The sequence below is a fragment of the Protopterus annectens genome, chromosome 3.part0 (genome assembly GCF_019279795.1).
Source record: "Protopterus annectens isolate FY-2018-M chromosome 3.part0, PAN1.0, whole genome shotgun sequence".
NCBI lineage: Eukaryota > Metazoa > Chordata > Ceratodontiformes > Protopteridae > Protopterus > Protopterus annectens.
In genome coordinates, this window is record NC_056731.1 from 28,439,743 (window position 1) to 28,511,831 (window position 72,089).

Sequence of the window (72,089 nt, forward strand, 5' to 3'; positions counted from 1 at the left end):
AATGGGGGGTGGGGCAGGATGTGGATATCTATGGTGATTAGCTTATGGTCGGATCTGACCAATGAGGAGTTGACTTCAGGTGTGGAACACCGGTCACTCATGTTGGTAATGACTAGGTCTAGGATATTATTGCCCCTGGTGGGGGTGTGGATAAGTTGATCCAGGGCAATGGAGTTTATGAATTCTAGAAAGCGTTGAGCAAAGGAGTTGGTTCATGAGTAGTTTTTTCCAGTTAATGGTAGGGTAGTTGAAATCACCCATTATTAGGGTGTTTGGTTGAACCCTAATATTTTCCAGTATATCAAGAAAAGAGCAGTGGGAATCCTGGGGTATGGTGGGGGATCTGTAGCAAGCTACACTATGGATTGCAGTTTTGCCCAGAGTTAGTTGTGCTTGGATAATTTATAGGTTCATAGGTTCATAGGTAGGTACTAGGCTATTGGCCCTGGGGCCTATACAAGCCCAGCCAAAAAGGTACCCTGGGTTTTGCCACCCAAGAAAATTATTTTCCTGTGCCACTGTCGAGCAGAGCCACAGAGGTGATCCCCGGGGTGAATTTCCTATTTCCCATCCAATCATCAAGATTTTTCTTGAAGAGTGCTACTGAGGAGCTTTGTTTAATATAGATAGGTAGTTTATTCCAGAGTATGGGAAGTCTCTGGGACAGGAATCTATCCCTCCGGCATGTTCTGTTTATTATGGTGACAAGGTTTAGGTCCCTAGAGCATGTAGCTTGGAGGGATTGGGATTTCTTTAAGTTGAGCATGTCCAACAGCTCTGGGTTTGACATAGCTTTGTATGTTAGGCAGTGATAACCTCTGAGTAGGCGATATACGACAGAGTAAAGCTGGAGTTTTTTGGGACGGTCTGCATAGGGCATCTGTTTGAGGCTGGTAATCCTCTTTGTGAGGTATTTCTGCTGCATTTCCAGTTGTTGTAGATGTCTTGTGAGGTACATACCAAAAGGGGCATTGTACTCTGTAATGGGTCTAATGAGTGATGAGTAGAGGGGAACAATGACCTCTTTTCTGGATGAGAAACCTTTTGTGATGAGGTGTGCCACATAGAAGGATTTCCTGACTACTGTGGCGATGTGATTATCAAAGGAGAGACTACTGTCCACCTGTGTCCCAAGGTCTCTTATCACACTTTCAGTGTTAAGTATACTACCGCCTATGTTGTAGTTCATGGGTACAGAGTTTTTACCAAAGGGGATGACAATGTACTTTTTGGCATTGAGCTTGAGGCCATGGCTTTGACACCAGGCATCTGTCTCAGTGAGGCCCTTTTGTAGGATGTCCACATCGTTTGGAGTTTCAATTATGGCTCCTAGTTTGCAGTCATCTGTGAACTTCATTAGCCAAAAGACCTTCTGTGTTAGCCTGTACTTTGGAGAAGTAGATACCAAACAGGAGAGGACCCGGGACTGAACCCTGTGGTACTCCACTTGTCACTGGTCTGAAGTCGGATTTGGAGTCTGCTACTTTCACAGTGTGGGTTCTGTCAGTGAGTCAGTTGGCAACCCATCTTGTGACATAGGGATTTATACCTAGTTTAGTGAGTTTCCCTATAATTCCAGAGTGGGGGATGGTGTCAAAGGCCTTGGCAAGATCTAGATAGGCTGTGTGAGCCACCTTACCCTTGTGTACGGCTTTGGTGACTGCTTCAAAGAAGTCTATCAGGTTTAGGAGACATGATCTGCCTTTTACAAACCCAAACTGGGTGGGATCCAGAGTATGGAGATTACCAATGTCTTTGTTTATAAGTTCCATGATGATACATTCCATGGCCTTGCAGACCAGGCTCGTCAGGCTAATGGGGTGGCAGTTCCCAGGGTCCATGGTGGCTCTCCCCTTGTGGAGTGGGATAACCGTTGCTGTCCACTATTCAGCAGGCACAAAGCCTGAGGTGAGGCTATGATTGAACATGGTATTTAGGTGGGGTGCCAGTTAGTTCTGTAGTTCATGTAGAACACAGCCTGTGATATTGTCTGGTCCCATGGATGCTGTGTTCTTGGCTTTGGAGAGTGTGGTTTTTACCTGTGCAGCCTTGATTACAGGAACTTTGCATTCTTCTGGTATAGAGATGGGCTCTTTAGGGGGTGAGAGGGGGTAAAGTTAGCACTGAACCTATCCGCCAAGATGTTGGCAATATCAGTTGGGTCTATATATTTAGTGCCATTGTGCTGTAACTCAGAGCAGATCTGAGTGTTGCCATTGAGATTCTTGACATAGCTATAGAATGCTTTGCGGTTGTCTTTAGAATCAGTGGCAATTTTGTTTTCGTAACTAGCTTTGGAGGATTTTATCAGGGATCGCAGCTTCTTACTGAGGCTGACCAGGGAGCTCCTCCACTCGTGGGATTTTATTCTCTTTTGCAAGAGTTTCTTCCTTCTGTTGTACAGTTTTTTTATGGCAGGGAACCACCAGATTGGCTTCCTTTTTTTGGAGGATAGCGTCTTGGTTCTGTTTGGGATAGCACGATCCATGCACTCATGTAAGTGCTTATAAAGTGCAATTGTGTAGGATTCAGTAGTCGTAACTGTATTGTCCATCTGCATGGGTGTCATGACATTTACCACTTCTGTCTAAAGAAGCATGAAGTTGGCTTTGGAGAAATTTTTTATTATGGTTTCCTTAATGGGGGGTGAAGGCAGGATGTGGATATCTAGGGTAATTAGCTTATGGTCGGATCGGACCAATGAGGCATTGACTTCAGCTGTGGAACACCGGTCACTCATATTGGTAATGACTAGATCTAGGATATTGTTGCTGCTGGTGGGGGTGTGGATAAGTTGATCCAGGGCACTGGAGTTTATGAATTCCAGAAAGCGTTGAGCGAAGGAGTTGGTACATGAGTAGTTTTCACAGTTAATGGTGGGGTAGTTGAAATCGCCCATTATTAGGGTGTTTAGTTGAACCCTAATATTTTCCAGTACATCAAGAAAAGAGGAGTGTGAATCCTGGGGCATGGTGGGTGATCTGTAGCAAGCTACAATTTGGATTGCAGTTTTGTCCAGAATTAGTTGCACTTGGATAACCTCGGCTGCATTATGCTGAGCAACTAGCTTGGAGATGTGGATATCCTTAATGAATATGGATACACCTCCGCCTTTGGTGTTCCGGTCCAGGTTACATGTCTGAAAAGTGTGGTATGAGTTATAGCCTGATAGAGCAGGGGTGCTCTCTGGAGCCTTGAACCAGGTCTCAGTCACTGCACAGATATCGATGTTCTCCATTTTAAGGAGTGCCTCGAGTGAGTGCATTTTGAGATTTAGACTTCTGGCATTCAGTAGCATCACCCTCAGTTTTTGCTTGTCTGTTCCAATTACAGTGGTGAATTTGTCATTTGAACCTTGCCTAGAAAAGGCACTATAGGGGCGGCAAGAACCTTAGCCAGTATCCGGAATCCCCAAACCATTAGTCAACTTCAGTTGAGCTGTCTAAAATGGCAGGTTTGGGTGTCAAGACATTCAGAGCATACCTTTCAACCTCTTAGAGCAAGAAATCTGGACAAAGCCATAAATAAAAGTGGGACAAAGGCCCAAAAATAGGGACACTTTTTAAATATTGCACTTACAAACTTAGGAAGTTGACAGAATAGCGGGTTTTCCTTTAGCATATTTTTCTGAATGGTATAAAGTCTGAAACTCAAATGTCTGACATTATTTTTTAACTTCAGTCTTTAATAATTTCCCACTAATTTGCCAGAAAACCACAATTTTATGAAAAACTGACCAAAAATACGAGGAATAAATCTGGACATTCTGCGAAAATCTGTACAATTGAGAGGTATGATTCAGAGTTTTCCTGCCTCTGAAAAGTGTTCCTCTTGTGGGCCTTCAAGGATCAGCAGTCAACTACACCTTTCCACTCCTGGGTAGATATGTTCCCTATGGGAAAAGAAATTCCACTTCTGCTTTTCATGACAGAAACTGAACTTTTTCTGTGAAAATATTTATTTTAAGCTTGGAAAAAGACTGTCATGTGACTTTAAATAACCTTTAAGCAGTAGCAGTATGTTTTACTTTTCTGGGACAAAAGTTACTTTAACTTAAATCTTCATATTCTATGGTAAGCACTGTGTTATTTTACTTTTGTGGACTGGAGTAAGTGTTAAAGTGCTCTTTACTGCACTTTTTTGGTGGAAAAAGTGACTTTTTACTACTTACCCATTTTATCATCTACTGCTGCTAGGCTTCCCAGGGAATCAGGCATCTTTTTTTTGGCTTAAAAATAGAACAACCTGTGATGATAGGAGGTACTGTCAGCCATGCAGGAGAAATAGGGCAGTGGATTTGTAACATATGTCAGCACAGTTAGCTAGAATTTTGGAAATAATTATATGTCATTTGTATATCAAACTGATTTGTACAGATGCTTGTGCTGAAAATGTATTTGTGAGGTTTGCTCGTGTTAAGATCAACAGTACACCCTGCTGGAAGGAAAAGAAATGTATATGTATTATTGTAACTGAATTACATGTATACATTGTAACAGCATATACTGGAAGTGAAGATGTTAATCTTAATCCACCTGACTTTGCAAAATATTCTTAAAATTAAATTACTTTATGGGTTAAGCCATAAAGATGTTATCCCATAGTTTTGAATGGAGCCAGAGACGCAATGTCTGTGTTAGAGAATAGGTTGTAGCCCCTCTAGGAAGAGTAGAAGTGTTTTATGGTTTTATGACTTCCAGGAGATCCATGCAAAGCTCTGTCTGTGTGTATGGTAACACATAGGTGCTAAAATCCTGTCAAATTCTAGCATTGGTGATAGCATGGGAAACAGAGTAAGCCAAAAATAATATTTATATATTAGTAGAAGTTTGCTCTCAGCATTCTGAATTCTGTCTTGGATCTAACAACAAGGACCACTTACCCACATTATCTTGCCTTGTGGTAGTAAGTAACTTAACTCGGGAATAGTAATTCTCTTTAGATTAGTCAAGAAAATATAGGAGGACTAGAAGTAATGTTTTTCTGTAACTGTGTGACTCTTTCCAGCTGTGTTATTTTCAATATTCCTGTGATTGAAACTCTGGTATTTACTGTAAATAGATAATTACTATGTTCTTGTTTTTTTATTATTTATCATTAAATACATTTAAACTTCATTGTGGCTGGTCCTTTTTTAGAAAATATTTAAGTTTTGAGAGTATTTGCACATATTTATTTAGTGATAACTCTGGCCACTTCTGAAAGCCTTGCTGTTTGGTCAACATTACCATTTGTATTAATATTAACTTTACTCAGCATAACTGGATACCCTTTTAGGAGCCTTATAGTAACTGACTGGTGGCAGTGACTATACCTCATAGTCTGGGCAAAGTTGGTGGACAGGGTAATCTGTGCCAGCCATTTTCAGGTGTGTGTGTGTGTGTGTGTGTGTGTGTGTGTGTGTGTGTGTGTGTGTGTGTGTGTGTGTGTGTGTGTGTCAGCTACTTTGGTCAGGGATATGAAGCACTGGTTTCACATTGCCAGTAGGGAGCCTTATTGGGGACCTGAGGAGAGACAGATAGAGACACCCAGAGCCTGGGCTGAGTGTATGCCCTGTGTGCTCTTAAGGGAAAGTGTGCTTGATGCAAAGAGGTCTACATCTAGAAATACTGATTGTATCCATTTGTATTCCAAGTGAACATCCCTCTCCAGTGTCAGTGGTGAGGATTCGGGTTCCTTGATTACTGGCCCTTTGTGGGAATGTCACACAACCTACTAGTTCCCTGGTTCTTACATCTTGCAGCCAGAACATAAAAAAATACTAAACAGCCTTTACAGGCTGCTAAAGTGCATCAGCCACAGATGGGTGACTCTGCTGTGGCCATTTCTAGTTCCTTAGATCATTCATCTTTTTTCCTTGTCTTCCTCTGGTGTAGTCCCTACAGCCACAATGGATGCAGCTGTTGGAGTGCCACTGGTGGGCATGGGACAGCATTTTTTGCCACTGTTGGGAGAAAGGGCAGGGAATATCACTCTCCCTAGCTGAAATGCTGTGTCTAACCCTAGGGGAAGTGTTCCTTGACAATAGTGGGCCTGCTTCTTCAGGCATTCCTGTCAAAAAAAGGAAAATGTAGACATATTTCTTCTCCTGTCTCAGTCACTTTTGGAAAAGCTAAGTTATCAATGAAGTATTCACAGGCATTATACATGCTTACACTTCCCCACACCAAACACAATAAATCACAAAAGTAAATGCAAAACAGTATACTTTTGTTCCAAAATACTCAGCAATAATACCTTTTCCCTGGCAAGTGTAGTTGGAAGAAGGAGGTCAGAAGGTAAGTTGTCGTGAAGTGTACACAAGCAACAAGCACTAAATACACTTATATTCCCCTAAATCCTTAAAAAAATACAATTAGTATAAGAACTGCACACTTTCACCACAAACAAGTATCCCAAATAATAGTAAAAAGTGTCAGCTAAAAGCAAAATCCTGTCAGATGAGACAGTTCAAGTAATATAGTCAAGATAGTAAAATGAAAGAGATCTGGTACCAGTTTAGTTAAAAATAAGATTTAAAAAAAAAAAAAAGAAAAAAAAAAAAAAGAGTATGGAAGGGTTCTGCAAGGGGGGCATATCTGCCAGTAATGGAAGACTGGAGTTGATTGCTGATCCTCTGAAGTCCAGGAGGAGGAGCATTCTTAAGGACAGAAATAAAGTACTGAGTGTTTTTGGAGCTCAGGCTGCTGTTCTGTCCCTTTGGAACTCTACTACAGCAGCCTGGTGCATGTGTGGAGAGGAGCCACTGACTTTGGAAGACTGGCCAGCTGTTATTTCCTGACCAGAAGATAACCCATATAGCTAAAGACTGCAAATCAACAAGTAAAGGAGAATAGTAGTGCTAGAACTGAATTCATCCTCAAGTCTTGGTGAGTACCTTCACAAGGTGGACCCTGTTTTTAAAAAATCTTACCAAAATGACACTGACATATAGATGTATTTTATATAACATACATCATAGATAGAAGCAGGTTGAAAAAAAGCACAAGTTCCAGGATAAAAAGTGCTCAATCCTGGTAAGCACACTGGTGCCAGGACTGGAAAAATGACAATGTAGAATCCTCAAGACATTGAAACATTCCTACAATGGGGCTAGGCCAGGCTCAGGGGAGGATGATCCCTCTGTTTTAGAAGGAAGTAATAGTCCATAAAAGTAACAAATACTGAAAGGCCATTAAATGATAGAATGTACTACTGAGGATAAGAAAGTAATTATGTATTGTTACTATTATGCAAGAAGCACAGAATTTCTAGACAGAAGATATACAAAAAGATTAAAACAGAAGTTAGGGGAAAGAAAAATACTTTCACAAGAAAAACTGTCAAAAGCTCCAAATGCAAATTTGTGTTCACTAATACAACAGATTCATGAAAAACATGTATATAGATCAAGAAACCTTGGGCTGTTTGGAAAGAGAAGTGACCGAGGAAGTGTGAAAATATAAAGAACAAAATCTAGAGATTTTTGAAAAGTATAAAAAAGAAATATGGACATCGGAACTAAAGAGATCTGATGTATTGCAATATTTGTGCAAAGAAGAAAGCCAAATTAATTAATACAAAAAAGCAGCTTCAAAGATATTTGAAGAGAAATAGTGGCAAAGACACCCAGATATTAAAAAATTCACAATACAAAAAATAAGATCACAAAGAGGGAACATAAAACACAAGATTAGTAAAGCAGAAGTTACAAAATATAACTAAAGTTATGGAATACATGTGAAGTGAAGGATTTAGTATAGAAAGTCTAACACAAGTTATATCATAGCATAATGGAACAATGAGCCCCCCCCCAAGTAAGGAGAAACATGAGGAGCGGAAGACATCTTAAGAAGAAATATAGACATGGGAAAGAAAGAGATTTAATGTGGTACAATATTTATGCAAAGGAGAAAGCAAAATTAATCAATACAAAAAGCAGTACCAAAGATATTTGAAGAGAAATACAGTAAAAGGCATCGAAATGGAAAATTTTACTATACAAAAATAAGAAAACAAAGGGGGAAAGCAGAAAAGAGGATTAGTAATGGAGAAGTTAAAGAAATAGAAACTGAAGTTATGGATTACCTGCAAAGTCAAGGATCTAGTGTAGAAATTCTAACTCTGATAACATCACAGTATGATACAATAATGAATCCCCAAGTTAAGGCAAAACCAGTGGAGCCAAAATAGGTTCATAGATTCATAGATTAGTACTAGGCTAACTGCTCTTGTAGGCCATTTTAAGCCTAGCCAATTACCCCATGTGAGAATCAAAGCCTGCACCTTGAGTTTGTAAGTTAAACACCTTAACCATTATGCCAATCAGAAAGCATCTAATCAGTAACCATATGAAGATACTTTGGAGCCTTAAGCAGGAAACCAGTGCAAAAGTTCAGTTGGAGTGGCACAGCAAGGGAAGGAACAGGAAACGGTGTCAACTCTGATATAATGTTCTAGAGTCATAGGCCACTGTGTTCACATGTGAAAGAGTGATGGATAACACAGGGTGAAGCTGAAGAGAACATAGCACAGGAAGACTTTATGGAACTTTCTGTAGAATGCCTGCAAGAAACAGAAAACAAAGAATGTGCCCTTAGTTTAGAAGAAAATGACAGAATGGAAGAATTGCTTGATTTAAAAGAGATAGATAGACATATTAAGATCAATGAAAGAAATAGACTACAGAAAATCAAAACCCAAAATGTTAGACGTTTGATAAAACAAAGACAGTAATCAATATTGTTCATAGAAATTAATGTGATATAACAGAAGTAAATAGGATATATTACTGTGCAGCTAAATTAATAACAGATGTAATGGGATCCTATCTCGCCTACATTCATAACTGATGGGTTTGGAGCCGATCCGTTGGCTCCGACTCAGCCACTATACACTAGAACAAAGTCTCTCATTGGCTGGGCTACCCCTTATCCCATAATGCACCACCCCTGCTTCCCCAGATCTCGTTTGCCGCTTTTCAAGCCGGACGTGGTCTCAACTTGGCTGGAGCTAAGTGATTTTTTCTTGACCTTTGGGTCGTTTTTGACTAGGGGTTCTGTCAGTATTTCAACAAACAGCTGTTTTAACAGCTTTGTGAGTGTTTGTGTTTAGTTTCGTGAAAATTAAATTTTTAGTCTTTCTAGTTCACGCTACTTGTGTACCGGGCAAGGCCCGTTTAAGTTAGAGGGCTCTTGCCCTTATTGTATGCTTATTTTTTGTTTTTCTTGTTGTGGTGTGACTGAATTAGTTTCGGGCTAAGCCCGTTTAAGTTAGAGGGCTGTAGCCCGCGTAGTTCTCTCTGTATTTTTTTCACCTGTGGTGTCGGGCTAAGCCCGTTTAAGTAAGAGGGCTTTAGCCCATTTTCCAGTTACTGTTTTTGGCCTTATTGTAAGTTACCTGTATTTTTCTCATCAATATGTCCAAGGAACAAAAGTCAGGTTTCAAGAAATGTGCAAAATGTAATTATAAGATGTCTATTATGGACAGCCATGCTGTCTGCGTGTACTGTTTAGGGCCCAAACATTTACAAGATACCTGTAGTGTGTGTCATGCTTTCTCTTCCAGGGTTCTCCAGGAGAGAAAAAACAAATTGATTCTAAGGGGTCTGATTAAGCCTTCCTTTGAAGAAGCTTTAGCTTCTTCACCAGCTTCCAAAAAGAAGAGATCGTCGGCTCCGACCAGTCCGTCGGACCCGACTCCTAAGAAGCATAGATCGTCGGCTCCGACCAGTCCGTCAGACCCGACAACTAAGAAACAAGGCTCGACGTCTTCTTCCTTGGCTCCAATGACTTCGGAGCCAATGGCTGAAGGGTCTGCCTCGGTGCTTCTCCCCTCGGCTCCATTGGTTTCGGAGCCGCAGGTGAGTGCATTGAGAGGCCAATCACCTTCCTCGGCTCCCTTGATCTCGGAGCCGTTGGAGGTGTGCAGCTCAGACTCTTCCCCCTCGGCTCCGGAGCCTCCTTCGGCACCAACACTGTTGCAGCCGGTCCCGGTCTCGGCTCCGATAGTGCTGGAACCTTTTCGGAGCCGGTCCCCTGCTTTATCGGAGCCGAGGCAGAAGTCTTCTCGGCCCCAATCTGTTTCCTCCAAATCCTCTAGGTTATCTGATTCAGATTTGGATAGGGTTATCCAGAGGCTGTTCCAGTCCCCAGCCTTTACTAAAATGATCTCGGCTCCGGCCCACGTGGCTTTGGAGCCGACTCCACCTCCCATACACGTGATTCCTCCTCCGACCCCCTTGGAGCCGTTGGAGTTGGTGCAGGTAGAATGGAGCTGAATCGTCCAGTCAGAGCAGGGACCCCCTCGGAGTTTTTCTGCTCCGACTTTCATTCCTACCCTGTCCTCGGTGTCAGGGTTTGGTACCGGGTCTTCCTCGGCGGGGGCCGAGGGCAACACTGTAGAGCTCGCCTCTTCGATGCCCAGTCTTCCCCTCGGAGCATCTGCCACAGGCATTCCCGGTACTTCCGTGGTCCCTCAGCAAGTGCCCTCCACGGAGTCTGGAGGGCCTGCTTTTGAGGCCATGAGGAGTGCGCTGGCCATGACCTTGCCGGTTCAGCAGGTTTCTACCTCTCCATCCCAAGTTCTGGGTACTGGTGCCTCTGGAGACATTCTTTCCCATGACAGTGGGGCCCCAGGGCCTGAGGATACCCCCTTGGGGGGTTCCCTTCTTCCGGGGGGTCCTTCTGAGTCTGCTTCGGATGAACCCCCAAGGAAGAAACTGTGTAAGAGGAAGCACGTTGATTCCCAAGATGAATCCGTCACTTCAGATACTAACCTCGAGGATGCGGAGGGGTCCCCTAAATCGTCCTCTGATGACGTCTCTTTCTCGGATATCCTTGAGATTTTGAGACAGAGAGGCGATTGGCAATCCAAAGCCCCTACCGCTGAGGAGTCAGTTTTCCTCAAGGCCTTCGGGGCCCAGCCCTCCTCCTCCTGGGTGTCTCCACCCTTCGATGAGCTATTGGACCTAATCTCTCGGAGGGTGTAGGAACATCCTGACACGGTGGAACTGGTGCCTGCCAGGCCCAATAAGTTCCTTTCAGCTCCCCCCCCCAGAAGGAATTCCTTACTAAGGGCGTTGCAGTTGATGCTATGGTGGTGGCATCTGCCACTCAGCAGGATGTGGCAGAGGCTTCAACGTCTATTCATCCTCCTAATAAGGATTCTAGGAGCATGGATAGGTACGGGAAGCATAGCCTTTCTTCAGCGATCTTTACCATGCGGTTGCTGAACTATCTTTGTCACTTTACACGGCTCCAAAGGGACCTCCTCAAGGAGTTAGGAGAGTCCCTTGCGGGTAACCTTCCTGAGGCGTTAGCACAGACTGTAGGCACCCAGATGACTACCCTAACTTCCATTGTTAACTCGTCCATGAGGCTCATATCCTATCGAGCCGAGGGTGCGAGTAGAGCAGCGGGCACAGGAGTGGCTCTTAGGAGACAAGCCTGGCTACGCTTGTGTCCATTCGCGGAGGCCTTTAAGTCTTCCTTCGCCGACGCCCCCTTTGATGGGTCTTCCTTGTTTGGACCAAAGGTGAAGGACACGCTTACTCGGTGCGAGCAGGAGGGAAAGACCTTGACTGCCGTTGGGGCCCGTTTTTCCGCTCCCTCGAGACCTTATCCCAAGGGCCAGAGAGGAGGGAAAATGTGGTTCAAAAAAGCCCAAAAGGTTTTCTCTATTCCACCGAGTGATCCCCCCTCCAGAGGCGGGGGGGGGATTCAGGAAGATGCCACCCTAGAGGTGGCAGAGGCCCCCGTAACTCTGGAGACCGCGACTCCTTTCGTGGTTCCTCCTACCCTCAATGTCCCTAGGATGTGGTCCGGCTGTGCTTCTCCGGAGCCGGTCGGGGGTCGTTTTGCGAAACACCCACAGGCTTGGGAATCGATAACCAAGGATCAGTGGGTGCTTTGCATTGTAACCGGAGGTTACCTCATCCCCTTTTTCAAGCCCCCTCCTCCTACAAGGAGAATCCTGGACATCCCACCCAGTCAACGGGATCTGGCAGCCGTAGAAGTTTCAAAGCTGCTAAGCAAAGGGGTCATCCAGCCCATCCCCGCCGACCAGATCGGATCAGGAACTTACTCAAGATTATTTTTGGTGCCAAAAAAGACAGGGGACGTAAGGCCCATTTTGGACCTCAGCCTTTTGAATCGTTTTGTGAAGAAGTCCAAGTTCCGGATGGTCACCCTTCAGTCCATTCTCCCGTTATTGGAGAAGGATGTTTGGATGTGCTCCATAGACCTCAAGGACGCTTACTATCACATATTGATACGTCAGGAGTCCAGGAGTTATTTACGCTTCTGCCTAGGAACCAGTCATTTCCAGTTTCGTGCACTGCCCTTTGGTCTCACCACAGCCCCCAGGGTGTTTACCAAGTGTCTGGCAGTGGTGACAGCTCACTTGAGAAGTCTCGGATTCCAGGTGTTTCCCTATCTCGACGACTGGCTCCTCACTGCCACCTCCAAGCATCTACTGATTCGAGCGCTGATGGCCACAGTAACCTTGGGTCTCTCGCTAGGAATCACTTTCAATTGGAAAAAATCTGTGCTGCGGCCATCTCAGCGTATCACCTTTATAGGCGCAGAGTTAGACACAAAAAGGATGCGGGCATTTTTGCCATCAGAGAGAATTCAGATTCTACAATCACAGGTTCTAAATTTGTTACCCAAATCTCAAGTTCCTGCCAGACAGATTCCTCAGTTATTGGGTTCGATGGCTGCAACTATCCTCCTAGTACCGTTAGCCAGGCTGCACATGCGGGTGCTGCAATGGCTATTATCTGTTCAATGGTCATACCAAGAACTCCCCCTGAACCACCTAGTTCTGATTACGGACAGTTGTCGTCGGGACCTCTATTGGTGGCTACGTCAGTCCAACCTGGACCGGGGGTGTCCTTTCGCCCTTCAGCCCCCTGTTGCCACAGTGACCACGGACGCCTCCCAGATAGGGTGGGGGGGTCATTATCTGGACAGGTCTGTCCAAGGCACTTGGCAGGATTGCGAAGCGCACCTTCACATCAATATCCTGGAAATGAGAGCAGTGCTTCTGGTTTTACAAGCACTTCATCATGCTCTCCCCCAAGGTACTATTGCGATTCTATCCGACAACATGTCGGTAGTTTGGCACATAAACAAGCAGGGCGGAACCAGGTCCTACCCCCTTTGCAAGGAGGCCATGAGAGTATGGCGCTGGGCCATAGCCTCTCGACATTTCTTAGTAGCCACGCACATTCCGGGGAAAGCCATTGCCCACCAGTGGGTCCCTCCTCAACAGAGAGTGGGCGCAGATCTTCGCCAAATGGGGCCTCCCTCTGACACCCTTTCAGGGACAGTCTTCCAGGGACGCTCTAGCCCACAATTGGCCCCCGGGTCTGCTGTATGCCTTCCCCCCAATTCCCCTTCTCCCGAGGGTGATTCAGAAGGCTCTTCATGTTGGGTACCACATGGTTTTGGTCGCCCCACATTGGCCCCGTCAGGTTTGGTTCCCATTTCTTCAGAAGTATATGGTACAGGGCCCTTGGATTCTGGACCCAGTGCCGGATCTGTTATCCAATCCATCAGGACTCTCTCATCCGTCCCTCCGGTCGCTGCGACTGGCTGCTTGGTTACTCCACTTCCATCCTTAGTTAGAGATCTTTCTCTTTCTTCGGAAGTGATGCACATCTTGTCTTCTTCCCACAAGCCGTCTACCGTTAAGCTGTATTCAAGCAAATGGAAAAGGTTTTTTTGTTGGGCCCAGCAGCGAGGCATTGATCCTCTTATGGCCCCAGTTCCACAGGTCTTGGAATTTCTAGCTTCATTGTTTCATTCTGGCTCTTCAGTCTCCACACTTAAAGTTCAACTGGCGGCTATATCTAATTTTCATGTTGCTATAGAGCCTTCTTTAATGGCTAACAGACTTTGCAAGTCCTTTCTTAAGGGAGCCTGGCTCCTCAGGCCTCCTATGGCTCATCCTGTGCCCCCTTGGGACTTAAATTTGGTTCTGGCCTCCTTAACTGCCCATCCCTTTGAGTCGGCAGCCACTTGTGATATAAAATTCCTGTCATGGAAAACTGCTTTTCTAGTGGCAATAACTTCTGCTAAGCGTGTTTCAGAGCTTCAGGCTCTCTGTTCTTCCCCTCCTTATTTGATCTTTCACAAAGACAGAGCTTCCCTTAGATTGAATCCATCCTTTTTGCCTAAGGTAGCATCCCCTTTATGCATTCAGCAATCATTGGAGCTCCCAGTGTTCTTTCCAAATTTTTCTAATAGAGCAGAATATACCTTCCACCAGTTGGATGTTCACAGGCAACTGCGTTTTTACTTGGATAGGACCACTCAGACTCAAAAATCTGACCAACTGTTTGTGTCCTTTGCGGAGAATAGGTTAGGTCTTCCAGTTGCCAAAGCCACAATTGCCAAATGGATTAAGGATTGCATCTCTTTCATTTATTCCCAGTCAGGCAGAGAGTTGCCTTTCCCAATCAAAGCTCATTCTACCAGGGCTATGGCCACCTCTGTAGCTTTTCATTCCAAAGTTTCAATAGATGATATTTGTGCGGCTGCTACTTGGTCTTCTCCGCACACCTTCATTTCTCATTACAAGCTTGATGTGGCTTCCCGAGGCAGAGCTTCATTTGGTTCCGCAGTTCTCAGGAGTGTGTTCCAGTGAGCCACCCGGGGTTTTCAGGTGCTAGGGACGCTGTCCCATCAGTTATGAATGTAGGCGAGATAGGATCCCATTACATCTTTTAGTTATGTACTTACCATAACTTTGGATGTATGGGATCCATCTCACCTACATTCATACATACCCACCCTCCTTCCCCCTACCTTTTGGATTTGGAGGAAACATTGGTCTTGCTGAGCTCTCCTCTGGAAGCGCTCTAGTTGGTTACAGTTATTGGTATGTATTCTGTACCTGTATGTATGTATGGAAGCGAACAAACAAGATCTGGGGAAGCAGGGGTGGTGCATTATGGGATAAGGGGTAGCCCAGTCAATGAGAGACTTCGTTCTAGTGTATAGTGGCTGAGTCGGAGCCGACGGATCGGCTCCGAACCCATCAGTTATGAATGTAGGCGAGATGGATCCCATACATCCAAAGTTATGGTAAGTACATAACTAAAAGTTAAAGTTTTACCACAAAAATACAGGGCAGTAAGGGAAAGGAAGGGGAGAAATCAAATGCCTTAATGGAAGTATCGAACAGAGAAAACTATAAAGCAATTAAGACAAGAAGTGTCACTGTTAAAAGAATACATAGAGGGAACAGATCAACAAAAATACTCAGAAAGATAGATGTGATAAAAGCAATGTGTAGTATCAGAGCAGACCAGGATCTATCATACACTATTGCAAATAATAAATTAAAGAGTTCAGTACATACAGAAAAACTTAGAAGATATGCAGATAAATATAAAGGAAAAGTACAAAATAATAAATTTATTGATGACCCAACAAAGTTTTATAGATAACTGGAAAACAAAGCAAAAGGAATAGAAACACCACCAAAAAAAGAAGAAATACTCACATTTTGGAGAAATATCTATGAAGATCCTGTGGAACATAACAAAAATGCTGAATGGGCAGAAGAAGTAAAATAAAGAATAAGAAGTTCAAATGCACGAGATATGAAATGGGATGAAGTAACAGCCACAGAAATTGAAACAAAAAGCTCCTAAATTGAAAATCTGAGGCCCAGAAGCAGTACCTAACTTCTGCCTAAAAGTATTAACATCTTTACTAAAGATTTAGCCATGAGTAGGAACTATTTATATGTGCACCCTGAACAGACACCAACCTGGTTAACAACAAGAAAAACAATACTCCTCCTTAAGAGTGAACCTGCAAGATATCCTAAAAACCATAGACCACTAACTTGCCTTTCGATGATGTATAGACTATACACCAGAACTGATGCCAACAGTTTATAGTCATTTAGAAGAAAACTCAATCACGACAACAGGACAAAAGGGTAACAAAAGAAAGGTATGTAGAATAAAGGATAATTTGTTGTTAACTAAAGTCATAATGGAGAACTATAAAAAGTGGAAGAATCTAAGTATGGCATGGAAAGACTACAAAAAAGCATTTGACAGCATCTCACATTCAATGATAAAGTGCTTACAGATATACAAGATACACCCTACACTGATTGATTACATTACAGTGACAAACCACTTTGCAGCTAAGCCATGATAAAGGACAAATTATTATCCCAGGGATAAATATTTGCAGGTGGATATTCCAGGGTGACTGTCACTGCAGGTCTTTTGTCTTACCTTTAACCCATTATGCTGTCTACTTAACAGAGTTGGTCATGGTTATAATTTGGCTCCCAGAAAACAACAAATTGTAAAGACTTCTCATCTTCTCTTTCCGATTATTCATAACTGTATAGTTCATCAGATGAGGAACTGAAAGCACAACTGCAAGTGGTCAAAACTTTCTCATTTGGTCTTGATAAATGTGCAAAAACAACCTTTAAAGCAGGAACGCTACAGCACCAAGAAAATACTAGTTTTGGACAGAAATGTAATATAAACGAACCCAAGCAAGAGGGAGTTTATAAATATTTGGGAAATGATGAAGAATCAACAATAAAACATGAACAAATGTGAATAAAACTTAGTAAGAAATATTTTAGAAGACTAAAATCAATACTAAGAACAGCTCTGACATCTTGGAGCAAAGTCCAAGCTATAAACCAATTTGATCTTCCTCTTCTAACTTAGTTTTGGGGTGATTGACTGGCCCCAAAATGTAATGGATCAGTTGGACAGGAAAACAAGAAAAATGCTTCATGCTTATGAAATGATTTATAAGATTATGTATTCCTCATTCTGAAGGAGGTATGGGCCTACTCAAAATTGATTATATGTATAGATCTGCAATTGTACGACTGCATACACATTTGCTGACCTCTCAAGATCCAAACACAAGACAAAGTTTTAAAACATGAGGAGAACAAGTGTAAGATGATTTTGCTGCTTAGTTTAGCAGAAGAGTATTTGTGTCAAGTGGGAATGGAAACCAAACCAGAATTGGATAAAAATCAGGCAGTAACTGAATGTGCCAAAAATCAAAAAGAGTTCAAGGTGAAGGATCAGATAAGAAGGCAAGAAATGTGGAAAATGCATAAATATAGTTGCAAGTATAGAAAACTCTTGAACAACCTCATGTGAATCAGGATTTAATACAGAAATGGTTAACTTGAGGTGAATTTATACAAAAAAAGATGAAAGGTTAATATTGGTGGTCCAGGATAGTGGACTATGTATACATTGGTTTACAAATTCCATTGAACATGCCAGAGAAACAGACAAATGCAGATTTTGTAAAACAGAACTGGAAACAGTCGCACATCTTGTTGTTGGGTGTGATACACTAATGGCAGAAGGCCTGTATACTGAAAGGTAAAATAATGTGGCAAGACTGCTGCATTGGGGATTGTGCAAACATTATAATATTGAAATAGCTGAGAAACATTGGAAACTTGAGCCACTGAGCATTACAGAAAATGATGAAGTTTACATCACATGGGATCACCCATTACCAACAGTTCAAAAAAAGATGCAAGAAAACCATATATAGTAGTTCAGGAAGAGAAGGCAAAAGTAGCATTGATCTTTGAAATTGTAACACCTAGTGATTACAGTGTTTTACATACAGAGGGACACAAAGTCATAAAATACCAGGATTTGCAGGCAGAAACAAGGGATATGTGGAAGAAGGCTACCCAGACAGTTCCAATAGTAGTAGTAGTAATGGGTGACCTAAAAAATAATATACAGTCACATTTAGTTATGTTACTGATACAAGTTGCAGGAGTCAGTTCTGTGTACATTGCAGGTGTTAGGAAGAGCACTTTGGGCTAATGTCAAAGATTTAAACAATACTTATTTCATGAACTTTAATCAGACTTTTACTTAGGAATGGGGTCCATTCCATTCATGGTATTAGAAACCCAAAAGTGTTGGAGAAATTAAAAAACATATATATATAACCTACTACTACAGTGATATACTGAGCAATATTTATTTACCATAGTGTTAGTTTCCCAGTCGAAACTGTTAATAAGTGTTCCACATTTTTTGCACACTGTGAGAGACCTTTTTTTTTTTTTTTTTTTTTTTTTTTACAGTTTTGAAATGGAAAATTGAAAGCTAAGGTAAAATTAGCATCCAGCTGGGAATTCACGCTAGTGTTTATTTGAAATTTAGGTGAGGCTAGTTCTAACGGCTCTTATCCTGTTCTTTGCCTCCCCTTGTGCTCAGATCCCAGATTACCACAAATCTGATTTCACATCTTTAAATCGCATATGTTTACAGCCTACCACTCCACCGTCCAGAATTTTTCCAGAATTCCTTTTTTTGCATATTACTTTTCGTCTGTTCTTCATACGTGGTTTTCTGGCAAATCACTTGAGGATTGAAGTCACCAAATAATGACATACGTTTGAATTTCAGTCTTCACATCCTTCGGAAAATGGATGCTAACACAAACCCTGTTAGTCTAGCAACTTTCTAAGTATATAAAATCAATATTTTAATTCTGGCCCTACTTTTTTAGCCTGTGATCTCCCAGTATGTAAGGCTTTGCCCAGATTTCTTGCGCGAAAAGGTTGAGAGGTATGATACAGGCATTAAACAGTTTCCAGATAAAAGTGTTAAGATTGGCAATGTAGAAGTGAAAATTACAATAAGTTACACAGAACTGTGGTTTGGTCTGAAATACTAAACTGCAAGAGGCGGTGCTGCGGTAGCGTTGTCACCTCACAGTAAGACGCTGTCCGGTTCCGATTCTCAGCTAGAGCGTCTTCTGCGTGAAGACAGGTCTGAATGGGCGTACCTTCGTTGAAGGTTGTCCGTCATGGCTGGTAACTCGGCACGTAAAAATCAACTACCAATCATTAGCGGACCGGAGTTCCGCTGTGGCGACCCTTAACCGGGAAAAGCCGAAAGATACAACAACTCCATATTATTTGCACTTAAGAAAATATGGATCTAGGACTTTTTGAACTATGATAGAAAGCAAAACTATGTATCCTATTTAAAGGCAGAAAATGAATTATTTCCCTTTCACTTGTGATATCATGCCTAGTGTAAATAGAGAATGAAGTGATGTAGATTTTACGGAATTACAAAAAAATAAGTTAGTTTGTCATTTCTGTAGTTAAAACTTAATAGCCATTTAAATATGATCACTTGTTAGATCAGCTTGTTTGCATTGTGTGCTTCTACGCTGGGCCAACCAGGGTGACAAAATATGTTTTGTCTAAACAACACAATACGAGAATTCAGGTTGCGGTGCGAAAAAAAACAGTGCAGTTAATCGACCACTGATAACACATTATCGATATTATTATTATTATTATGATTATTATTATTATTATTATTATTATTATTATTATTATGTGTGAGACTGAGGGATTAAGGAATAGCGGGGATAGGGGAATTTGCCATTTTCTACCTACAATACCATCTCAAATATATAAAATTAACATCGGGTGGAAGGTGTGATGGGGGATTTGCACCCTGCAAAAAGGGAAAAAAAAGTGTTTAATGTATTTTAGCCTGTTTTCCATTTACTTGAGTTTGGAACAGTCCTGATAAATATTTTGTAGTTCGACATTTTTTCTGTCCAGCTATTTAATTAATCTTGTAATATTTCACTTTGGTCATCTATTGTCACTATACATACACGCTCTCCTTCCAAGGTCAGGGAAAATGTGCATTTGTATACAAAACTGAAACCAATAAATATCTTAATAAATATAGCTAGACAAGCGCACACACGTGTGAGAAATACACGAATAATAATAGACAAAGCTAAGCAATTTAAACTACGAAATCAACGAGAAAAGCTGAGTGTAAGAACAACACATGCAGTGACTTGAAAAAAATGAGTTGGTATTCATTCATTACTCGCTGATATTGGCTGTATCTTAGCATATCCCAACAAGTCGCCTAAGTTACAAATTCTGTACTGGGCTGGACGCCAGTCAGTTGCAGGACTCAAACCTACTCCCTCTCGCACACAAACACATGTTCTCTTTCTCACCCAATGCAATTTTAGACTCTCAAATAAATTCACGTTGGGGGTACGGGTGTATGTAGAGGTATACTGTATGCACTCAAATGAGTTCACTGTTTCTGAACATTTCAAAAATAGCTTTAAATGACAAAGCTGAAAATAATACAAGGGCAACCTTCTGAGGGTTGAAAATATTTTTGAAAAGATAGGTGGGGTGGTTGGGCGTACTGATACAAATAACTATAGATACTGATACTACTGATATTGATCATATTGATACTGTACAGATTTTCGCACATACCTTTCAAGTGTACCTCATTACGTGGAACGTACCTCATTTGGGGTCTTAAAAAGTTAATGTTCCTCAAAGTTCCTCAATGTTCCACATTAAAAGACTTTGTCACACATTCAATGTTAGGAATTTTTATTAAGTGAAATACATGGTAAATATAAATGCATCCTATTAATTCATTCAAATATCTTCTTTATAAGTAAAACCAACATATTTTAACCATCCTATGGCCTTCCTTGTTGAAGTTGTTAGTAAGCCATTAGCATGTTTTCCACATTTTGCCCATTTGTTCCACATTATGAGGGCTGGTGTTCCTCATTTTGGAGATGGAAGGTTGAGAGCTATGTTTCGCAGAATGTCCAGATTTTTTGGCGCATATTTTTGGCCTGTTCCTCTTTTTTCCTGGCAAATTACTGAGATGATCTCAGGATTGAAGTAACTAAATAATGACATACATTTGAGTTCAGATTTCAAATCCTTCAGAAAATGTATATTAAAACAAATCCTGTTACTCTTGCAACTTTCTAAGTTTATAAGAGCAATATTTAAAATATGTCCCTATTTGTACCCCTGTTTTGTTAAGCTTTGTCCAGATTTTTTGCATTAACAGGTTGAGAGGTATATAATGCCGGCAACACTTCTCAACTGAGAAAAATCGAACATCTGGGGAAAAGCCGCCTTGTACATGGATGACAGACGAAGTGTGTGTGCGTGTGTGTGGAGGCAAACAAGACAGAACGAAGATGTGAAAGGTACTTAATCCGCTCGGCTGCACCGCCGGTTTGCCCCAAAGTTTGTAAGGTTGGTGTCTAGGGTTACCACCTGTCCCACTTTACGAGGGGCAGTCCCTCTTTGGGCAGTTGTGTCCTGCATAAAAACTAAAAAAAAAATGCAAATGTCCTGAAATATTAGGACAAACATATTTCCTATATTTAATGTAATAGTTGCATAAAACAGTTATTCTGTTTCTGAAACGCCTAAATGTTATAAGAAACAGAATAAACAACTAAAATGCTAAAAGAATAAGCATTTATTTAGGGAAAAAAAGTTCTGTCCTTACTGGCCGTGGGTATGTTTTGCCTTGCAAAATCTGAAGTTTGTACAACAAATATCCCACTTTGGGCATTTGAAAAGGTGGCAACCCTATTATGGTGTCCCGGTGGTAAAATCTAAAAAGGACCGGTCTAAATGTTGAACTTCTCACTTGAAAGCAAATAAACACCATATAAAGCTGTAATTATATGCTGCAAAGTTTTTGCTTAAGGGTGAGAACTAACACGTCGGACAGCTGTTTTTCTTGTGTCTTTTAAAATGACAAGTAAAGACGTTATGGGTACTGTTGCTTGTAACATACTTTGGCTCTAGGCTTTACATCTGTCGACTTGCTAAATGCCGTAGAAATTTTAATAAGGGACATTATTCCACCAATAAACAAGTGTCTTCACATTTTTTAAATGTTTTTAAACAATGAAAAACTCAATGGTGTAATGGGTTGCCAATGCCAAACCATCAAGTTAGGGGTTGGAAACCCGATTTTAATACATTTTTTTTAAATTTCCCAAGTCTTCAATGATGAAGTGTGACCAGAAATAAAAAAAAATCCATATTCATCTCATGGCTTAGTGATGAGCATACTTTTCAAGTCTCTGATTTCCAGATGTCAGCAATTCTACTTTAAACTTTTGTTTCTTTTTTCCCATCCCCTTTAAACTTTGTGAACAGAGTGAAAACTGTAGTCAACGATGAGCAAACACCAGAGCAACCATACAGTCTGCAGACTTTTCTCCTTCAAAAATGTCTATCAATTCAGGTGGTCTTGTTTAATTACTTCTCATGTGACCGGTAGCAGTCAGTTTAAAAAGTAGTCCTGATTTCGAGACATTGCTCCTCATTCTGTTTAGCTTTGTCACTCACCTGGTTGCTAAAGCACAGCTGACAGAAAAAGGCCCATTAAAGTAACTATTAAAAACATTATAGTATAGAGAATAGTAGTGTCTAAATCCACAGACGATGACAGAAGGTAGAACCGCAGGCAATGGCAGCAAATACTTATTGGCACTCTCAATATGATTTTTTCTTACATCGATAATAAATGTAAATTGGTATATTCCCTTATTTAGATGTACTAAGTTAACCAACATTAAACATTCAAATGATGAATTTTATTCCTCATGGAGGGAATCGGGCTTTCCTTCAAGTGTCTATTCCGTTTTATATTATTTAGGAACTGTACACCTGTGAAGCTCAGCCTTGCCCCCTGGACGGGTAAATTCTTTCAAGAGCGGTATAACGAGCCCTTCAGGTATTTGTCTCTATAGGAACCAGTGCCATTACTTCTGTTGTTTCTTGTCTACTTTAAGTCAGCCTATCCTCAGACCATAGGCCGTTGTGGTGATACTGGACTTCTACGACAATGGCCTCCCCACAGCAACCAAGGAGATCCCTGCAGTATGGTCAGCTTCTTAAGTCGGAAGTACCAGCTCGAGAAAGAAGGTTTGTACTCGACTGTATCGCAGTGGACTCCATTGCTAGAGACTATAACTGTTCTTTGCCGAAATTGGGGTCAATTATTCCGCCTTATAATGGTCAAAAAGATAAACACACCACAGCCTACTTCAGATCCAAGCCTGTCCCTCCACTGCTCAGCAAAACAGGCCAAGTAAGGGATCGTCTTCTTACTTTTCACAAAATTCACAGAACAGTGCTCAGAGTATAGACATTATGAGTGATTACTCAATTGTATTCATTTTAATTCATTACTTTAGCTTCTTTTTAGTTGCAGTGTAAATTGCACTTCATAGAAGGTATATTCTTGCTTTGTAGGCTAACGGAGGCACGTCTATAATGGGAAAGCTATCTGACCGCTTCCAGTACAGAGGAGCAGCCGCCCTTTATTTGTCCACTAGGAACAATGTTGGCGCAGGTAGTACCATTTAGAAGTATACTGCATAACATCAACATTATATTATTTAAAAAAAAACTAATCTTGCAGGCATACCTCTCAACTGCCCAGATTTTTCCAGACTGTCCATTTGTTTCCTTATATTTTTGATGTACTCCTCAAATTGTGGTTTTCTGACAAATCACCTAGGATTGAGGTCAATAAATAAGGACAGACTTTTGAGTTTCAGGCGTCATATCCTTCAGAAAATGCATGTTAATGCAAAACCTGTTATACTAACAACTTTTTAAGTTTATGAGAGCAATATTTAAAACATGATGAAATAAGCAGTGTGTAAAAAGAAGGAAAATATGTCACTGGAGTATGTTTATGAAATCATATATCGTGTGTGCATGTGCATGCAAGCACATATACACACTAGGGCTGCAGCAAGCAAATTCCATTTTGTACCCATAAGCTCTTTGTGCTACCCCCCCCCCCACACTCGTAACACTTAAAATGGATACCTTTCTCAAAATGCTGCCCTCCCCAATAACTTAATAAATGTAAGTAACATTTTCAGCTGTTCACCCTAAAACTATTACAATATTGTTTTTAGATTAGTAGTATTGTACTTGTTATTAATATCATTCACTTAAATAGTTGTAGACATAATATGATCTGAAAAGCCATGTTGATGTGATGCTCAGAAAAAAATGTACTTAGTAGAATACAAAGAGTTTGCCTAGCTACACCCTTGATACACACACTCACACTCAGCACATACACAAGCATACATAGTAAACCATTTTATTTGATATGGAAATTAGCAGACAAAATATTGCCAGAAACCTGCACTAAAGTTGCCAGGAAAGGAGCATGACAGAAGACAGCACCAGCCTACAACTTACCCACTGACTGGGGATGCCTGTCTCACTGCAAAGCCAGAACCTACTAAAGAACAGGTGTATAGCATGCAGTGTATGTGCAAGGAGTGTGCACTTGGATCTGTCTTGCTGCTTTTGTAGTGATCTACACTGTGTCTGTGTGAAAGCATGCATATGTTTTGAGGAAAGAAACCCAGGTCATTGTTTTGGTGAGTGAATATGTCAGCTGCCAAGGAGAGAGTTGAGAAACAAGGGGGTATTGAATGACTGAATGGGTCAATAAGGGACAGCAGAAAAAATAAAAGTATCAGCAACATCAAGACCATGTTCTGCATTTAACAGTTAACCATGGTACATCTTGTACTAAAATATTATAGACCATTATGGTAAAACATAAACGTGCTTTATTTTACTTTAATAAGTACCTAACTAGCAGCCCAAGCTAAAATTCCAGTATTATAGCAACAGTTAAATGTCACCTTACTCATTCATGGCAAATAGCAGGAAATACTTTCACAAATACAAGGGCAGTTGCAGAAACATACAGGACTGATGCTTAAGATATCAGGACTGTTAGTATAGAAAATATTACTAGGCTACTAAACTCCAACCAGAACCCCCCTAAAGTAGTACCCTCAAAGAATGCTCTAGTTATGATCAAATAAAAGATTAAAGCTAGTGGGAGGTGAGAAGGATGCTTCCTACAGCTGGGGCATTATCGCAGATCCAGTATTAAGGTGGGCATCCATAGCTTTCATATCTGACTTCATAGGGGTCTCTGCTACAGAAACAGGTAGAGTACTTTCTTTATCCCTCCTGGGTAACTGTCATAAAGGAACATCCCACTGATGACTCTAGTGCCAAAAGAGGTTAGCCTAGAGGAAATGTTAAACTTGTAATTCTTTGGCAAATGTGTTACTCAGTGAGCAGGTAGCAGCTGATCCAATGTCATCCAAAGAGGTACTGTGGATGAAGGTTATGGCTGCATCAGCGTTTTGAAGAATTTTGTAATATTTGTCATACCATTCAGTTCTGATGAAGTCATTACCTATGATGAAAGCACTCAACTAATGACACTTCTTGACTGTGCTTGGTTTAATAATAAAGTGGAGTTTTTTCTAATGGCCATTGGATGCATTGCTTTTGGTTACTAGTGATTTGTTATAACAGAAAACAAGGAAACATGAAAGCCACTTGAAAAGGCATTTATGTATTAAGATTTTCCCTTCATGGCCATTGCCAATGGAGACAAAAAGTTGATAATGCTATCTGATGTTTTTTTTTTGCTCCATCTTAATAGCATCTGAACTGCCTATGTGCAGTCATACAGTGCAGCAATTAATGTCTGTCATTAGAGTATTTTAAGAAAAAAAGATGGCAAAAAGCACATTCATTAAAATGGTCTCTCTAACCACTTTGAGATGCAGGAGGGATTGGAATGTGTAAAATGTTCTGTATGAAAAAATAGGAAGGGAGGGGCCAAAGACAACACAAGTAACTCAGCAATTCATCTGACTGATGTAACTGTTAACAGAATCAATGTTTTTCAAGATGAAACAAAATGCAACTGTCAATTTTGAAGCATAGAAATGGAGAGAAATTGAACTTCTTTAGCACAGAAAATAATCAAAGGTATGACAAGGTCCATAACTGGTGGCTGAGGAAGGACAGTGCCCTAGAAAAAAGGACTTGCAAACTGTGACCCTAGGGTTGCAGTCTTGGTCTATGTGGATGCTAGAAAGAGCAGCTAAGTGGACATTGATGGGAAAATATCTAAGTCAGTGTTAAAAATTGTCAAAAAAGTACTGGCAGACTAGAGGCATTCTGCAGAAGCCCATATGGCAGACACTGTTTCATTTGTCCATGAAAGTCTTCCAAGTGAAAGGCTATTAGGAAGATGAAATGATAGAAGACACTCTAAATAAAAATGTTCAGAACCAAAACTAGTGGAAATAGAGCAGCCAAGCTGTCAGCTTGAGACAGCTAGGATATGGATAGGTTGCTCTGGAAGGGTGAGTCAACAATCATTTGCAATGTAGGACTTACAACAGAGGATCTAGAAGAAGCTGCTGAGATATGAGAAGCCGAGTCTCTTTAGGGTCATGAAGGAAGCTCTGTAATCAGTGTTACCTTTGACTTTTCAACATTAAGCATGAACTGCATTATCAGCTGAAGTGGAGAAAAGACAGAGAGTGGACCTCTGAGAGAAGATCGTGTCAAAGCATTGTTGATGTTTCCATTAGTTTGAGGAATAGATAGAAATAGCTTTGCTTGTCAAAATTCATGGAGGAAACAAAAGTGATCACAGATGGTGTGAAAAGGGGAAAGTGATCACAAATGGGGTGAAAGAAGGCAAAGAGATCATAGATGAGTAAAACCCATCCCAGTTCTTAAATATCATTTTGCTGTTGAGGAACTTGGGGAACAGTCAAAGGTCATATGGCTGATTCTGCTTAGTCTGCCTGCAAGGCACATGGATTCCCCTGTAGTATGAAATTCAGATAAAATATTTATTCTTGAAGACCCATTCTGAGACTATCATGCCCTCACCATACAGATGGTGGGAGCGAGATGCTTCCTGGTTAATTACCACACTACTGCCATGTTGTCCAACTGAAACAGAATATGGCCTTATGGATTCCACTGTTGCAAATCTTGGAGATACAAAAAGACTGTTCTCATATCAAAAACACAAATATGAAGAGTTTATGGCTGACTGGATCAACCTTGTGTCATGTGGCCCTTGTAGTAACTTTTCCATCCCAAGAAGGAAGCAACCACTATGGGAGTAGTTTTGAGAAGAAGAAGTATGTAGGGTTTACCAGACAAAATTGCTGGTGAGAAGTAACAGCACAGGTGTTTCTTGCATGATGCATTCAGGTGGTCTGAGTACTGGGACCACTGAACCTTGAGGATCCATTGCAGTATTTTCTTGTGGTATTTCACATGAGTCACCATAAGTTTCAGAGCTGCTATTAGTCACAGTACCCTGAGACATAGTTCAGGTGAAGGTAGATTATCTAACAACAGATGCTGAGAATTCTTTGTAATGGTAAAATTACTTTGGAATGTCTTACATTAAAATTCAAGAGCTGTGCTAGAGTTGTGTGAGACTTTGCAAAGTTCATGTTGATCCCTAACACATAAAACAAAGATTTTCTTTGCTAAATGAAACCATCTTGGCTGTCAGTTACTAGGAAACAATCATCTAAACAAGGAAAAATATTATCCTTTGTAGAAGAAGGTGGGTTGAATGTAGCTACCCTGTGTTTCCTCACACTGCATTTCCTTGCTTGTGTGAGAGTAATAATAGTGATTGCTTGAGACTGTTGTGCACTGTTTTAAGATGTTTTTGCTTTCTCCAGTGATGTCCAGTTGTGGAGCTGGTATATATAAGTTCAGAGTTATGAGCAGCTTGACTCCCACAATGGCCCCCTTCAAAAAAATGTTCAATTTGTATCATTAAAATGAGTGACATTGAAGTGTTTCTATTGTTTGTGATCACTTCAGTCTTCCATAATGGAATCGGTGGCTACAACCAAATGCATTCTTGAGTTGAGGGTGAGACCAAAGGACAGAGTTCTAAACTGGTAATGACAGTCCTGTTCAAAAGTGAAGGATGTTTCTTTACTGTTTTTTTATATGCAGGTAAGCATCCTGAAGATCTAAATGGTACACCCTAAATCATCAGGACAGCAGAAAAAAGAGAGACTGAAGGGTCACCAAATGAAATTATTTATTTGGGATAAAGATATTTTAGGCATTTATGCTTAGAAAGGACCTTAGGTTTATGTGCCTAATTTGGAAGTACTAAAATAATCAGGAATATCATCTAAGTTTTCATAGGTTTTATTGGATTCCTGTATGGCTTTGTTTTCAGGTAACGTGTGTATCTTTTCTTGCTTTTGTTTTCTGTCAAAAAGTGTAAAAGAAAAGATGGGGTGGGGAGGAAGAGAGAGATGGGGGTAATTACAAGTTAGCTTCTGGTTATCATGTCCATTTAGCACATCAGTAGTGATGCTGACGTTGGCCAGTGCATGGAGAGGAGTATTATACTCTGACCCAACTTCATCCGGGGGTGGTCAGGATTGGAGTCAGAATTGTTGCTGGTCATCCTGGGGCTGCCTGCTGCATCCCTGGAAACACTAAGGACCTAAGCCTTTGAGACAAAAGCTATGTTGAGATCCAGCAGGTAGAAAGCTGCGGAGTCCCAAGACAGTGTTTTTTGTGGCACCATGCCCCTCACTGATTGCTCTATATACTTGTGAAGGAGCAACACAGAGGGTGAAATTTTATATCCACAGCAGTAAAGGTTTTCTCAGTTTCCTTTACAGATTTTTAAGGGATTGTCAGTTTCCTGGTCAAACAGTAAGGGGTACCTAGAGAATGAATTTATGAAGGATGCCTTGACATCTTCAGTGAAAGGGGCAAGGAGGAGACCTAAGTGGAGCAAATGTTTGTGCCACATCTTACTTCCCATGTAGATCTGTCCTTTGTATTTATTTATTTATTGATTCATTTATGTATTTATTTGCTTGCTGTAAATGATATCTAACTTCCAAAGCTGGAATTGCCATAGCCAGAACCCATCTGTTAGCAACTATGCTATATGCATGTCCAGTATTAACAAACGTAAATAAAACTGACCTTAATAAACTCTCCACATGCTATAAAAAAATCACCAGATTCACTGCTAATGCCAGATCATGCTCCAATCACTGCCGATCCCTAAACAAACTACACTGGTTAGAATTCCCAAATCTACTACGATACCACCAACTCATCCTGGCACACTAAATCTTATATTATCCTGAAAAAAACTCTGCTCTAGCCAGCATCATAACCTTCTACAATTCAAATAGGCAGTTGCAATTTGCTAACAAAGCTCTAATACAGAATATCTAGTGTAAAAATAACTCAGGCGAATCTCTCTTCACTAACGAACTTGCTAAAATCTGGAATAACCTGCCTCCTTACCTCAGACTTCAAAAATGTGCAACCACCTTCAAAACCCAATTAAAACCCTACCTATACACCAACCACTTATGTATCTGGAAAGGTCCTCCCTGAATTCCCCATCCTTCTGAAAGAGAGTACCCCCTATGCTTTAGTCAAACACAAGATACTGTATTATAACCTCGCTCTTTGTACATACTGTAAATATTGTTTGTATGCCTATACTAAAATTCTGCATGTCTATAAAGTGTGAGAACACATGACTGTACTTATCTCTGTAATATTGCCATGTTAACCTTCTACACTGGTATCTTGATTGTTATTATGTATATTGTTCATTCTCTGTAGCGTTTTTCTGGAGGTTTTCTCCCCAGGACTCTGCTGAAAATGGACACTAGCTGTCCAGCTGGACCATCCTGATAAACAAATGTTAAATAAATAAATAAAATTGCATTTGTTGACCATGAAATTTCAACTGGGCAAAACCTTTACACCACAGGGCTGGAGAGAAATGTTTCTCTAGAATGTATCACTGATAAGCATTGCATGTTACAGAAACTATGAAAATGGCAGATATGGGTAAAGTTCAAAAGAAGTAAAATGTTTTACTCATAACAATAAATAATCAGAAATTACCAAGGAAATTACAGCTGACAGTACAGTAGGCTAGAATGTGGCTATTGTATATATTATAAAGAATATAATGTAGTGCCATCTATATGATTCATTACATAGACCAAGAAAGCAGTAATGGCTGTAGGGTTATATTATGAGCTGTCAGTGTGGAAGGAATGCAAATGTACACTAATCATTTCCATAAATATATATATATATATATATATATATATATATATATATATATATATATATATATATATATATATATATATATATATATATATCTATATATATATATATATCTATATATATATATATATATATATATATATATATATATATATATACACATACAGTATGTATACATTATGTATATTGTTTAAAAAAAGGCATCATAGGTTTAAAATATTTAAAAGGCAGTACAATTAGAATGGAAGGAAAGAAGAAGAAGAGATGTAATCACCTCAGAAGAAATGTGGTCTAACATGGGTGGTGGGAAGAGAAGGAGGGGATTGAAAGTCAGTCAATATTAACAGGGTACTGAGGAGTTAATTAGGATATTAAGAAAGATGATCCGGTAAAATATGATAGTATAGGTTGTGCAACAACTGGCTAAACTTCTGGTGTCATTCAAAGGGGATTCAGTATCTGTCTGCCTGGGACAACATGATTGACAAACCACGATGCTTTGCCAGAGATGGTCTGCACCTGTCACCCCTGGGATTCAGGTTACTGGCTAAAGCTCCTGCCACCCCTATAGTGCCTTTTTTAGGCAAGGTTCAAAGGATAAAACCCCCATCGTAACAGATACAAGCATGCAAAATCTGAAGGTAATGCTTCTCAAGGCTAGAAGTCTAAACCTCAAAATACACTCTCTCAAGGCACTCCTAAAAATGGAGAACATCGATATCTGTGCAGTAACTGAGACCTGGTTCAAGGTTCCAGAGATCACCCCTGCAATACCATGCTACAACTCCTACCACACTTTTCAGCCACCAAACCAAGACCAAAACACTAAAGGTGGAGGAGTGTCCATATTCACCAAGGATATTCACACCTCCAGGCTAGCTGCCCAATACAATGCATCTGAAATTCTCCAGATGCAACTAACACTAGGTAAGACTACAATCCAAATTTTAGCTTCCTACAGATCCTCCACCATGCCCCAAAATTCTCACTACACCTTTCTAAACATACTGGAAAATATTAAGATACTACCAAACACCCTAATACTGGGTGATTTCAACTACCCTGCCATTAGCTGGGAAAACTACTCGGGTACCAACAGTTTTTCTCAACGGTTCTTGGAATTCATAAATTCCAATGCCCTGGATTAACTAATCCATTGTCCCATCAGGGACTCCAATATCCTAGACCTGGTCATTACCAACATGGGAGATAGATGCTCCACACCAGTGGTCACCCCCTCATTGGTCAGATCTGACCATAAGCTAATCACCCTTGACATCCACATCCCACCCCCACCCCCACCCCCCAGTAAGGAAACATCATTAAAAAACTTCTCCAAAGCCAACTTCATGCTACTCAAGTCAGAAGTGACAAACTTCATGACACCCATGCAGATGGGAGTTGAAAGTTCGACTGCTGAATCCTACACTAAAGCACTGTATGAGCACATCCACTCGTGCATGAATTGTGCCATCTCAAATAGAACCTAGACGCTCTCCTCCAAAAAAAGGAAGCCAATCTGGTGGTCCCCTGCCATAAACAAACTATACAACAGAAGGAAGAAACTGTTGCAGAAAAGAGGAAAATCCCAGGATGCAAAAAACCCTCTTACCAGCATCAGTAAGAAGCTGAAAGCCCTCATAAAATCCTCCAAAGCAAGTTACGAAAATAAAATTGCTAAAGATTCCAAAGACAACCACAAGGGATTTTATGGTTATGTCAAGAATCAGATCTGCTCTGCGCTACAACAAAATGGTATTAAATATAGTGATCCAAAGGATATTGCCAATATAGGGGCAGATCGATTTAGTGCCAACTTCACCCCCTCTCACCCCCTAAAGGGCCCATCTCAATACCAACCGATTGCCAAATTCCGGTAATCATGACCACACAGGTAGAAACCGCACTCTCCAAAGCTAAGAATACAGTATCCATGGGACCAGATGACATCCCGGGCTGTGTACTACATGAACTACAAAATGAACTGGCACCTCACCTAAGTGTCATGTTTAATCATAGCCTCACCTCAGGCTTTGTGTTCACTGAGTGGTGCACAGCTGCATTTATCCCACTCCACAAAGGGGGATCCACCTTGAATCCTGGGAACTACCATCCCATCAGTCTGACGAGCCTGATCTGTGAATGCATTATCATGGAACCTATAAACAAAGACATTGCCAACCTTCAATCACTGGACCCCACCCAGTTTGGGTTTGTGAAGGGCCGATCTTTGTCTCCTGAACCTAATTGACTTCTTTGAATCAGTCTCCAGAGCTGTAGATGAGGGTAAGGCAGTCCACACAGCCTATCTGGACCTCACCAAGGCCTTTGACACCATCCCCCACTCTGGAATCATAGATAAACTTACTAAGCTGGGCATAAATCCCTACGTCACTCGATGAGTTGCCATCTGGCTTACTGACAGAACCCAGACTGTAAAAGTAGCCGACTTCAAATCCAGCTCCAGACAGGTGACAAGTGGAGTACCTCAGGGTTCAATCCTGGGACCGCTCTTGTTTAGCATCTACTTTTCTGAAGTACAGGCCAACACTAAGGGACTCTGGCTAACAAAGTTCACAGATGACTGCAAACGGGGAGCCATTACTGAATCCTCAAATGATGTGGATATTCTACAAAAAGGCCTTACAGAAACAGACGATTGGTGCCAGAGCCATGGGCTCAAGCTTAATGCCAAGAAATGTATAGTTATCCCCTTTGGGAAAAACCATGTACTCATGAATTACCACATAGGTGGCAGTACACTAAACACCAATAATGTGATGAGAGACTTAGGGACACAGGTGGACAGTGGTCTCATCTTCGATAACTACATCGCCACAATAGTCAGGAAATCCTTCTATGTGGCACACCTCATCACTAAGGGCTTTTCATCCAGAAAAAAGGAGGTCATTGTCCCACTGTACTCATCCCTCATTAGACCCATTATAGAGTACACCGCCCAGTTTGGTATGTACCTCACAAGACATCTGCAACAGCTGGAAAGGCCACAGAAATACCTCACTAAAAGAATCACAGGCCTAAAGCAGATGCCTTATGCTGACCATCTAAAAAAACTCCAGGTATACTCTGTGGCATATCGTCTACTCAGGGGTGATCTCTGCTTAACATACAAGGCCATGTCAAACCCTGAGCTGTTGGACATGCTCCACTTAAAGAAATCCCAATCCCTCAGAGCCACATGCTCCGGGGATCTAAACCTTGTCATCACAATGAACAAAACATGCTGGAGGGATAGGTTCCTGACCCAGAGACTTCCCATACTCTGGAATCGACTGCCCCTACATGTCAAGCAGAGCACCTCCTTGGCCCTCTTCAAAAGGAACCTTGACAATTGGATGGGAGATAGGAAATTCACCTCGGGGATCACGTCAGTCACCCTGTTAGACAGGGGTCCAGGGAAGTAAATATTGTGGGAAGAAATATCCAGGGAATTGTTATGGCTAGACTTATATAGGCCATAGGGCCGATAGCCTAGTACCAACCTATGAACCTATGAATCTATGATGATATGGGTAAGTGCCAGCATAGCCAGCTGGAGTTTTGTAATTAATGATATGTCCTTTGAATATCAAACTAATTTATACAACATGCTTGTGTTACAAATGTACAAGAAGGGTATGTCATTTGTATATCAAACTGATTTGTACAGATACTTGTGCTAAAAATGTAAATGTGTTTGTGATGTTTGTTTATGTTGAACTGTATCAACAGTGCACCTTACTGAAATAAAGACAAATGAGTATGTATTATTGTACTGAATAAATGTATAGGTTTTAATAGAGGATACTGGGACAGCAACAGTTAACCAGCAAACTTGCTTAAAGAAAAATAAGGGAAATATAAATGAGCTGTTAAGCCATTAAAATGTCAGCCCGCAGTCGTGAAGAGGACTGGAGACAATAGGTCTGGGAAAAAGCCTTTGTTCATTAGCTCAGTAAAAATTAGAGGGGAAGCCCCAGGCATTGCCATATGCATTTAGATTTGTATTGTAGCCATCTATGCTAAATTCCTGTCTCAGCTTCAAAGGGAAATACTGTCAGAACTTAAAGTTAGATGACCAGATGAGGCCATTTTGCCAGTTCTCTTGGAAATTATATTTAAGATATTACACAGAGAAATCTCAAAGTACTGAGTATTCAGTATTCTGTTTTGGGGAACCTGACTAGAAAGGCCATCACCCACAGCATGTTGTCTTGCAGTAGAAAGTAAGTTAACTAGGAAAGAATAATTCTTTCAGATTAGTCAAGAATATAGTGAAGCTTAGTTTAGATATTTTATATAGATGTTTTTCTTTATTTGTATGAGTCTGGCCATCAATGTTGTTTTCAATATTTTTTGTGACTTGAACTCTGTGGTTTGCTGTAAATATATATTCAATATTTTCATATTTTTTATTATTTATTATTAAATATATTTAAAACATTTATTGTGGCTGGTCCTTGTACAAAGTATCTAATGTTTGAGAGTACTTATATTTATTTAGTGACACTATGTGGGCCATTCCAGAAGGCCTAGCTGTCTTGGTCAACTACTGTCATTTGTATTAGTATTAATATCGCACAGTATAATTGGGCACCCTTTGTTAAGGGGCTTTGAAAAGCTGATTATGAAGTGTCTGGTGGCAGTGATAACTACCTTTTACTCTGGGATGAAGGGAACACAGCAGGTAAATCTGTACCAGCCTTTCCCAGGTGTGTGCGTGTGAAAATTAAATCTTAAAGAGTGTGTGTGTCAGCTACTTGGGGCAGGGACACGAAGCATTGGGTTCACAGAGAGGGTGCTGGAGAACTTGGTTTGGACACTTGACTGAGGACCTAACCCTACAGCTGTACCAGTGGGGAGTCTTACTGGAGACCTGGAGGGAGACAGATATAGTAAAATCCAGACCCCAGGTTGAATGTATTCCCTGTGTGCTCTTAAGGGAAATTGCACTTGATGCAGGGAGGTCTGCATCTGGAAATACTGAGTGTATCCATTTGTATTCCAAGTGCATGCCCCTCTCTAGTGGTAGTGGTGAGGATTCAGGCTCCTTGATTACTGGCCCAGCATGGGGACTTCACATATTGGTGGCAGTGTTGGCCATCACACAGGTGGGTAAAGGAGGAGGGATAAGAGTTGAAGGTCAGATTGTATTAAAGGGAACACTGAGGAGGGTGGTGAGGAAGGCTGTATGCTGGAGGGCTGCTGTCAGATATTAATGGGGGAGCATACAAATGAGTGAAACTTGCATAATGCCAATACTATGATTACAAATCTAATTAGAATTTAGAAGTGAATTCATGGCTTTTTTTGAAATACTAACCCTTGAGATTTTCTTAAAGTCCTTGGTGAAAACATTCCATAACATTGTCACAGACACAAAGAGCAAGGAATCTCCATGGTGATTCTTAAACCATTACTTTAATTAGCTGTTGAGATTCAGATTTTAGGTAGTAGGCAAAAGGGATGTATATTGAAGCATTGACTTTATGGCTGTACATTTTTCTGGAAAGTGTAGCATAAGATGGGACATTTCTTGCTGAGTAGAGACAATAAAGTGATCTAGTTCAGGCCATTCTTTTTTCTTCAAGACAAAACAATGTTGAAAACTACTAAGGAGTCTTGCTGCAAATTTTTGGATTTTTATTTTAGAATTACTTTATCTTTGATAGCTGACTGCTGTGATGATTGGCCAGGATGGCACTGCATATAGGAAACTGGGGACCAAGTATAAGTTGGCACCATTTAATAACTTTAGTCATGGTGCCAGAAGCTTTTTTGTACAGACACTGTTGGATGTTTTGGGGTCATGATTAACATGCTTAATATTATATTTAAGAAGATACCAGAATAAAGTAACCAGTTTTGTAGTTTAATGCAGGAAAGTTGAAGGTAAGTGATTTCTGAGACAGAGCTTCTAGAATAGAGCAAAGCGGAGTTATTTGCATATTATATGAGGTGACCAAACTGAACTTGGTAGACATACTATTGACAAAATTGTTATATTTGAAACGGTCCAATAGGACTCCCTGAGGATCTCATTGCTAATAGGTTTGGCCTAAGACAAGGTATTACTGCATTTTATGGACTGAATACATTTAGCAAAACAACTTCTAAACCAGTTTGCAGAATCTAAGTCAAGTTCTATTAAGCGGGATATTAAGATGGATTGAAAACCAGTGTCAGATGCTTTGGAGAGGTTTAAAATGACTGAGCATACACATTCAGCATCACTGCTCTTAATTTGGCTATATTTAATGAAGGTCAAGGGGCACCCTTGAAGTTGTGGCCTGGCTGAAAACTGCATTGGACAAGAGACAGGAGGTTATTATTTACTGGACTGACCGTTATTTTTTTTTTTACATATGTGTGTGTGTGTGTGTGTGTGTGTGTGTGTGTGTGTCTATACACACAGATATATATATATATATATATATATATATATATATATATATATATATATATATATATGGGTCTACTGCTTTTGGTCGAATTACATTTGGTCGAAAATGATTTCAGGCAGTTCACTTCACTGAAAATGCTTTTCACTGAAAACCCATTTGGTCGAATTCCATTTGGTTAAAAAAGGAATATAGCCCCTGCCCCACTGCAGTGCGACCCTGGAGTGGGAATATAAAGTTAGGGGGGGTGTAGACCCCCATATAATTGCAGTGTATTCACTATGATATGCTTGTGTATCCATTAAAATACATTTAAACATATAACGTCAGTAAAAACTAGTTGCAAAATTTGGGGGCTACGCCCCCACACCCCTAACTTTATATTCTCACTCCAGGGTCACACTGCAATGGGGCAGGGGCTATATTCCATTTTTGACCAAATGAGCTTTCAGTGAAGTGGGCTGCCTGAAATAATTTTCGACCAAATGTAATTCGACCCAAAGCAGTAGACCCATATATATATATATATATATATATACACACACACACACACGCACACACACACAGACACACACACAGACACACACACACACACACACACATATATATATATATATATATATATATATATATATATATATATATATATGTGTGTGTGTGTGTGTGTGTGTGTGTGTGTGTGTGTGTATGTATAAACACACACACACACACACACACACACACATACACATATAGAGGAAATAAAAAAATCACACTCAGGCTTCTGGAAAGTCATAAGTTTGGCAATGGATTCCATGAACCTAAATTTAAACACAATACACTAAAAATGAGTGTGGTTTGTAATGTACTTCCCTTGTACTCACTATGTTGTAGCCTTGGAAGTCTGTCAACCAGATGTTGCAGGCACATGCTCTCTTTTGCACCAAATAGGAACCACAGGTACTGATGAATAGCTCCAGCCTTCATTATTTAGTCGCAAGATTCTTGCTAATGTGCTGTGTGAAACCGCTGAAGGATGTTTTATATATGATGAACAATTCCACAGAGTTGCAGGCACCCCTTGAATGGGTGGCTAATGATGATCTAGAAACACCTATGGAGTGTACATGCTTTTTTTTGTATATCTGATGAGCAGGGCTGCTAACAGAGTCATAATACTGCACCGCAACTTTCACAATGTCCTAAGAAACAAAAAAAGGCAGCTGTGGTTATCAGTACTGTCTGTGCTCAGGCCTAATGATTCGTATCCAGGATTAAGCTAACCATCTAGGTTGCATAATTGACAACGGGATGTAAGACAGTTTGTGTAGTGCTCTTTGAGTAGCCAAACTCATAACCCCTTAATCTGTCATTTCACATCTGTGCGATAAATGTTTATTTATGTTTTCTTCCTTTGTTTTCATATATGAAAGGAATTAAGGGCTATATTTACAATATCTAACAAAAGAAATCCCTGAAAACTGCTTTGGGGTGCTAGGCTGAAGTGTGATACACTAGTGATCAATGATTTAAATTGTGATCATAAAACAGCAATCACCGTGACTCATATACTATGACTGAGATTGCAGTAGCTCAAAGAATTCCTCTTACTGTGAAGTATAGCAGTTTTGGCCTGACCAGGCATATGCAGCAACTAGAGTGACCTCAGAGGTTCCATACAAAAAGAGTACAAGGCTAAATAAACCTGTCTTATGCAGAGTGCCTTAAAGACCTATCCCCCTACTCAATCTCCTATAGATTGCTGAGAGTTGATCTATGTTGGCTTACAAGGCATCTGCAACCCCCACATTTATGAATCTCCTGCATATTTGTAAGTCAAATAATGCCAGAAATACAAGGTCTAAGGACTTGAATTTTTGTCTGTGACTTAAACAGAACATGCTGGAGAGACAGATATGTGTCCCAGAGACTACTCCTCCTATGGAACAGGCTTCCCATCCATGTAAAGCTGAATTTGTCTATTACCCAGTTTAAACACAACCCAGAACAATGGATAGGGAATAGGAAATTTACACTGGGCCTGGCACTCGTGTCCCTTATGATATACATGTAGCTTGTAAATGCCTGGCCCTCTATGTCCTGTTTGGATATAGGACATCATTATTCTTTTGGAAAAAAACTTGTCTAGGCTTAGAAAGGACCCCTGTGTCATTAGCCTAGTAGCAATCCATGAGTCTCAGGAATTTTAATTGTACGATTGCTCTGGGCACCTAAAATAACATCCCAGAAAGTATCAAGAGTTCTGAAAATTTTCAAGACTTCAAGAAATCTCTCATACAACATGTTTCTAAGAAAAATAAATGTAACTGCTTTACAGACAGTGGCTGATTTTTGTCAAATTAGCTACTTTGTGCTTTTTGTGGTAAACCATGTCTTCTCCGTTCTAAGTTATTCTGTTGTAGGATACAAGGTTGGGACCCAATGTATTGCATTATTGTGAAACTATTTACCCATGTATCTGCTGCACATCTCTACATGTTAGTGCAAAAAGCTCAGCAACACTTATTCTCATCTTCCTACAGCACCCCCCCCCAAACTAGGGTGCTGTGTTTTGTTATATAGCTACTAGATGCACCACAGATATTATGATGTTTCTGCAGCTGTTACCATGTTTGTTTTTGGTTATCATTTACTTTGTTTTCATTATTGCATAATTCTTTTACAGTGCTGTGCAAGTACTCAAGCTCCATTTGTATTACTCAGTTATGTCAATTGGAATTTTGTTATTGTTATTTTATTCAGCAGTAATGTGTGCATATTTTAAGCATGTTATGTTTATCATTCTTGCCTACATGGCCCCAGGTCATGGCTGCAAAGTGTCCTTTGACCAGTTAACTTACCCAATAAACAAATGTTAAGTAAAATAAAACAAATAAACAAGCTCCTAAACTTTGATAGTTTGTTTATTTGTGCCATATTTGCATAAGAGTATCATAAAATTATACAAATATGGTTACAATAGTTATTTGTATAATGGATAGTACCTGAGAGCTCAACTCATACACAAAATTTTGTGTTTTCTGTGATAGAATGATCCATGATAAAAAGATGTTTAAACCCAACTGTTGCCTTGTAATCCAGAAGACTTAGAATCACTCTGCTGTATATTATGGCATAGCTATTTATTTATTTTGCATTACATATATTCATAAACTTAAAATTACCTACATATAAATAAAATTACCTACTCCCTATTTTCATCCCTCAAATATCACTCTTAACTCAAGTACTACACCATAACCCTATCTACTAATTTGTCCCTCCATCCTTCCCCCCACCACTCCAATTCCTAAAATAAAAATATCTCTCCCCTCCCCTTTAAAACAACAAACAAAGTCTACTTACTCAAATTAAAACCCCATTACAAACCTCTACTTCTGTCTGGTGACATTCATCCTAACCCAGGCCCTACAGACACTACCCTGAACAATAACCCCCCTGTATCTAAACCTGCCAACCGCTCCAACCCACATAAACAAGTACAATTCTGCTCTATCAACATCAGGAGCTTTGTAAATAAAGTTCAAAAACTCCATGCTTGGATAGCTAACTATACTCCTGACATAGTTACCTTAACTGAAACATGGTTAACACCACACCATCTGGACAGTAAAATCATCTCTCCTGGCTATAATATCCTTAGATTAGATTGACCTAAAAGAAAAGGAGGATGAGTCTCCATACTCTACTCCAATTGTCTCTCCCAAATCAGTCCTACACTAGACTTACCCTCCTTCTCACCAGCTGAACTCCTACTGACCAACTTCAAACTTAACAGTTTCAACACCATAACTGTCGCAGCAATCTATATTCCCCCTGGTGATAATATTAACATACTTTAGAACATCCTATATCACCTCTCACATACCATCCACAATGAAATCATTATACTGGGAGATGTTAATATTGATTGGTTTACAATACAAGCTCCCAATACTACTTCCTGTATAAACCTACATGGGTTTGAGCAGCTAATCACAACCCCAACCTACATTAATAAATCTCACCTACCTAGCTCTCTTCTTGACTGGATATTGGTCTCCCACCCTCAAAACTATCATAACTCCCAAACCCTTCCAAATGCCCTCAGCAACCACTGCCCTATAACAGTTACCAGACATACACCCCACCTTACCAAACCTAACAAATTTATTACCACCCACTCAATTTCTCATTTCTGTCCTAGCTCCTTTATTCACCAACTCTCCAAAATGAACTGGTCTTACCTCACCACTCTTCCTTTAGATGAAGCTGTCCACTCCTTCAACACTACATTTCTAAACATTCTTAACTCCCTTGTTCTTCTTCGCACAATTATAATCAAATCTAATACTGCTCCCTGGCTCACTAAATCTACCAGAGTCCTCATGAAAGACCGGGATAGGATTTGGAAAATGTGGACTAAAACTAACTAGGATCCCTTCTCTTCTTCAGAAATATAAAGAACTCAGAAATAAAATTAAAAAAAATCATCCATTATTACAAAATAAACTTAAATGCCAATCCTCCCTCTACTCTTAAATCAGACCCAAAGAAATTCTGGAGCTCTATTAAACAGACTCTTCATCCAGGTAACCCTTCCTCTCCTAAACCATGTCCCAGTGCAACACCTGAAGACATAGGCAACACATTTAACAATCATTTTATAAACTCAATAACCTCCATAATAAATTCTCTCCCCCCCCAGAAACAACACCCCCACAAACTCTATACCTCTTCAAACCCTCCTAACTCTTTCTCTCTAAAAGCAGTATCAACTATGTAAAGTCATTACTCTCTAAACTTAAACCTTGCTCCCCATCTGTTGACAAGCTACCCTCTTACTTTCTGCAGATTGCCTCTGAACCTCTTGCCTGTCCTGTATCCATCTTAATCAACAGATCCATCTCTGAATCCTATGTCCCCACTGTATGGAAGAATTTCTTTACTCTACCCATTCACAAAGGGGGCAGTTCCTCAGACATATCCAACTTCAGACCGATTGCCATACTCTCTGCACTCTCAAAAATCCTAGAGAAATGCATTCACAAGCAGATAATGCATTACCTTCATCAGGAAGCCTTCTCACACCCACACAGCATGGTTTCCGTTCCAAGCATAGTACAACTACTGCACTCATATCATTCATCAACATAGTCTCCCTAGCTCGTGATAACAATACACTTGTCTCATGTCTATTCCTTGACCTTTCTAAAGCCTTTGACACTGTCTCTCACCCACTCTTTCTAGATAAACTCACTAACTTATATTTCTCTCCCCTACTATCTCCTAGGTCTCCAGCTATCTCTCTCTACCCACCAGCAATCAGTTAAATGGCTCTCTGCACTATCCTCCCCTCTCACTGTACAAATGTGAGTCCCCCAAGGGTCTATACTTGGACCACTACTCTTTAACATTTTCAACAACTTGCTCTACTCCTCTTGTCCCCAGTCATCTCTTGTACAATATACTGATGACTCAACTGTTATAACCATTGCTGACAACCCAACTGACCTCCACTCAACTACCCAGGCATCCTTCCACACCATTGAGACTTGGCTTAGTGATAACAAACTAATACTTAATCCAAAAAAAAAAAAAAACTAAGCTCCTACTCTTCCTCCCTAAAAATATCACCACACTCAGAAGTACATTTACCATCTTATCCTGCAACAACACTATCATCTCAGCTGAATTTAGTACTAAATTGCTAGGTGTTACAATAGATGATCAGCTTAAGTTTGATCTCCATATTACTAACTGGGTAAAAAGAAATCATCAGAAACTTGGACACCTTTTCCGTAGCAAGAAATACTTAACTAACACTGCCCGAATAACTCTTTCCCAGGCTTTATTACTCCCAACACTCCTGTACAGCTGCCACATAATCACAAACCTAAATTCTACACTTATTTCCAAGCTTGAAACTACCTATAATAAGATCGCCAGATTTGCAGCTAACCAAATCTACAAGTCACACCACTGCTTAGCACTACAGCAACTAGACTGGCTAGAATTCCCTCAGCTGCTCCAACTATACCATCTACAAATCATCCACTCTGTCCTCTATCTAACCTCCTTCTGCCCCAGCCTCTCCACTATCATATCCAAATATTCCCCTGCTAGGACACTACGCAGCTCAAATCAAGAATTATTAGGCATCTGCAAACCCCAAACCGAAATAGGCTGCCTTTTCTATAACTATAATCCAGCTACATTCTGGAACCAACTCCCTTTGGAAATAAAATCCCTCCAGCATAGCAAAAGTTTCAAATTAGCCACAAGGAAATACCTAAAAACAAAGTGGTCTTGCCACTGTAGCCAACCACCCTGAAACCACCATCCTTTCACCTATTTCACCACCTCACTCAATGTATCTCTATCACTATTCCCCTGCCTCTTCTACCTCTTCCCTGCCTTTATCTCCAACCACTCTTAATTCTTACAGTCTCAAAACAACCTACCTGTCTAGTCTGTCTCCTATACTCTACCTCCCCTACATCTCCTACTAGCCATTCTAACTTTCCTTTCTTGTTTCCAAACTCCTATACAACTAGATCCTTTCCACTTTAAATAAGTATCTGCCTAACTATTAACTCATTTTGCTCTAAGCACCTTAAATAATATTGTAACTAGTCACATTTTCTTCTGCTAATTGTTCAAAACCTTGTTTGTAACAACTCACATACTTGTTAGGCAATTGTTAATACTCTGTATAATTGAATTGCCTGAGGAGCTTTTTTTCTCTCCCGTTCTCTGCTTGTAAGATCCTATAGCTGATTGTTACTATGTTACTAAAATTTAATAAATTGTTTTCCAGTCCTGAGGAGCTTTTCTCCCCGGGTCTCTGCTGAAAATGAGCCAAAAGCTCAGCCAGACTAACCCGGTTAACAAATGTAAAATAAATAAATAAATAAATAAACAATATGCTCATTCATTTCCTGTACCCACTTTATACATTTCAGGGTCATGGCATCTCCCAGGTACCCATAGTAAGTATTGAATGGGCATATCATCATATTACAGAGCATTGAACTCAAAAATTTGAATCTGCAAAATATCAACGTATGCCAGTAGCTGTTTGCCCAAGACTGCAGTGTGGAAGGGAGTGGGGTTTTGCACTTCCCAGCTGTAGTACAATCTCAGAGTTTTATAAATAATTAGCACAAGTTGTGCCCCCCCCCATAAAAGCTGTTTTAGATCTGTGTTTTAGATGATTGCTGTTTTGCAGTTCATTTTTCAGCAATTTGACAATCTGTACATTTGATCATTTAAAATAGACCCCATCTCCCAGGAAATAATGGGTGTAAGGCAGGGACCAGTCCTGGAACAAATATCAGTTTATTGCAAGGCATACGATTATATAAGCACATTGTGTTATTTGGGGTGTGAAAGAAAAGTGGAGACCCAATCAAAAATCATGTGGCCAAAGGGAGGACATGCAAACTCCACATAAGTGATTCGTGAGTTTTCAACTAAACCTAAAAACACAATACATATTTTTTTAATGAAGTCTATTTTTCTGACAACCCACTCCTATTTTAGAGCTAATCACTGGAAAGCTAGCTCCATATGCAGCCATCTAGCCAGTAAAAAATACCCATGTTTTCATTTTACTATAGTTACTAATACAGAACAAAGAAGGTCTTCTGTTTTATTAGAACTCACTTCACTACACAGAATAACATTTTCTTTTGTCCAGTGTATACATAATGAGTTTGGCAGTGTACTGTAATTACAGTACATATAATATGGTTTTCAGGAATTATTTATTATTCTAATTTACTACCATTGCTACAGTAACTTGTTTTATGTTCTTTTAGCTAACTTCTGATCTGATCATATGATCTCACAGCAGTCAGATTAATTGGAAAGAAATACTGTTACAATCGAGTGTTTAAATATTAAGAAAAATTGAAACTTCTCAAATGGAATAAAAAGTTGTTGTTGTTTGTTTTTCATCTTTTCCCGGTTAGGGGTCGCCACAGTGGAACTCCAGTCCGCTAATGATTGGCAGTAGATTTTCACAAACGCCAAGGTGCCAGCTCGACATCCAACCTTCAACGAAGGTACGCCCATTTACGCATATCTTTCGAATGCCACCCAACTGCGGGGAGGACATGCAGACTTCACACAGAAGGCACTCCCCGCACTCCAGCCGAGAACTGAATGGGAGAACCTCTTGCTGTGAGGCAACAATGCTACCACTGCACCACCGCAGCATACACAAATGGAACAAAAAGTAAAAAAACAAATTAAAAAAGTATTACACTGGAGATTTTCCAGCTGACTACATGAAAGGATATATTTGGCAAAATAATCATTACCCATTATTCAAATGGCTGAATGGCTAACATTTCTTATATTTGCATATTCTTGCCTAGTTTTGCTATAATTCATAGCAAATGAAAGCAACAGTTTCTGAATGTGCTGCCTGAAACACATTTGGGAGAAGAAAGCTGGTAAAAGAAGTGATGTAAAATGTTTTGTTTGTTCTTGTTCAATGTTGTTGGTGGGCCCCCAAATGAGTTAGCATTCTTAGATTTATAGTTTCTTTAGTAAAAAGGTAATTATCAAAAATGGAAAACTACTCCTCACTGGAGAAAACCTTGTCTATTTAATACTTGAGTTACATAAACTGGAGGTTACTAAAAAAGATTAGGTGATTAAAGATAAATTTAAGAATAAACAGGTACCTTGGATATTAGTAACCAGGACAAGAAAAAAACAACTACTTGAAAAAGTAAGTGTGCCAGTGTCAGCCCTCAATGCTGTGATGTTCAAACCACAAACTGTTTACTATATAACAATCCACGATTATACCAAACTATTTATTGAGTTTAAATACAAAACATAAAGACCTTAGTGCTTTCATCTTATAAAAACACCTCGGGATTTCTTCAGAGTTCATGGGATCATAGTATTATAGGAGGTTACTAGGCTAATGGCCCTGAGACCCTTACAAGCCTAGCCAAGAGTTTATCCCCAAGAAAAGAAACCTCAGTCAGGACCTGTCACCCCTGTCAATGAGGGACACATGTGGAACCCCTGTGACAAATTTGTGGTTTCCCATCCACTCATCAAGGTTGCGCTTGAAGAGGGTCATCTTGGTACCCTGTTTGACGTGTATGGGAAGTCTATTCCAAGAGACAGGGGAGCCTCTGGGAGACAAACCTGGTTTTGTTGATGTCACATATTAGATTTAGGCCTTTTGTGTGGGTAATGTGTGAGGAGTTAGACTTACGGATATGGAGCATCTCTAGTAGGACAGGGTCCAAAATTGCCTTGTAGGCGAGACATAGGTCACCTATGAGCAATCTGTACGATACTGGGTAGAGTGATAGCGATTTGAGCCTGTCCACATAGGACAAGTGTTTGGAGGCCATTGATTCTCTTTGTGAGGTATTTTTATGGCCTTTTCAGTTGGTGCAGGTGTTTGGAGAGGTACATACCAAACTGGGGTGTTATACTCGATTATTGGCCTAATGAGGGAGGAGCAGAGAGAGAGGTAATAACCTCCTTTTTTCTAGATGAAATCCCTTTATTTATGAGATGTGCCAAGTAAAAGGCTTTTCTGACCACTGTCACTACATGATGGTCGAATGGGAGATTGTTGCCAACCTGAGTTTCCAGGTCTCTCACCACAGGGTGTACACTTAGGGGGTTGCCATTGATGTGGTAATCAGTAGAGGCCATGTTTTTGCAGAATGGTATGATAATACATTTTTTTGCATTTAACTTAAGGCCATGACTTTGGCACCAGTCATTTGTTGCTGTGAGACCCTCTTGTAGTATGTTAACATCATGTGGGGAACCAATGGGAGCACCCAACTTATAGTCATCCACAAACTTGGTCAGCCACAGGCCTTTGTCTTTACCTGGACCTCTGAGAAGTAGATGCCAAACAGTAGGGGTCCCAGGACAGATCCCTGGGGAACACCACTAGTGATAGGTCTACTGTCAGAGGTGGAGGCACCTATTTTGACCTTGTGCATCCTATCAGTGAGAGAGTTGGCCACCCATCTGATGACATAGGGATTTATGCTAAGTTGTGTTAGCTTTTCAATGATGCCAGAGTCAGGGATTGTTTCAAAGGCCTTGGCCAAGTCAAGGTAAGCTATATGTACTGGCTTTCCCTCATCTGAGGCCTTGGTGACAGTTTCAAAGAAGTCAACCAGGTTCAACAGACAAGATCTGCCCTTGATGAATCCAAACTGGGTGGGGTCAAGTGCTTGGAGATTGCTATGTCCTTGTTTATGAGATCCATAACAATACACTGCATGGCTTTACAGATCAGAATTGTCAAGTTAATGGGGTGATAGTTTTCAGGGTCAGTAGTGGCACCACCTTTGTGCAAAGGGATGACAATGGCAGTTCTCCACTCTGCTGAAATGAAGCCTGTACCTAGGCTGTGGTTGAATAGCGTGCTCAATGGCGAAGCTAGTTCTTGATGGAGATGGTGCAGAATACAGTCTGGGATACTATCAGGTCCCATGGAAGCTGTGTTAGTTGCCTTGGATAGGGCCTTTAACACTTGATCTACAGAGATGTAAGGTGTAGGACAAGTATCGAGGATGTTGAATGAGCCTTTGGGGGATACAGGGGGGTGAAGTTTGTGCTGAACCTATCTGCTAGCAGGTTGGCTAAGTCAACAGGATCAGTGTAAGTGATACCATTAAGTACTAATTCTGAACAAACCTGGGGCTTGCCATGGAGGTTTCTGACGTAACTGAAGAAGGTTTTGTGGTTTTCCCTTTGTTTTGGAGACTAGTTTTGATTCATAATGTGCTTTGGAGGTTTTCACTAGTGATCTAATTTGCTTGTTGAGGCTAAGGAGGGAGTTTTTCTAATTTGGAATTTGCTCCTTTTTACCCTTGGACAACAGTTTCTTCCTTTTGTTGTAAAGCCTGTTGATAGAGGATGTCCACCAGACAGGTTTGTGTTTCCTTGAGGAGCAGGTTTTTGTTCTGTTGGGTATGGTTGAGTCCATACAATTGTAGAGGTGCTTGTATACTGCATTGGCGTACTGTTCAGCATAGTTGTCTGCATCCTCTGAGGCAGGTAGTGGGTGACGCTACTGATATACCCTGCCTTAGGAGGTTGTAGTCCGCTTTTGAGAAGTTTTTTAGCCTGGTTATGACTGGGGGGGGGGGTGGTGGGTGGGTGGGATAGAAACTTTGAATGAGACAGACCAATGATCTGATCTCACCAGGGAAGAGCATACAATGGGAGTTGTGCAGCGGTCATTCATGTTGGAGGGAACCAAGTCCAGAATGTTATCTCCCCTTGTGGGGGATGAGATGAGCTGGTCTAATGCATTAGCAATGATGAAGTCAAAGAATTGTTGGGTGAGTGCATTAGTGCAGGAATAGTTCACCCAGTCAGTGGTGGGGTAGTTGAAGTCACCAAGGATCAGTGTGTTAAGGGGTACGTTGATGGAGTCAAGTAGGTCCGGGAAGGAGGAGTGCGTATCCCGAGTCATAGATGGGGGGTCTGTAGCTAGCTATAACTTGAATGGGTGTCTTGCCAACTGTCAGTTGCACCTGGAGTAGTTCTAGTGCGTCATGCTGGCATACCAGTCTGGAGGTGTGCCTATCCTTAATGAAGAGAGAGATTCCACCGCCCTTAGTCTTCCCGACCTCATTTTGTGGTCAGAATGTGTAGAATGAGGTATAGCCTGGTAAGGCATAGGTGTTCTCTGGAGCCCTGAGCCAAGTTTCCATGACTGCATAGACGTGAGCATCTTCCAGTGCCAGTAGAGCCTCCAGTGAGTGCATTTTCAGGTTAAGGTTCCTAGCTTTAAGCAGCATGACTTTCAATTTGCTTTTTGACAGATCTTTTATGTTAGAAGGTTTGCCTTTGGGACATTGTCTAAAAAAGGCACAATGGGTAAAGCGAGAGCCTTGGCCAGGATCCGGAATCATACCTCTCAACCTGGAAAATTCAAAAATCTGGACAAGGACCATGAAAAATAGGTAAAAATATGTACGCTGATTAATGTAAAATTTGCATACATAATTACACAACCCCGCCCACTCCAATGGAATTGTGGAATACCAACTTTCAAACACAAACTGAAGAACAGAACCAACATATAGCACCAGAGTCCCCCTGCAGCCATTGCTATGTCTCATTATCTGGCTGTTTCACTCCATTTACCATAAACAGTAAATGTGTGCATACTGCTTTACTTCTACAATGATTATTTGGATTTTATTTTTTACATTTTTTAGCACAATGTACAAACACTAATAGATATTTGCTAAACAAAGCAATAGTGTCTCACAATGAAAATAGACTTGGCATTAAAACTTCTCTGCCCTTGAAACTCACATTAATTGAAACAGAATTGAAACCCACACCACATCCAAAGAAAATGCATCTGGCCAGTGGATAAAGATTACCTCTGGGCTGTTTTCAAATCAGAGGCCCCTTGCACACAAAACAAGACACATACATATGTTCTTGGATACACCTTCCTGACTTTATTAAATTATATTCCTTGTATAATACAAAACTCTTGTTAGACTTAAGTTAGAGCACAGTTTAAATCTATTGTTTAAACATTTTCCAGTAGGCAATGAAGCAAAATGCATGAACCAGTAATGACAAAACTGCCCTATTCAGAACATTTCCATCATAAAAGTCTACTTCCACACACAACTGCATTTTAAATTTATTGTTTGAACATTTTTACAGTAGGCAATGAAGCAAAATGCATGCACCAATAATGACAAAACTGCCCTATTCAGAACATTTCCATGATAATAGTCTATTTCTACACACACACAATATATATATATATATATATATATATATGTATATATATATATATATATATATATATATATATATATATATATATATATATATATATATATCACAGTAGTGTAAGACATGTGCACAGCTTTTTGCACTTATTTTCAATGGGGGGACAAAAGGTAAAAAAAACAGGGACACATTAAAAGTTGCTTGAATAAAATATTGTGCTACCACTGTGCATTTCACCCTGGTCCCTGTGCACTACAGTCAGAGCAAAATACCACTAAGCCAAATCAGCAGTTTCCTGGAAGACAGGAAGACTGAAACTGAAATGCCTATCATTTAGTGAATTCAGTTCTCACTTTTCACCATAGCTCTCAACCTCTTAGCACAAAAAAAAAACAGAACAAAGCCAATAATGGGGGAATACATCCCCAGACTAGGGACACATTTCAAATACTAATCTTATAAACTTAGAAAATTGCTAGAATAAAAGGTTTTGTTTTACCATTTATTTTCTGAAGAATATGAAGTTTGAAATACAAATGCAAAATCCTGAAAACCAGAGATGTAATGAGGAACAGAACAAAAATGTGAGGCATACATTCACATGTGGTGGCAGCTAGGGACTTTAGGCTCTTTTAACCCTGTACCCAAGGTACAGCGTTTGAGTCTGAGTACCTCTAGCCACCAGATGTATTCCTCTGGGGGTATTTTCGCAAACACACACACATTTTTGCACTTTGGTTTCTTGAAAATAGCTGCAGAAAATGAAGAGGTAAAGAGCAACTCAGTGTAATGTGATACTAATATGAAAGGAGACAGCTTTGTGATACTCAAGTGTTAACGTATAGCCATTACATTCCTTCTTCACAAAATGGTTCAACCCATGAAGTAAAAGGCTCTCCAGGTTTGTTTCTATATTATTTTCTTACTGATGGTGAAATGACTGCAAAGCCAATTAGCATCACTTGAGAAAATTAATTGGATTATTATGTCGGTGAAATGAATAGACATGCATTCTTTTTTCAATAAGGGATAATAAAGTCTGATGAAGCCTTTGTGGTGAAAGCGCTAACTTTGTTAATAATAAAATCAGAATATACGTTTTATTTCGTTCCAGTTATTGACTGAAAAAGTCTATGATAATTGTTTGGCATATACATCTTTAGTTTTTGGTTGCCGTGGTGGTCCCGTGGATGTTATATACGTTTTGGACTGTTTTATCTACATTTATTAACATTTTTGCGGAACCTTTACTTCTACTGAGCTGCCATCTTTTAGTTTTGCCTTTATTATTCTAACAAGAGACTGCAGGTGCTGGCAACGTGATAAAACTAATTGTAAAATATATCATGAATTACTAATATTTAATCTTAATTACTTGATATTTATTTGTAACCACAAAATATTCATCAGGTAGACCATCATTGTCATGATCATTGGTCAAATAAATGTTCAAATTGAATTTACTCAGCATTGCTGTTGTTAGGATAAATCCATTGCAACAGATCCCTTTGTGCTTCATGTAGCTTGTAATGCATAACAAAGCTTCTAGCATGCCTTGCTGCATTCTGTTTCTCAGTTTCATTTTAATCAGATTCATTTCAGAGAAAATTCTTTCTATGGCTGCATTACTGAAAGGCATCAACACACTCAAGTAAAATGTCCCAGCTAGAAGAAGTCAAAATACCCCGAAACATCGGTTTGATTTGCTACAGTTATCCAAAACTGCTCAACGTCATTATTGCTGAAGTGTGGCCATGACATTGTGTCAGTTCAGATCCAATAATCTCCCAAATGCCCCTTGTACAAAGTTAAAAATGACAACTTTGACAGTTGTGGTTTCTGTGCTCCAAGGACGACAGAAGTTGAGAGATCAGCCAGAGACTCTTGCTGCTGCACATTTGCCGGCAATCTCTGACACAGTTCCCTTAGGACTTCCAACAGAAAATCATGACAGCGCTGTTTTATTTGTTCTACAAAGAGTGCTCAATATTAGACTCATGTAACAATAAGTGGTATTCAATGCCATAATTAGTAGCTGCTAGGGGTAGATGGTTAAACATGTTTTCCATATCAAAAGCCATTGTTGCTCCCCACAATGTAAACATGGCTGGTCTTACAATTCGCCAAATCATGTTTCGATACAAAGTTAACAGTTCAATCAGCAACTTTGCAGGACTTGCTTTGTCTAACTGGAATAATTTGTTCATTCTGTCCAGTTCCTATAATATGGCCACAGAAACAGCAAGTAAAGTTTATTCTCTGGTGAACTGAACATGTGATACCATAGCTCAGCCGTGTAGCCGAGCAGCTTGTCTTTGACTCTCTGAAAATGAAGCTTCAGTTCATCATATTGATCAAGGATCTGCTAAACGTAGGAGGTGATGGACAGCCAATGAGTGTCTGACAACCTCAAAATCTTAAATGGTTCTTTACCAACATTAATGCACTCGAATAATCACTTATATTTCAGCTGGTGAATGGTAGCTATAGGTCTTGGACATCATGAATTCAATGTTTCTTCATATCACCTTCAGTGCATGAGATGAACTTAGTTGAATTGAATGATGTATACACTTTATTTGCAGAATATCTAGACAAACTTTGTGAAGCTGTCTTATGACTGAATTATTTTTTCCACACATAGTATTACAGCCATCAGTTGCCAAGCCAAGCATTTGTTAATTGGTAGTTCATTTGATTCAAGAAACTTGGTAACTGCACTGAATATTCCTTCTGCTGTTCCTGATTCAAGTGATATTATTCCAAGAAATGTTGTGATAATAGATCCTAGTGAACAACTGTAGTATTACACCATCACACAGAGCTTTTTTCCAGACCAATGTCAGTGCTTTCATCAATTATTAAGGAGTAAGCTGTTTCTTTACTGTATAACTGGACTAAGTCCAAGACTAATTCTTCATGCATGCTGGGCCGAGAACATTCTTGATGAGTGAGGAATATTTTGTTTGGTGGAGGGCTATGTCTTTATCAGAAATGTCTTTAACAATGTCTTCCATGTGATCTACTGTTGCTATACTGGAATGGCATGCAACACATGCCACCAACTTCAACTCGGCTACCTTGACAGTATTGTCTACAGTTTTTACATCACAGTTGACATCATGTAAAGTCCGTGCATTTGAAAATGGTGCAGTGTTCATTTATGTTTCGTCATTCCAGCATGATTCACTAAATCAACATGATGGGCACAAATGTGACATTTGCAATTCCGACAGAAAGAAATAGTATCATTATCAGGCACACTGCATATCCATTCCTTTAATGTGTCATCTTTTTTCCAAATTTTGCTGTATTGCTTCTCATACTGTGACCACTTACCCATAACTATGAGTGAAACTGGCACATTTCACTCTCCCCTGGCTTCCAGTAATTTTTTCAATAGTTTTAAATATACAAACGATAGTTAGTTTTTCCTAACAAAACGCTGGCAGTTATCAAAGCGTAATGGTCTAGCTTCTTGATGTTGGATTCAGAATGGTTTGCACTTGGACTTAAATCAAAGTTTACAGCCTAAAAGAAACCCAACAGCCATGAAATTACTTTTTAATCATGCGCAGTCTCTTGTTACAATAAGGTGTATTATAACTTTAATTATAGCTGATTTATGGCATTTTGTTCTTATTTACTCTTGGGGATATGAAGAAATACTCTATTCCACGCATTATAAAGGATGCTCTGCACCATAAATAAATTATTGACTATAAAAGTGGCACAAAGCTTCTATCAAGTTTCTTATACAACTGGCTCTTAGCAGTCTGTAGGGTGCAGAGTATAGTAACAGGGCTATGAGTTGGCCAATATAGGACACGTTGTTTAGTTATCTTGTATCCTTTCAGTAATGTATCTCTGCTGATGTTCCCAAATCCCAAACAACTGGGTTAACTCTTAGGGGCATATTAGCCATGTGGGGATTCAATGACTGCTCCTAGCTTGTAGTCACCTGCAAACTTAGTCAGCCAGAGCCCTTAGTACAGACTTTTACTTCAGAAAAGTAGATGGCAAACAGGAGAGGTTCCAACACAGAACCATGGGGGACTCTATTGATGGCTGGTCTCTTTGTGAAGGTAACTTTCCCCTGCTTTGATTATCTGCATCCTGTGAGCCAGATGGCAGTCCAGCAGGTGACACAGGTTTATTCCCAGTTTATTTCGTGTTTCTACTGTGCCTGAGTGGGGAATTGTGTTAAAAGCTTTGGCTAAGTCAAAGAATGAAGTGTGTACCGTTTTGCCTTCATCTATTGTTTTGGTGACCTTTTTAAAAAATGTTCACCAGATTGAGTAAGCATGACCTAATGATAGATGTTTGAGTTTCAGACTTATCCTTCAGAAAATTCATGCTAATGCAAAATCTGTTATTCTATCAACTTTCTAGGTTTGTAAGAGGAATATCTAAAAATCATCCCTATTTTGGGCCTTTGTTCCATGTTTATTTATGTCTTTATTTGGCAGTCTTGACTTTCTGAGAGAGGGGAAGAATACATTAAACAGAAAGCAATGCAGTAAAGGAGGAATTTCTCCCTCCTTCCCTAACTTTCAGTCCTTTTCTGTAGAAGCTCAACCCCCGACTTACCTAGAAGTACAGACATGTTTTGCATTTCTTGTCACTCCTTGGGAGATGGGTCAGTCTTTAGCTAGATGGGGAGCAAAGATGTGTTTTCTGTTTTGGCTACAGTATTCATGACAGAGTTCAGCCCCAGCCTCTCTTTCAGGACCTTAGTCCTTAATACAATGCGGCCTTTAAATTTTAGACCTTGATGGGTGAGTGGGTGAGTGACAGATGGGTAAAGGCTGCAGTACAGACTTATTTCATTGATTAGACTGACAATCTAAAAAAAACACTAGCATGTCTTTAATTTAAGGCTTATCTTTGTTAATGCCAGAAAAAACCTTGAGCCAATTAAATACTACAGTAAAAGGATAAGTACATACGAAGTGAGTTGTAACAATTTCAATATTTTAAAACAACCCTGTTTAAATCAATCTCCTGTTTTGTAAACTATGACGCAAGCAGCTTTAAACTAAATGTACAATTCAAATGGGGAAGCACACTCATGTACCTGGTTAGTTACTACCATCCATTTAAGTTTAACACTATGCCGACAGCTTAACCCAACTACTACACACAACACAAATCAAGAACAGAAATGATTGAATTGAAATAGTGGCACCTAAAATGGCGGCATCCTTCCACAACCATTAATTTTTTTTTCTTAACACACTTAAAGATAAATATTAAGTGTCCACAAAAAAAGCACTGTATAAAACGTGAACTTGGACTTAAAAAACATCAAAAAACAGCTAATCTCAAGAAATGTATCCACAAAAGAATATTGTTGTCACAAGTCCCTACTCCAACTGAAGATGAAACAAACAGTAAAAAAAAAATTGCCACACACTCACGCAAACTTCCTTGCTTCCCTCCCCTTTATTCTCCTCCCAAGATTTAGGAGAGAGGTTTCCCCACTTGTTAATTGCTGAATACATTTTGTCAACTACTGCCCACTCCATATAAAAATGTAGAAAAGAATAGCAGAAGAGATACGTACCCATCACTGTGTTACCTACCACTACCAGCCGTCATCAATTTCATGGCATTGGTGTTGGGCAAAATGGGTCTGGCCTGCCATGCATGAAAGTTGAAAGAAGGATCGATGTCTTTTTCAGCCATTAGCTCCAGGAAAATTGTCTTCGGATCCCACTGTTGTTTAAGAAAGTAAAAGAAGAATAGAAAAAAGAATATAGACTTCAATAATAGGAGAACAGTAATAAAAAAATACCCTGTTATAACTTGTAAAGCTCCTGCCCCATAGACGCCTCCTCCTCATCACCCATAGAAGCTGAGTCAATGAAAGAAAGACTTACGTCATGTGACTCATGCCATATGACAGTACAAGCACACTAGCTAGCACACAGACAGGGCAAAGCCAACAAGACACCTGCCTTTCACCTTCCCAATCCCATCCCAGCTCTGCCTTCCAATCCAGGATGTCACTAATTTCCTTACAGTAAATAAATTAATCCAACCCAAAAAACCGTAACCCACAACTGTTCCAAATTTCCAGCAACGAACTTTCCAAAGCAGCCCAACTGGGTGAAAAAACTGCAGAACTGGCAACCCTGATCTAATTTGTCTTTATCATTTATCACAACTCTGTCCACAATAAAAAAAAATGAATTTGTTAAAGGAAGTGCAAATCAATTAATGCTGATAAACAGTGTTAGTCTTAAAATTAAGGGAGAGAATTATATGAAATGTGGATTTTATTATTTTTTATTTTTTTAATATTATTGTAATTGTAGGAAAGAATTTTATTAGTACTGTTCTCAAACTGAAATATTAAATTGTGTGAATTGTTTTATTGATTATGGTCGCTGTATAAACGGAAATGATGTTAGACTGTACGGATGAACTCTGAAGAAGTCCCAAGATGTTTTTTATGGGATGAAAGCAATAAGTTCTTTATGTTTTATAGTTAAACTCAATAAATAGTCTGGTCAGACTGTGGCTTGTTTTATAGTAAAACAGTTTGTGGCTTGAACATTATAGCATTGAGGGCTCACACTGACATGCTTACTTTTGCAACTTGGACATTAGTGTTTGAAATGGAGATATAAATAGAATTCCGTTTTTGGAAATTGTTGATTGTAAAGCTGTTTTATATTAAAGAGGTTCTGCTCATTCACTCTATTTTTATTTTTAATCAGCATTCTATAGGACATTATAGTAAATGTGCAACTGAAAATATAAAATGCATACTGTATCAACTTCTAACGCTGTCTGACTTCTAGGTTATTTTAATTTTGTTAGTTATTGTGTAGTATATTCATTAATGTTTAGTATGTTAATATTTGAATTTCTTGATAATAATAGATGATGTACAAAGTTGTTTATTTATAACATTTGTAACCTGTCCAAATTTTAACCACTTCCTGCCACAAGGTGGCAGCAGCAGAAAAGTTTTCACTGCACCAGTACTTGTCACTACTGTGTAAAGCTGTTTTTGGTTGTTGTAGAAGAGGGGAAGAGTTCAATCCTTGCCTTTCTACATGTTCTTGTTTCATGGCTCTGTGCTATACTGTAAACCTCAAACAGGCCTTCACTGTCCTCTGCCCTACATACACACATGCACCTGACATCCCTTCACTAACTGTACATTTTCATAGAAGAATTGAATGATTTGTTATGGACAAGACAGTGGTAAGGAAGCTGCATCCTTCACATCCGTGGCCGAGATATATTTCATTCCAGATTGTTCCTTATGTGGTTTGGCTGCATTAGTATGATTCTTATATAGCAGTAGCATTGTTGCTGGGAATACTGGACTATCACTTCCTTCCATAACTGATGACATTCAGAGGTTATTGGAGTGTGAGCTAATTCTTCAATCCCAGTTGCTTGTAGGTAAAACAACAATTTTCTCATGCTTTGCAGTGGATAACATTTCCAGTTTAGGCACTTGTTATATCAAGAACTATCACCCTGCTTGAACCTTGCCTTATGACAAGACTGTTAACTGCTAGCTTATACATTCCCTTACACAGCTGTATGTGCCGCACATTAAACACTTTGCAATACATTTTCCATGCATTTCAAAATTTAAAATGAAAGCAGAAGTACATGTCAGGCTCATGTATATCTCTCAACTGTACCAGTTTTCTTAGAATGTCCAGATTTTTGCCTTATATTTTTGGTCTGTTCTTTATAAAATTTGTGGTTTTCTGACAAATCACTGAGGGCTGAAGTCACTAAATAGTGGCATACATTTGAGCTTCAGACTTCATATCCTTCAGAAAAGGCATGCTAACACAAATTATGTTATTCTACAACTTTCTTTTATAAGAGCAATCTGTCCCAATTTTGAGCCTTTGTTGCCCCATTATCTTGTGCTAAGAGGTTGAGAGGTATCATGTTATGAAATAAGGATGGTATTTTTATAGATTACATAAATATTTCATTCAATTGTATATATCAATAGACTAAACCAATGGGCTAAACCTTAGTCTTTTGAAATTTCTGTCTTCTCTGGAGTCTGATGTCTTCCAGTTTTATTTTAGCTGTGGTTATTTATAGTTTTCACTGTAACATACAGCTTTTATCTCTTTTGTCTTAATGTTATGCCTCACAATAATCTTGTATTAGAATAAGATCATTACCATAGTTAATACAATTTCATTACTAATTACTGAAGGAGGTTAATGAGCATAAAGTCAATGCATAATGTGGAATATAATGCAGAATATATAAGCCATACAGAAAACCTAATAATCAATATTTTCACTATCATGATGAAACACAACACCTTTTTTTATTTTTTCACTGTATATTAGTTTTAAAACTGATTAGAGCCATTGAAGTCCAGGATAGTGTCAATGGATTTACTGAGAGGTCTGATGTCATAGTTATTAGCTATAGCTACTTTGTTCTCCTTTGTTTTATTATTCATTTTGTGATATATAGTAAACTTTTACTGCCCACAGTTAAAGGTCAGTAATATCAACCACGTTTTTGGTTTTGCAGGTCACTCAGTAGAAGAAGTAGGAGGTCACAGCCTATTTTTAACATCCCTGAAACCAGTTCCAGGATATAATGGTCTCCATGGTTACAGGAGAAACACCTACTCGTTAAGAACATGTCCTTCAACCTTTGGGCTTGTAACTCACCTTCCGTTACATTAGGAGCTGCTGATTTGTTATAGCCTGACATTTTGAAGAAGATATATTCAGATCATGTGTCATTATTGGTTTGTAGTGTTATGAAGGAAAAATTAGACATTTAATTCTGGATGCACACAGATTGTGTTGATATGTTTCACAAATACCTTTCAACAGCTATGTTAATCCTGCTGCTTTAATAATGAATTTGGCTAAGACTACAATTCATAAAGTGGGATGGTACACTAAGCATGGAGTTGTTTTCATAATTATTATCTAAATACTTACATATTGTTATTTAAACTGGTAACTTAATACTGTATTTCACCTGTGGCTTGACATTTATTTTATTTAGTTTTTTTTTTTTTGCATTACTTCTCTTCAGTATTTGCTAGATTGAATTTCATCTGTTTAGTAAAGTGTTTTGTTGTAAAGTACTATAATAAAGGTTGAGCTGAGTTCTAAGTATAAGGACTTTTGATAGTGATTGTTTACATAATCAGGTTTTATTCTCAGCTGTAATAACAAAAAGGCTACTGGACAAAAATTTATTGCAATACATTTTTGTCTGGTAGCCTTTTTGTTGTTTTATTATGTTTTCATCAGTTTCCTGCTTGTGGTGTTTATTCTCAGCTGTCTCTCACTGAGAGAGCACAGAAGGAGATCATATTCATAGCTGCTCCTGCCTTTTGTATAATATCTTTTGGTGCCAGTATACAACATATTAATGGAATTTTAAAAGTAATTACTTTAGCTCAAGCTTGTGTTTAAGGAAGGCTGTCCAGCTGTATTCTTATATCTTTATGTACACCTGCCGTAACATCCTAGTTCTGTGAGACCTGACTGAGCAGTGGGTCCTGATGATGATGATGATGATGATGATGATGCACATTTTTATGTCTGTTTTCATGGCTTTGAAATGCCTCTGCATATAAATGAAGCCAAAGCAAAAACAAGTTCCTGTCTCACTCAGTTGACATTGTAGTGTCCTGCTACGAAGTTTTACTAGCTTGTTCTGTTTTACAGCAAGCAGTACTGAACGCAGGAGTACAAAGACAGTACAGGAACGTCCTGGGTAAACTTCCCTACAGTACTCTGCTACATCTAACATTTACAAAATGCTAATTCTCTCATAACATTAATCTGAAAACTGGCAAAGGAAATAAAAAAAAGCTGTTGGTGTGAAGGACATTCTACAGGACACTGCCCTCTGTGGGATAGCTCAGCACTGCTTCCATTTTTGATAACAGTACTTTTTAAAACACTTAAGATCAATAGGAAGGCAGATGCAAAATATTTGTGAGGCAGAAAATGCAAAACAGAATAAAAATTAAATATGACCTCAGAATGATAATATAAAGGTCTTTCCACTAAGGTCTGGACACGACGATGCAGGTATACCTCATGTTATCCGCCCATCATGCTGACAACCTCCTAACACCATGTCATCACAAAGGCAGACAGTGTGCCGACCTTCTCTCCTCTGAAAGCATTATTATATAAAGAATATATCAGACCAGGTAAATTGAGCTTACAGTGTGCAGCTTGCCAGAAGTCGTGAACACTGGCCAAGAAGACCGAGAATGTCATCAGGATGTAAAAAATAATAAAAATGAATGAAATTTGTGCATAAAAAGTTTCTGTTGACAAAGGTAATTATTCTGCCTATGCCAGAAAATGTGTATCGTGCATAATATGTAAATGTAATCTGTTCAAATAGCTGGTTTGAGTCTAATTCACTCCTAGAACTGTTCATCGCTCCAGTACTTAAGCAACTAACATGCTCAGACATAACCCATTGTGTTACAACCTTATTCTTGCTTGGTTTTATTACAAAGCATGCCCCTGTCTGTTGTAATATAATACTTATTACTCATTTGTAGGTGGCTTTATCTTATGCATAGTCTTAGCAGTTACAGATGAGGAACAGCTTAATGTTTATGTTCTGTGCCTTGTGTTATGTTTCTTTATGAGGCTCATTCTCTTCCAGCTACAGTTCTTGACTATTTAAGAATTAAAATATGTAGAAACGAGTACTGATGAAACAGCATTTTGAAAAATGATGGGGAAAATGTGCCTGCAGTGCTCAACAAAATGGTACCAATGTTTTAAAAATATAATTATAAAAAGTGTTAAGTCCATTTATGTTTGGTGACAGAGTGTGATGGTAACTCTAATCTAACCTAGCTGTTAATGACTGAATGTGCTAGATGGGTTATTGTATAAGTACTTGATGTAACTGCAATGAGAATGAAAGTATGTAATTTTCATGGGAACAACGTATGAGGCCAAAGGACAAGGTACAGAGTCACAAACATTTTGGTTTACTAATGGGATATTCACAGTGCTCAGTGGGTCTATATTAGAACACCGAAGTTTCAAAACTTCGAATGTTCTAATATCGAACCCTATTCAACGAAAGTTGAAAACATCGAACATATAGAACAGCAAATTTTTTCCTAGGGAAAAAAAATTGCTGTTCCAAAACACATACACACAACACAAGCACACCAAACAAACAGCAATCCACACACATACACCTAAAATCTTACACCTAACCCTACACTAAACTATACATACACCACTAACTATCCACTTACCTTAACCCAAACCCTAACCCTAAGGTCTGTCACTATCGCACACTCACCCACGCCCTAACCCTAACTCACCTACCCCGCCCCCAACCCTCACATCCACACAATCGCACACTTACCTGACCCGTGCCCTAACCCAAACTCACTTAACCTGCCCTAACCCTCACATCCACACAATCACACACATACCTAACCCACGCCCTAACACTAACTCTCCTAACCCGCTTAACCCTCACGTCCACACAATCGCACACATACCTAACCCTCACCCTAACCCTAACTAACCTAACCCACACTCAATCGCACACTTACCTGAACCCTAGCCATAACTTTGCACCACAGAGCTGAAAATACCAAAGCAACAGAAATGGACAACCAAATTCTTTCCCTAAGAAAAAATTCAGTTTTCTGTAGCTTCGATATTTTCAGCTTTCGCTGAATACGGGTCGATATTAGAACATTCAAAGTTTTGAAACTTCGATGTTCTAATATAGACCCTGCTCAGACTGTACCCATACACTGCATCTGTGGAGCAAAGTTTGAAAAATTCAGAGTACAGTGAACAGTATGCATGCATATGTATGTTAGAGCAACCTGTTATAAACAGACAGCAGTAATACTTGAGACACAGTATACAGGATAACCAAGCTGCCTCACTGTTTGCAGAGGTATTGCAGTATCCCTTTCTTTATCACCAGCTGTCATATTTACAAACAGTATTAACTAGGGCAATGACATGTTCCCATCTGTCTTCCCTGATCATCAGATGTGATCACCTTATTGGGAAAATGCACTGCCAAGCAATGCACCTTCACTGTCTGATTAATATGCCATTGAAATGCTTCAGTAGCAATTTAAACATCTCCATCGGCTGTCTTTTAGTTAGGTTTATTTAAAGTAAATGGATCCTAGGTGGTTCCTCCATGTTTCTCACCCCATCTTTGATAGCTACTTTAGAACCTTTATACATAGATCCTCCATTACTGAGTCTTTTATTGGCCTTACAATCTTATCACCATCCTTCATTTAAATTAATGTTTTATTTATTTGATAATACAGTAAATAAGCTGCTCCAAACACACTTTTTAGTCACAGTCCAGGCAAAATGCATGTATATTTTTGGAATGCAAACAGGTTATTAGAGTTAAGCATAATGTCTTGGTCACAAAGTACAAATTACTGAAAGTGCAATAATATTTACAGTTCACAACAATGTAAGACAATGTGGTTACCAGTCCAATGAAGTAACCCTCTAAAACTTATTGTTGAAACAAGCAAGCAGTAGATAAATTAGTGAGTTAAACACTGCAAACCAAGGAGGACATGAGTGCAGAAAGGAGTAAAGAAACAGTATAATAGGCAGATGCCTTGTTATGGAGTAGTTAAAACATACATCACGGAAGATGAAATATAAAGAGTAAAGAAAGGATACCCAGAGCCCCATATACATTTCCAAGCAACAGTGACAGAAAGATGATCAGGAGTGGCTCCATAAAGTGGTTGTTACAATCTTCACTTTTTCTGATAAATGTTAATATGGTGGTTAGATGATGCATTCTTAAAAGACTAGTAAGTGTAACCATGTTTCCTGATCATGTATGCCCGTTATACATTTTGTACCTTCAAGTGTGTATGGCAGGCAGTAGATATTTATATACACTTCAGTGTGCAGCTAACAGTGGAAGCAGAATTAAATAGGGCTATGTTGTTCACATGTTGTGCTTTATACTGTGAATGAAGTTTGGAGGGTGAGCACAGGTCACCTTAAGGACAGGCGACCTAGGCAGCCATCTTGGGCACCACTGAGCTTGGGCCATCGTTTTACCCTTTATTTATTTATTAGAATAAAGAAATATTCTTCATCTATTTATGCATTTATTAAAATAAAGAAACATGCCCCATCTGTTTATTATTTAAAATAAAGAAACGTGCCCCGTTTACTTATTTACTTATTTATTTTATTCAGTAGATAAATCTGGCAAGTTTGACCTCAGCTATAACAATTACAAAACATAAAGAAAAAAGAGGTAGGACAACAGAAGAAGAATGAAGAAGGTAAGGCAATCAGAAAAGCAAAAGCCTAAACTGATGAAAAGACAACCACTTCTCTAGACAAATACATACGTCATTGTGTGTGTGTGTGTGTGTGTGTGTGTGTGTGTGTGTGTGTGTGTGTGTGTGTGTATGTGTATTATATATATATATATATATATATATATATATATACATATATAAATACATACACATATCTATATCTAAATAAATATATATAGCAAGGTATGTATGTGGTGTATATGGGTTCACTTACTATTGCCAAATAGCTGAATGTCTACCTCTGTTTTGTTGATACACTGGTTGACAAAATACATGGTTGACAGATGTGTGAGACTGATAGTCCCTGGGGTTGGGAAATATGTACTTTCCTTAGGGACTGTACGATCTCAGAGTTAGAATAAATAATTAGCAGGGATGCAGGGGGTGCAGGGGCCCCACCGTCTAAAAAAAAAAAAAAAGATATTTTATTCATTGCATTCTGCAAGGTTATTCCCCAGAGCATGCCCAAAGGCATGGCAATATTGTCAAACATTTGAAGTAATTATTTGGGAGATTTTCTATTAATAAGTATATTAATATATCATATATATATATATATATATATATATATATATTCCCCAGCATAGATCGATTTGTCTTTAAATTGGCCTATGTATTGTCAACACACTTTGATTGACATATATGGATGGTTGACAGATGTGTGAGATCGAGTCCCTGTGGTAGAAGGATATGCCCTTTCCCCGGGGAGTGTGCAGTTTTGGAGTTAGCATATATAATTTGCAAGGGGTGTAAGGAGTGCAAGGGGGCAAGCCCCCCCCCTGCAAAAAACAATCTATTTTTGTTTTGCATGCTCTGAGGACTAGCCTTGTACGAAGCACAGTAGCATGTCAATGTGTTTTTGACAATGCAAGTGTGTTTGCTGAATGCATGACTGCATTCGTTCTGAGCTTATTTCCTTAAGAATTTTCACCATCTAAATTCCCAAAACACACAAACATACACACACACACACACACACACACACACACACACACACACACACACACACACACACACACACGCACACACACACACACACACACACACACACACACACACACACACACACACACACACACACACACACACACACACACACACACACACACACACACACACACACACACACACACACACACACACACAGACACACACACACACACACACCCATTTCTTGGTGTGACACCATTTCACCATTCCTTCCATGGGATTGCTCTTCCACTTTAGCTGTTATCATTCTCATCCTTATTCTTCTGGGCCCGCCTCTCATTCAGTCTGTCACAGCTCAGTAACACCATCACTTATGCTCGGGGAGTCTCTTCACTTTCATCAGGCTGTGGGCCCGCCTCTCATTCAGTCTGTCACAGCTCAGTAACACCATCACTTATGCTCGGGGAGTCTCTTCACTTTCATCAGGTTGTGGGCCCGCCTCTCATTCAGTCTGTCACAGCTCAGTAACACCATCACTTATGCTCGGGGAGTCTCTTCACTTTCATCAGGCTGTGGAATGGACAAACCCTATATTTTGCAGAGGGGTGCTGCGCCCTCCCCACAAACCGCTTGCCAGGAGATTCATTTGATGGAATGGGTGTTTGCAATCTGTTTTCATCTTCTATGTTCTGAGGACTAGCCTTGTACCAAGCACAGTAGCACACACACACACACACACACACACACACACACACACACACACACACACACACACACATGAACGCACGCACACACACACGCACACGCACGCACACGCACGCACACACACACACACACACACACACACACACACACACACACACACACACACACACACACACACACACACACACCCCTTTCTTGGTGTGACACCATTTCACCATTCCTTCCATGGGATTGCTCTTCCACTTTAGCTGTTATCATTCTCATCCTTATTCTTCTGGGCCGCCTCTCATTCAGTCTGTCACAGCTCAGTAACACCATCACTTATGCTCGGGGAGTCTCTTCACTTTCATCAGGCTGTGGGCCCGCCTCTCATTCAGTCTGTCACAGCTCAGTAACACCATCACTTATGCTCGGGGAGTCTCTTCACTTTCATCAGGCTGTGGGCCGCCTCAATCAGTCTGTCACAGCTCAGTAACACCATCACTTATGAGTCTCTTCACTTTCATCAGGCTGTGGGCCCTCTCATTCAGTCTGTCACAGCTCAGTAACACCATCACTTATGCTCGAGTCTCTTCACTTTCATCAGGCTGTGGGCCCGCCTCTCATTCAGTCTGTCACAGCACAGTAACACCATCACTTATGCTCGGGAGTCTCTTCACTTTCATCAGGCTGTGGGCCCGCCTCATTCAGTCTGTCACAGCTCAGTAACACCATCACTTATGCTCGGGTGTCTCTTCACTTTCATCAGGCTGTGGGCCCGCCTCATTCAGTCTGTCACAGCTCAGTAACACCATCACTTATGCTCGGGGAGTCTCTTCACTTTCATCAGGTTGTGGGCCCGCCTCTCATTCAGTCTGTCACAGCTCAGTAACACCATCACTTATGCTCGGGAGTCTCTTCACTTTCATCAGGCTGTGGGCCCGCCTCTCATTCAGTCTGTCACAGCTCAGTAACACCATCACTTATGCTCGGGGAGTCTCTTCACTTTCATCAGGCTGTGGGCCCGCCTCTCATTCAGTCTGTCACAGCTCAGTAACACCATCACTTATGCTCGGGGAGTCTCTTCACTTTCATTAGGCTGTGGGCCCGCCTCTCATTCAGTCTGTCACAGCTCAGTAACACCATCACTTATGCTCGGGGAGTCTCTTCACTTTCATCAGGCTGTGGGCCGCCTCATTCAGTCTGTCACAGCTCAGTAACACCATCACTTATGCTCGGGGAGTCTCTTCACTTTCATCAGGCTGTGGGCCCACCTCTCATTCAGTCTGTCACAGCTCAGTAACACCATCACTTATGCTCGGGGAGTCTCTTCACTTTCATCAGGCTGTGGGCCCGCCTCTCATTCAGTCTGTCACAGCTCAGTAACACCATCACTTATGCTCGGGAGTCTCTTCACTTTCATCAGGCTGTGGGCCCTCTCATTCAGTCTGTCACAGCTCAGTAACACCATCACTTATGCTCGGGTGTCTCTTCACTTTCATCAGGCTGTGGGCCGCCTCTCATTCAGTCTGTCACAGCTCAGTAACACCATCACTTCACTTTCATCAGGCTGTGGGCCCGCCTCTCATTCAGTCTGTCACAGCTCAGTAACACCATCACTTATGCTCGGGGAGTCTCTTCACTTTCATCAGTCTGTGGGCCCGCCTCTCATTCAGTCTGTCACAGCTCAGTAACACCATCACTTATGCTCGGGGTGTCTCTTCACTTTCATCAGGCTGTGGGCCCGCCTCTCATTCAGTCTGTCACAGCTCAGTAACACCATCATTTATGCTTGGGGAGTCTCTTCACTTTCATCAGGCTGTGGGCCCGCCTCTCATTCAGTCTGTCACAGCTCAGTAACACCATCACTTATGCTCGGGGAGTCTCTTCACTTTCATCAGGCTGTGGGTCCGCCTCTCATTCAGTCTGTCACAGCTCAGTAACACCATCACTTATGCTCGGGGAGTCTCTTCACTTTCATCAGGCTGTGGGTCATTCAGTCTGTCACAGTTCAGTAACACCATCACTTATGCTCGGGGAGTCTCTTCACTTTCATCAGGCTGTGGATCCGCCTCTCATTCAGTCTGTCACAGCTCAGTAACACTATCACTTATAGTCTCTTCACTTTCATCAGGCTGTGGGCCATTCAGTCTGTCACAACTCAGTAACACCATCACTTATGCTCGGGGAGTCTCTTCACTTTCATCAGGCTGTGGGCCCACCTCTCATTCAGTCTGTCACAGCTCAGTAACACCATCACTTATGCTCAGGGAGTCTCTTCACTTTCATCAGGCTGTGGGCTCGCCTCTCATTCAGTCTGTCACAGCTCAGTAACACCATCACTTATGCTCGGGGAGTCTCTTCACTTTCATCAGGCTGTGTCATTCAGTCTGTCACAGCTCAGTAACACCATCACTTATGCTCGGGGTGTCTCTTCACTTTCATCAGGCTGTGGGCCCGCCTCTCATTCAGTCTGTCACAGCTCAGTAACAGCATCACTTATGCTCGGGGAGTCTCTTCACTTTCATCAGGCTGTGGGCCCGCCTCTCATTCAGTCTGTCACAGCTCAGTAACACCATCACTTATGCTCGGGGAGTCTCTTCACTTTCATCAGGCTGTGGGCCCGCCTCTCATTCAGTCTGTCACAGCTCAGTAACACCATCACTTATGCTCGGGGAGTCTCTTCACTTTCATCAGGCTGTGGGCCCACCTCTCATTCAGTCTGTCACAGCTCAGTAACACCATCACTTATGCTCGGGGAGTCTCTTCACTTTCATCAGGCTGTGGGCCCGCCTCTCATTCAGTCTGTCACAGCTCAGTAACACCATCACTTATGCTCGGGGAGTCTCTTCACTTTCATCAGGCTGTGGGCCCGCCTCTCATTCAGTCTTTCACAGCTCAGTAACACCATCACTTATGCTCGGGGAGTCTCTTCACTTTCATCAGGCTGTGGAATGGACAAACCCTATATTTTCTTTTTCCTCCATTTATACCAAGTTTTGTTTCATTTGTAAACCATGAACAGGTGCAAGAGGGTGCACTTGCACCCTCCCCACAACCGGCTGGCCAGGAGATTCATTTTCTTTTAATTAAAGAAAAAGAAAAAATATGTTTTTTTTTTAAGGGCGTTCTTCTTTAAGAATGTCTTTTGCATCCAGTCACACAGATGGAATGGGTGTTTGCAACCTGTTTTCATCTTCTCTGTCTGTGCGACCGATGGTTTACATCTTCATTTGGGCAGTTTGTCATTATTGGTACATATGTTTTGTTTCATTGCTTACTGGCAAAATCTTCAAAACTATAAATTGAAAACACACTCTATCAAGTGGTGCTGTATTATGCAAAGGACATAATTCAATTATTATATATTATAATTGATTCATCTTCCTGATTGTATTAAATAACTTTTGCGTGGTCCTAAAAATGTGTACAAGGGGCCTATGATTTGAAAAAAGCCCAAAGGTAAACTTAACCTATCATTGGCCAGATGCATTTTCTTTGAATGTGGGTTTGAATGTTGTTTCAGTGAATGTGAGTTTCAAAGGTAGAGAAGTTTTAATGCCAAGTCTGGTTTCATTGTAAGACTATTGTTTTGTTAAAAGGTCTATCAGTGTTTGAGCTATAAAATTTGAGATAAAATTTGTAAATTAAATCTAAATATCTGTCATTAATGTAGAAGTAAAGTATAAAACAGTAATGCAGACTGAGAGTTTTGAACAGTGTTTATGGCAAATGGGGATAAATAGCCAAGTAATGGGACATTGGAATGGCTGCATGGGGGGGGGGGGTTGCATGGGGGGGCTGTGTGTGTGGGGGCTCTAGGTTTGCACTCCCCTGCAAAAATCATGCGGGCTCTTATAATGCCCCTCAGCATCTAGTCATTTTAATTCAAACAAAGGGCTCTGATTTCATTCATTCAGCTTCCTAGTTTGACATCTCTAATTGTTCAAAAAAAATCTCTAAATCATTGCTGTACCACTTTATCCTCTCCATAATTTCCACAACTTATTTTCTTTATTTACTGACTTCATTTCAGTTATCTAAGTGCTTCCCCAGAAACTCTCATCAAACTGACCAGCAACTCTTTCCAGTGAATGCATTTTGCATTATATTTAGTCAAAACACTCACCTCAGTCACTACTTGTAACTTTAATTCTCTCTGTCTTAAGTTGTTTGTCTCTTTCCCTAGCCTTCTCTGTACCTGTACCCTATTTTCTTCCAACTTCCTGATATGATCTTTGGGGGTCCCTCCTATTTATGCTCCCAGGTCCCACAGCCTTCACCCGATCGCTGCTTTTCTCCTTTATACCATCTCATGAGAGCTCACTGAACCCGTCTCCCCACTTTTATTTCCTCAATCATCTAACAACACTAGTGCATGTTTGGAAATGTCCCTATCCTTAAACAATATGACTGTGATGTGTTTCAGTCCCAACCAGATAGCTAGCTTGCACCACCCTAGTTCCTGTAGACACACCTTCGTCCTTCCCTTTACATTTCTTCCTCTACTGGTCTTCCCATTTTCATTTACCACACACAGACCATCATTCTGTTTGTGTGGAAAACAAACACAGAACTCTTCATTCCCAAATACACAGTCTTTACTCATATCAGTCATTGCAGTGAGTTCTCCCCCTATAACCTCCACCTCTAGTTGAAACCTGTTGAAGTTCTCAGTTTGGAAAATGCCAGGAATTCACTGTCAATCCTAACTAGACCATAAATATTCCCAGTTTTTACTGCAATGGCCCAAATTCTGTTCATTTATACAAGCCAGCATCCCTTTCTGCTGTTCTTGTCAACTTCTAAAATAATACTACGGGACCTCTCTTTTCCATCCTTCTGGCATATAGTTTGTTACCACCTGGGGTGTCAATACATTTTAGTTTATTGTTATCCTTAGCTCTTAGTGTTTTGCTGCAAGGCTTTAATTTCTTCAGGTTATCAGTTGTGAACACCCACCTATATTTCAGGTTACTAATCTAATTACAATTCCTCCTCTCCTTCTGATTCCCACTCTTTCAAACGCACAATCTATCCTTTCTCTTTTACTCATTTACTGGCCACCTTCTCAGTCCCTGGTCTCCCATCCTGAACTGGAAAGACTGCTCACAGGGTCACTGTAGGAGTTGAACATGAGTCACGAACCTCAAAATGGATAGATGCTGCAGCCCCTCATTATTATTTACTTGCTATATCAATACATGTCTAGAAGCTGTTTGTAATACTAATACTCCTATGGAGTAAAATAATTTCTTTGGTCTTTTATTTCATAAGCTCCCAGACCCTGACTTCAATACACATGTTCATACCTCTAGAAGACTAAGGTTTGATCGAAGGCAGCTTTTATCAAAAGAAAGAAAAGGCAGCATAGTTCATAGAAAGTGAACTGATCTGACAGTACTGGCTTTTTTGTGCGTGAGATCCTGGAAAAGCAGGTAACAGGGAATTTGCCCTTTCCCCTCTGTAGTACAATCTTAGAGTTTATGTGTGTGTGAGTGTGAGTGTGTGTGAGTGTGTGTGTGTGTGTGTGTGTGTGTGTGTGTGTGTGTGTGTGTGTGTGTGTGTGTGTGTGTGTGTGCATGCGTGCATGTGTGTATCTATTTATCTATCTATATGTAACTATATATATATATATATATATATATATATATATGTATAGGTCTATATTATGTCAGTGAACTGGCATTACAGCGAATGCTATTTCGTGAACACATATAGATTGAACTCTTAAAAGAGAGAAACTCCAGTTCACCAATTTGTTTCCCATGAAAAAAAAATGGCGAACCAACGAAACACAACATACCACTTAAAACATTACAAAGTAGGGGGGGGGCTTCACCCCCACACCACCCAACGTGGGGGGCTGTGCCCCTCACACCCCCCCAACTAAATATACCAACTCCGACATTGCACTGGTTCATAGGTTTATAGGTTCATAGATTAGTACTAAGCTAACTGCCCTTGCGAGCCATTTTAATCCTAGCCAATTATCCCTTGTGAAACTCAAACCCTGCACCTTGTGTTTGTAAGGCAAACACCTTAACCATTAGGCCACCCTCCCAACCCCTGTGTCACAGCTCCACTCCCCTCCCTGCCCCCAAATGACACCCGCCCCCACTAATGCTAAATTTAAACCAGACTTTGCCACTCCCTTGCCACTCCCCTCCTGCTAAGTACCAATCAGCACCTCACACATCATTGAACAACTCTCCCCCCTTAACTCATTTCCTTCTCTCCCATTCTTCCACATCCTGTTAGCACAGTCAGCCACTGAAATTTGGCCCACCTCCCTAACAAAATGCTAACATGTAAAAAAAACACTAATTACCCTAATGCCTATACTGTTTCTATTTTACCATCTCACTGCCTACGAACAAACACTTGACTGTGGTATTCACTACCCAAATGTTTAAACAGACACTCAGGACTTCACACATAACATCAAACACTTTATCATTCCCAGCACACCGAATATACTACCCTCTATAAAATACCACCCCTGTATAGCCACAAAACATAATCCTAAAGACAAAGACTATATAAAACTTATAAACAAACTCCTAAAGCTCAGAATATTCTGTCACTATAGCTTTTTAACACATGGAGACATTCATCCAAACCCTGGGCCACCCACACCCAATAACCTCCACTCCCCTACCACAACCCCCCACAGTCAAGCTACCCATGTATACTCCCACTAGTTCCCTCCTAGCATTTCACCTAAATATTAGAAGTATTAACAATAAGATTCCCAACCTACATGCCCTCCTAGCAACCCACAACCTGGCTAAAACCCAGTACTACAGACAATGAGATACTACCTCCAGGATACAATATTCACCAGTTAGACTGTACTACAAGGAAAGGAGGTGGGATAGCAGTCCTTTACAAAAACACTCTAACCATTAATAGAGACACCATTCAACCTCCCCAATTCAATAACACGGAACTCCTCATAACCAAGCTACAGATTAACCAAAACAAGCACTTGAACATTGTCTGTGCATACATTCCACCAAGCAACAACCTAAATACCCTAGAAGATATCCTTTACTGGTTATCCACTACCTATCCCCAAGAAACCATAGTTCTTGATGACTTTAACACCGACTGGCATACCTGTTCCTCTGATTCCCCCTCACCCATATAAACTTATCTGGGTTTAAACAGACCATAACCTCTCCCACTAGGATAAACAAACCAAACAACAGGGAAAGTATCCTAGACTGGATCCTAGTTAATAACCAACCCCAACTGTACACAGCTGGTACTCTCCCTGATGACCTCAGCGACCATTGTCTAACCTATATCATAAAACATAAGGCAGGAAACCCTCACCAGCCCAAATATAAAACAGTTAGAAACAGGAAAAATGTTGATGCTGCTATATTCCAAAATGAATTAAAAGCAGTTGACTGGTCAAAATTAAAACATCTAACATTAGAGGAGGCCATAGATCACTTTAACACTAAATTCCTAAGTATTCTTGATTCCCATGCTCCAGCATGTACAATAAAAACTAGATCAAATACAGCACCATGACTCACAAAAGATACCAAAGCTAAAATCAAAACTAGAAACAGAGCCTGGGCCAGCTGGAGAACAACTAAAGCCCACTTGGCCATCTAAAGTATAGTCAATTCAGGAATGATACAAAAAAAATCTATTTTACTGGATAAAAAAAGCTTCTACCAAAATCTCTTACAAAAACACCATAACAACCCTCAAAAGTTCTGGGCAGGCTTAAATCAACTACTTCGTCCAGGTCATTCCACCACCTCATCCCCAGCTAACTACACCCATAGTTCCCCAGAGACCATAGCTAGCGCCTTTAATAACTTTTTCACTGAAACAATCCAATCCCTAGCAAATCAACTAACCCCGTCTAACTTAAACCGCACTCCTAATCTACTCAATAATCACCCCGAATTTGGCTTCCAACCAATATCCGCTAGTTTTATCAAAACACTTCTAAAAAAACTAAAACATACCACCCTCGCTGCTGACCTCCTCCTTGCACAGTACCTACAAATAGCTGCAGATGCCATTGCATATCCCATATCTATCCTTATCTACAGAACCTTTTCCGAAAACGCTATCCCCTCCCTCTGGAAAATATCTCACGTCATCCCAGTCCATAA

The 72,089-nt window shown here is 40.2% G+C and overlaps 1 protein-coding gene across 1 annotated transcript; it reads left to right on the forward strand.

The window, feature by feature from the left end:
- Positions 1-22,624: 22,624 nt before the first annotated feature.
- Positions 22,625-58,056, forward strand: LOC122797245 (uncharacterized protein C17orf98-like). Its single transcript, XM_044066092.1, has 3 exons — positions 22,625-22,948; positions 23,113-23,212; positions 57,510-58,056. The coding sequence occupies exons 1-3, from the start codon at positions 22,703-22,705 to the stop codon at positions 57,665-57,667; spliced, it is 504 nt and encodes a 167-aa protein (XP_043922027.1). The 5' UTR covers positions 22,625-22,702; the 3' UTR covers positions 57,668-58,056.
- Positions 58,057-72,089: the final 14,033 nt, after the last annotated feature.

Coding starts and splice junctions, on each gene's coding strand:
- LOC122797245 (XM_044066092.1), top strand. CDS start 22,703: ATGGCCTCCCCACAGCAACCAAGGAGATCCCTGCAGTATGGTCAGCTT. Junction 22,949..23,112: donor TGCTCAGCAAAACAGGCCAA/GTAAGGGATCGT, acceptor CTTGCTTTGTAG/GCTAACGGAGGCACGTCTAT. Junction 23,213..57,509: donor TAGGAACAATGTTGGCGCAG/GTAGTACCATTT, acceptor TTGGTTTTGCAG/GTCACTCAGTAGAAGAAGTA.